Source organism: Macaca nemestrina, chromosome 4, assembly GCF_043159975.1.
Source record: "Macaca nemestrina isolate mMacNem1 chromosome 4, mMacNem.hap1, whole genome shotgun sequence".
NCBI classification, from domain to species: domain Eukaryota; kingdom Metazoa; phylum Chordata; class Mammalia; order Primates; family Cercopithecidae; genus Macaca; species Macaca nemestrina.
The window spans coordinates 166,175,538-166,247,626 of record NC_092128.1 but is presented as its reverse complement, the minus strand read 5'-3'; the positions used below and the strand labels follow the sequence as shown (position 1 = coordinate 166,247,626).

At 34.8% G+C, this 72,089-nt stretch overlaps 1 long non-coding RNA gene and 1 pseudogene across 1 annotated transcript; one reads left to right on the top strand and one right to left on the bottom strand.

The window, feature by feature from the left end:
- Window positions 1-14,719: 14,719 nt before the first annotated feature.
- LOC105472833 (putative elongation factor 1-alpha-like 3) lies at window positions 14,720-16,173 on the bottom strand (annotated as a pseudogene).
- Window positions 16,174-30,159: 13,986 nt separating this feature from the next.
- Window positions 30,160-48,230, top strand: LOC139362596 (uncharacterized). Its single transcript, XR_011621755.1, has 4 exons — window positions 30,160-30,304; window positions 31,014-31,135; window positions 45,160-45,315; window positions 47,100-48,230. It is a non-coding gene; the product is annotated as an uncharacterized lncRNA (long non-coding RNA).
- Window positions 48,231-72,089: the final 23,859 nt, after the last annotated feature.

Below are 72,089 nucleotides of genomic sequence, written 5' to 3'. Positions count from 1 at the left end.
TAGATATATATATATATATATAGTTTTTATTACTATTCCAAACCCAACCATATGAGAAAAATAGAATACATGGAAAAAAATAGAAATTGGATTTCTGCAGTGATATGGTTTGACTGTGTCCTCAATCCAAATCTCATCTTGAATTGTAGCTCCTGTAATTCCCAGGTGTCATGGAGGGATGCTGTGGGCGGTAACTGAATCATGGGGTTGGGTCTTTCCTGTGCTGTTCTCATGATAGTGAATAAGTGTTATGAAATCTGGTGGTTTCATAAAGGAGTGTTCTCCTACACAAGCTCTCTTGCCTGCCACCATGTAAGATGTGACTTTGCTCCTCAATTATCTTCTGTCATAATTGTAAGGCCTCCCTAGCTTTGTGGAACTTAGTCAATTAAACCTTTTTCCTCTGTAAATTACTCAGTCTCAGGATATGTCTTTATTAACAGCATGATAACAACCTAATATATGCAGAAACAAATTACGCAAAAGAAGGCAATTTCTCTCCTCTTGAAATTCAAAGTTCTGATGTAGTCCTAATAGGTCTCTGTGTATTCAATAATAAAATCCATGTTTTCTGCTTTTCCAGTACTAGTGTCTCCCACTAAATTTGGGGTTTGATTTTGGTTTTATGCTCCTTTTAACAGCTCTTGCAAAGGTGTACTTATTATGTAGCACTTAACTATCTCAGTTTAGGGAACAAGACACTTAGCAGAGATAAACAGGGTATGTGGGGCGAATGGTCTAAATATCCAGGTCGATAGTGTTATACATAATGGTCATTGAATGAATATTTTGCATGATTGTAAAACATTAAGTACTTGTCTCTTATCATCTAGCTCCCCCCTATAATATATCAGATGGTTTTCTAGAAATCATGTGTTTCATTTAATACAATGCAAATGTATTAGGGAGTTGAAAGAAAACAAATAGTAAATATATGCTAGGCTTGTTTTGTTTTGTCTTTTTTTTTTTTTCTCTTAAATAGTAAAACAAAATATGTGTTTAAAAATATATTATGAAAATCCTACTTAAAATTATGTATTAATATATTGTAAGCAAAAAAGACACTGAAACAGTACTGCAACTAAAAGTATAAAATATTAAATGTAATAAGTAAATTAATTCTCATGTTTATGCAATTAATATGTTCTGAATAGTCTTGCAAAATTTTAATGTTGGATTGTCAAAATAGTATTTTGCCATCACTATAGATTTTAGAAGTGCATAGTAAATCATTACATATTACCACTGAAACTATTTTACAGCTGAATTAGTCTAACTGAATGCTTAAGTCTTTACCTGGACCACAAATGTACAAGACATTGGTGTTGGAGGTAAATTGGTGAACAAAACAAAATTATTTCTTCATGGGACTTGTATTCTAGAAGTAGGTTGCAGTTGTTAAATATCTATGTCATCTTGGATGGGTGCTTTAAAGCAGGAAACAGAGCCACTGGGGTGAGAATGTGCTTCAAGTGGAGTAATCAAGGAAAGATTATCTGATGCGGTGACATTTGAATAGTGGCCATGAGGAAATAAGACAGCATATGGTACAGGATCTAAGGGGAGAATGTTGGAGCCAGACAGATGAGGAGGTGGAAGCACCTAAAACTAATTACCCTTATTGTGGAAAAGCCAAAAGGATGAGGCCAGCATGGGAGGTGTGGAGAGAGCAGGGGGTGGCAGTGATGGGAAATGAAATCAGAAAGGGAACCAGGGGGATAATTTTGCTCTGAATTAGGTATAACATTTTTGGAAGGTTTTTAACGAAGTAATTTATAACCTGCTGATAGGGATAGGGGGCAGAGAAGTTCTAGGCAAACAGGGACAGTTCCCTGACAAAGCCCCACACTCAAGCTAAAAAGTCTGAGACCACAGCCCAAAGTGAGAACTTCTATCCCTGTTTTCCTGCTCAAATGTTGCCTTTTCCTAACCCACCTATGGCCCCACCCCACCCTATGTTGTGCCTATAAAGACCACAGACTCAGCTGGCACAGGGCAGAAGCAATTGGACACTGGGGAATATGGCCGGATGATGGAGAGAAAAGGCTTGACCTCAGAGGGACAGCTTGATGATGTAACTTCGGAGAAAAGTCTGACCAGAGACGCTGGACTTTGGGGGAAGATTACCTACACCCCCTCCTCCTCCCCTTTTCAGCTCCCCTTCCTGCTGATATTCACTTTCCTTGGCAATAACACCCCCACATTCGCCATCCTTCAATTCGTTTTGTGCGACCTCATTTTTCCTGGATGCCAGACAAGAGCTGAAGAGTCATGGGTGTGGATGCAAAAGGCTGTCACACCGGCCCTTTTTCCTTGCTGGAAGAAGGCAGCCACTGAACGCGAAAAGGCAGAGACCCACTGAACACTTAAGCCATCTGCGGACGACAGAGCTAAAACAGCACTGTAACAGGCCCCCGGGGCTTTGGGAGTAACAGGCACCCCGCCCGATGCTGCTGCTTGGCAGAGTTTGCTCCTGCCTGCACCCACAAGCACTCACTCCGGCTCCTGCACCCACTCACCTGCACACTCCCTCCCACGATGGGTGGAACATAGCGGGTCCGAGTGAGTGGAGTTTGATCCCACTGGTGCAGAGGCAGCCAGCCTGTTCCAGCGCTCCTGCACACCAGTTCCCACCTCTTTCGCTCACACACTCCCTCCTGTTGGGAGTTGAGAGCAGCAGGTCCAGTAAGCAAGGCATCCCTGTTGTGAGTCCTGAGAAGGGATCAGGGAAACACTCTGTTTCACTACCTTATGTTTCAGAAGACCCACCCCTGCCTACGGTTCAAGTAGACTGTCAAATCCAGGAGCAAACAATGAGAGCATGTAGGGAGGTCCTGCAATAAACAAGATTGAGTGGAGTAAATCTGACTTCAGGGTTATAGCTATTGAGCTGACGAGACATAGTCGCATTCTGCATGTAATAAAATACATCGCCCAAGGAACCTGTTGAGATACACTCATTTCTAGACTTGTAGGACTCCAGGACGTTTCCTCAACCTCCCTTTATGGCATAATCTATTATGAAGTTTCCAAGTCCATGCATTCAAAGAAAGGAATAAAGAAATTTTCTTCCGATGCATTCTTCTTTGCATCTTGCAACCTAAACCTTTTCTAACACAAGGGAATATAAATACGTTTTGCGTACTGGCTCTTAAGCAGACGGAGTAGTCCACCATAGAAAGACCAAAACTCAAATGAATATCTCAAGGATTTTTCCTGTCACATTCTTTCCCTAATGAATAAATATATATATATGTGGAGATAGAAATAAATATGGCATAAATAAAAATATGCCCAGCCTATATTCATTCTCATCTTGCCCCAGCAAATGTGTAGAAATGTTTCTTCTAGAAATTATATAAATGAAATATACAATAATATAAAATATATACTGTTATATAGTATATAGTATATACTATTATATTTAGTATAACATGTAATATAATGTATAGTTATATACAGTATATGTATTTTATTATATATTATATAATATATGTTATAAAATTATATATACATTATATATGTACATGTATATTATATATTTATGTACATTATATATTATATATAAATGTACTTTGTTTTTTCTAGAAATCATATATAATATATAGTATATATATTACATACAGTATAGTATATGTTAAACTCTCTATATTATATATAATTATATGTAGTACATAAATATATTATCTATTATCCATTCATATAATATTGTGGGGAAAAGAAAGAGAGATCAGACTGTTACTGTGTCTATATAGAAAGAAGTAGACATAAGAGATTCCATTTTGTTCTGTATTTGAGATGCTGTTAATCTGTGACCCTACCCCCAACCTTGTCCTTGCAAGAGACATGTGCTGTGGCGACTCAAGGCTTAATGGATTTTGGGCTGTGCAGGGTGTGCTTTGTTAAACAAATGCCTGAAGGCAGCTTGCTGGTTAAAGGTCATCACCATTCTCTTAATCTCAAGTACCCAGGGACACGTACACGGCCAAAGGTCGCAGGGACCTCTGCCTAGGAAAGCTAGGTATTGTCAAAGGTTTCTCCCCATGTGACAGTATGAAATATGGCCTCGTGGGAAGAGAAGGACCTGATCGTCCCCCAGCCTGACACCCGTGAAGGGTCTGTGCTGAGGAGGACTAGTACAAGAAGAAAGAAGGCCTTTTGGCCGATGTTGGCAGTTGGGATAGAGAAAAGCATCTGTCTCCCGCCCGTCCCTGGGCAATGGAACATCTCGGTGTGAGACCCGATTGTATGCTTTGTTTACGGAGACAGGAGAAAACCGCCTTACGGCAAAAGGTGGGACTTGCTGAAACAACGCTGCTAAAAGGTTTATGGAGATGTTTGCATATGCCTATCTAGGCACAGCATTTTCCTTTGAACTTATCCATGTCACAGAGATCTTTATCCATATGTCTTACTGCTAATTTTCTCCCTACAATGATCCTGTTGTCCTGCCACTCCCTTATCTTTAAGATGGTAAAGATAATTATCAATAAATACTAATGGAACTCAGAGACCGGTCCCGGCGTGGGTCCTCTGTATGCTGAGCGCTGGTCCCCTGGGCCCACTTTTTCTTTCTCTATTCTTTGTCTCTGTGTCTCATTTCTTTTCTCGAGTCTCTCGTTCCACCTAACAAGAAACGCCCACAGGTGTGGAGGGGCAGGCCACCCCTTCATAACATATAACATACATAAGTAAATATAATAAATGTGTAATATAAAATATATATAATGTCTAGAAAAAACATTTATTTCTATCTTCATGTTGCTGGTATAAGATGAGAATGAATATAGGTTGAAAATATTTTTATATGACATATATGACAGTAGTCTCCAGAATGGGTTGTATGTACCCCTAGCAGTTTCGTATAGGATGCTTGATTGAGGTACAGAAAGCATATGATACAGCTTTTATTAACAGTTCAGTTTCCAACGTCTGGACTTTACACAGTATCCATAAACACCCAGAGGCAAACTGGGAAGGTTCTAAGGTTGGCAAAAACAATGGCAGGCCTTTGAGTTGCTTTCAGATGTACATCCCTGGTTTTGTAGAGGTTCAATTTGGAAGACAATGATCGTTGCTTTTAACTCCCTTTTAAATGGGGTTACAGCGTGAATGATATCAAGAAAATGACCCATTCGTTCAACTGCATTATCTTCAATTTCCTTTTTTATATCAGGTGATGGATTTTCAGTTTTTCTTTCTGAGTATAAAACTAAATTTTTAGATTGAGGAAATGGAGCTGAACTCAGAAGATGGTTTTATATTAGAGGTCCAGAGATTCAAAAAGTCTTCTGGTTTATAGGATTATAATTTAGTTTTAAATTTGATTTCTGCCTTTTAATCTTGTTAAAGGAGTCTCTGAGATTGGTTGCTATACTTAGTTTGTATCTTTTCATAGTTATCAATAAGATAGCTGTTTAAGACAAGAGCTTTTTGAGAAGTTTTCTTTTTAAATACTGCCAAATTATTTATTGCATAGGTGACTCAAGGCAAAAAACTTTCTTCCTAGAAAGTCTCAAAGATAACTTTCCAGGTGTGGAATACCACGGATGTAATTGATGTTTTTAAAATGACAGCAGAAGATGCCGCCTGAATTATCCCTCCAAAATTTACTCCCAGAGATAGGCTACGATAGCAAAAGATTTTTGCTGCCAAGGGCCATTAAGGATGATGTTTTTGAGTGGTGTCTCCTACCTCCTCATGAAATTGTGAACACATGAGTATGTGGACACACGGAGTTGCTGCCAGTCCCAGGCCCATCAACCTGAGACACCAGGCAGGCACTTGTGGGACTGGCTTTCCCAGCACTAACCAGGCAGCAAAGGTTGAGATGACAAAAGCACCTCATCCCCTCAAGAAGGAGGGGACTTCTTATTAAGACAAACTCCCCTGAGAATTTGGCATATTTGGAGCAAAGAGAGTGGGTCTTAATAATCTGTGTGTCTTGAATTCTCAGTCCTTTTAGACTGGCCATATCATGTAATCTGACAATAACCCGTCTTACTGGCAGGGACTAAGAGAAGGTGTTCTCACTTAGTCACAAAATCCAGGCTCTCAAGGCATACAACAGGACAAGGAACTTCATCCACTATTGTTTCTCAGGGACTCATGGCACAGTTTGTCAAAACCAACACCTGTGTGATGTGAATCCAAAACTCACCAGTCCCTAGGCCCAACTTGAGCAATGTGCTTCTAAGGGTTTTAGGTCTGTGTTTTATAGTTCTCCTCTTTATGACAAATAACACAGAAAGAGACAGAAAAACAGAGACCATTTTCAGGAGGAGAAGCTTGAACAAATTGAAAAATTAAGTAGCACATAACAATTGCACTACAAAACTCATAAAATAGTTTTAGGTGTAAGTCATATGTGCAATGTCTATGTTATAAACTATAAAACAAAATATTTCATGTTTATTGATTAGCAGACATCATTACTATTAAGATGTCAATTCTCAATGTCATCTACAAAATCACCACAACTACAAAACCAACAAAAAAAGTACTAGAAGGATATTTTTAGTGTTGGAGAAGCTGATTTTAAATTTCAGGTACAAATACAGATGAATTAGAATAGCCAACATATTTTGACAATAAATGAGAACAAAGTTAGATTTCTTATCTTTTCTGACTTCAAGACAAATCATTATCAGATTTCAAAACTACAGTAACCAAGACATGTAAATTTAAACCAAGACATATTTATGGACATGTAAATTTGTAGAAGAAAATAGAGAGTCAAGCAATGGAAATGCTAAATATAGTCAGTGATTTTCAACAAATACACAAAAATAATTAAGTATAAAAAACAAAATACATCAATAAACTGTGCTGGAACTATTAGATAACCATTTATAAAAAGGGATATTTTTATTATAGAATATATGTTATATTTGACATATTGCATATGTTGTATGTATATGAATAGTTACATATTTATATAACTTTTATATAATTATATATAACTATATAAACAAATAACATATAATTACATAAAAGTTATTTAAATATATTTAAAAAGTTATACAAATATACAACATATACAATAAGTCATATATAACATATTCTATAATAAATATATATTGATTATACATATTTGTATATATAGTTATATATTCATATGCAACTTATATACACACAAATGTTTTTATATTTGTATACATAAATATATATATTAATATATATACATATATATAACAGCTTTTTATACCCCATGTATACCCCATTTATACCTCACTTCCTATAAAAAACTTAAAACCAATTTTAGATCTAATGTAAGACAATATTTTTCAACTTAAAATCTTGTAGAATTAAGCATACAAGAAAGTCTTTGGGACCTTAACATAAGCAATGATTTCTTAGACATGATACCAAAAACATATATTTTAAGATAAAATAATAGATAAATTGGTCTTTATAAAAATTTAAAACTTCTGCTATCTGAAATATAGTATTAAGAGAAAGGAGGGGGAAGTTACATTTTGGGAGGAAGTATTTGCAAATTATATAAAGGATCTGCATCCAGAATAAAAAACAAAAACTAAAAACTGCAAGCAATGTAAAAACAAACAACCCGTTTAAAAAATGGATAAAAATCTGGGCCTGGCACAGTGACTCACACCTGTTATCCCTGCACTTTGGGAGGCTGAGGCATGTGGATCACAAGGTCAGGAGTTTGAGACCAGTCTGGCCAACATAGTGAAACTCCATCTCTACTAAAAATACAAAAAAATAACTAGGGTTGGGAGCACATGCCTGTAGTCCCAGCTACTCAGAAGGCTGAGGCAAGAGGATCACTTGAACCTGGAAGACAGAGGTTGCAGTGAGCTGAGATCACGGCATTGCACTCCAGCCTGGGGGACAGTGTGAGACTCCGTCTCAAAAAAAAAAAAAAAAAAAAAAAAAAAAAAAATCTGAACAAGTACTTCATCCGATAAGATACACAGATGACAAATAAGCACAAGAACAGATGTTCAACATCATTCGTCATAAGGTATCGCAAATGAAAAACTGGACAAATGTATCAAAAGACCCCTATTAAAACATCTAAACAAACAGACAACGTGAAGTGTTGATAAGAACACAAGTTAAGAAATTCTCATGCACTATTACTGAATATGCAAAATGTTACAGTTATTTTGGAAAGTAATTTGGGAGTCTTCTTAGAGCATCAAGCATACACTTGCGATATGACTCTGTAATCCCACCCTAGATACCTCTCCAAGTGAAACAAAATGCTAAGTTTACTGAGAAACCTATATAAGAATATTTATACCAGCTTTATTTTTAATATACCAAAACTGGAAGCAAAACAAATGTACCTCAACTGATAAATAAAAAGACAAACAAAAAAATGGTATTTGCTTACAACAGAATATTACTAAATGACAAAAATTATTGATATACACAACATCATAATGCATTTTAAATGTATTTTAAATGCATTATGCCACATGAAATAAGTGATACCCAAATCGTTTATAGCATGTGGCTTTATTTATATGGTCTCTGTAAAATTATTGGGGCCTGAAACAGTGAATGCTCGGTTAATGAAAAGGCTGGCTACAGCCACAAAGGACATTTAGAGAAATCTCTCCAATGATGGAATTGGTATATATGTTAATTTTCGTGGCGATTATCTGACTGTACTCATTTGCCAAAACTCGTGAAACTGTAAACTAAAACTGGTGAAATTTATTGGATATAAATTATACCATAATAACACCACTGGAAAAATTCCTACATGATATAGTTACAATTGGTATATAAACAGTCATCTGTTAAAATTTTCCTTTCAGATGCACATCCTTCTTGCTGTAACATATTTCAATCTAGATCATTTTCCTTCCTTAGTATTTCCTGTAGAGTAAATCTTCTACGTGTTTCTTTTTGTTTTTCTTCTTGTCTTTGAGATGAGGTCTTACCCTGTTAGCCAGGCTGGAGTGCAGTGGTGCAATCATGGTTCACTGCAGCCTCAAACTCCCTGGTTCAGGTGATTCTCCTGCCTCAGCATCTCCAATAGTAGGATCACAAGTGTGCATCACCACACCTGGCTATTTTTAAAAATTATTTATAGAGATTAAGTCTCCCATTGTTGCCCAGGCTGGTCTTGTGCTCCTGACCTCAAATGATCCTCTTGCCTTGACCTTCCAAAGTGCTGGGATTATAGGTGTGAGCCACCACATTTTTCAAAAATGTCTCAAATTCACTTTTTTTTTTTTTAAAAAAGAAGATTTTTGCTGGTATAGAATTCTGGATTGATGTTTTCATTGATTTTTGTTGTTGTTTATTTTAACATATTCAGGATGTTATTCGATTATTTTCCTGTATCTATGACTTTACTATGAATGGGTCCAGGCAGGTAATGAGATATCTGAAAGCCAGATTCACTTTACATATAATCACTTGCTTCTGGTTAACTAAAATATAAGGCAAAATGAAGCTCAGCACAATACTGCAAGTTTGAGAACTGCTGAAAGGATATCTTCTTGGCAGAAGGATTTTGGACTTTTTTTTTCTCCTTTATTTCCTACAGCAAGTTTTGTATAAAACTGAGCATGGAAATTCTCAGTATGGTTGCATAAATTACATATCTGCAGATTGTTTTAATTTTTTAGGTGAATACCATTTACATGCAACATCCATGGTTTCTACTCAGGATTCAAACATCTGACACTTAGTATGACTCTACATTCACACCTTGCGCAGAGGATATAAAACTTTGTAGAAAGGGTATAAATTCTGATAAATGGAAACTATCTCCTAAAAGATAATAAATATAATCAATGTAATGTAACAAATATCTGCTGTATATAACCTAATACATTCTGAAGTGTAACATTAGCCTATTAAATTTGTGGTATTTCAGCGATATAAAATGACTCAGAGGCATATATCCTCATTTCATTGCACATTAATTTTATGTGTGATGGACTTGTGTTGGAAGCGATAGATGGCAGTATTGGTTCATTATTACAGATAATTTATAATTATCTCATTTACCCATTATCCATCTAACCCTATTATTTTTCTATGGTTTTATAGGTAAGTGTGTGAAGATACTTTAAAAAATTAATTTAAAGACAGTTTTAATACAAAAAAACTTTAATAACCTTGATTTGTGTTTTCTCTCTGTAAAAAGCATTAACTGAGGAATGGCAAAAGTAGGGAACAAAATGCTGTATTTTTTTCTTTTATGTGTGGGTCAGAATGCTCCCAAAGTACGTTATAAATTACCACAGTGTGCTGGTATGGGATCATCCATCCTCTTCATCTTTAGTTCATTGAGAACATTTGTTCCTAGTAAGCTTTCCTGAGCACTTTCCATAATACCTCCTTAGCCTTTGAAATCACTTTGATTATAACATATTCTTTAATTCTGAAGCTAAATCAAATGCAATAAGAAATATGTATTTTCCCAAAATAGGTTTCCGGTTCTTCTGGAGAAAAACGAAATTAAATTTTAAGTGAACAATGAAAAACTGAATATTCTATAGACAAGAAAGAAAAGTATTCATTTTAAATAGTATCAGGAATATGACTAAGGGGCATGCATAAAAAATTATTGCCATGATAAGATAACGTTACAATGAATTAGTCATCTATTGCAGAAGAAAGAAACCAAAAAAGACAGTATATTTTGGGTAACCTAGTTAATATTCTTTACTAAATGTTTCTAATACTATAAAGGTAACTGCAATGACCTATGAAGCTTACCGTGAGATGATTGTTGGTGATTGTTTGATAGCTGAATAATGCATGTCACTGATTAATCTATTTAGTTCTGTTGTGTGAGTGTGCTAGATTTCAATGAGTGTGTTAGATTTCAAAACAAAATAAGATTTTAAAGTTATACTTTATTTTCTTCTTTATAAAGAGATCAAATATCAATTCAAGTTAATAGCTAGAATAAGAAGGTAACAATTTAACATCATCAAATTGTCATGCAGGCTTTCAGCAATGAGAATACAATGTCATGGAACCACATTAAAGTGCTCGTTTCTTCACCTGCAAAATAATATTTCACACTTTTGTCTAGGACCATAAATAGCAACTGATATGGGAGCAAGTTGAATTTGTTTGTAAAATTAACGAAATAATCAAGATACCGTTATAATTCTTCCTTTCGAATTAACCAAATTTGAAAAGATAACTCAAAATTATTGGTATTAATTTTTTTCTTTGTATTTTGATACCCACTTTTTATCTTGTGCCGTTTCAATATCAAACAAATGACAGCAAACCTTCCGTTGATTTAACCAATGCTAATGATTACTCTTTTTAAACTTTTTAATGTGTCTTCTTATTGTGAAAAAAGCTCTCTTTAAGATAATTAGGTAAAATTTCCAAATAGCAGTTATCGATTTAGAAAAATAACTCAGTGTAAATAAGTAAATTGCCTGAGATCAAATAGCAAATCACTGAAAGACGCTTCGAATGAAGAATTCTGATCATCTGCTCCTCGATCTTTCAGCTACCTCATGCACCTTCCAATTTGAAGTTTTCTTTTATAGATTCAAAGGCTTTTGAAAATACTTTAAATTAATTCTCAGAACCACAGATTGATGGTCTAAATGGAAATATTCCAGAATATTCTAGGTACAAAGTAACCATACTTAATGAGCATAAGAATTGTATTAATAATTTATTTGCACTCATAAACCTTTTGACATATTATATTTGAAAATGGACCATGACATGTTTATGATACAAAAAGGTAGCTAAAATTTTACCTGTAAAATTACAGAAGCTCACATGAAATTGAACCTTAAAATATATTGAACTCTTAATTATTTCATGACAGCAGGAAGAGATTTCTTTAAAGCAGTTATTTCACAATTAGAACTCAGAAAACAAAAGCACAAACAACAATAAAAAAAAAGAAAATTTAGACTTCATGAAATTTGAAAACTGTTGTTCATTTAAAGAAACAAGAAAGTACAAAGAAAAGCTATATTATGGAAAAAACTTTAGAAAAACTTATATCTGATAAGGTATTCGGCGTATATATAGAACTCATAACAACTCACAAAAAGTCCATTTAAAAAAAAGGCAAAGAATTTGAATAAGTGTCTCTCCAAAGAAGCTGTACAAATGACCAACAAGCACATAAAAAGATGTTCAGCATCATTAGACATTAGGGAAATGTAAATCAGAACTAAAATAAGGTGTCACTTCAATCCACTGAGATACCTATCAAAAAAAAAAAAAAAGAGACAAACAAAAAAAAACCTCAGAATAATAGTCTGAGGAGGATATGGAACAGTTGGACATCTTATGCATTGCTGATGGGAATGTAAAATGGTGCCACCCTTATTTGATAAAGTTGGTCCTCAAAAAGTTAAACACAGCTGGGAGCAGTGGCTTACACCTGTAATTACAATACTTTGGGAGTCCCAGGCAGAAGGATCACTTGAGCCCAGGAGTTAGAGACCAGCCTGGGCAACAAAGCAAGAGCCTCGTCTCTACAAAACATAATCAAAAACAAAAATTAGTTGGCCATGGTGGCACATGCCTTTAGTCCCAGCTATTTGGAAGGCTGAAATGGGAGGATCACTTGAGCCCAGAAGTTTGAGGGTGCAGTGAGCTATGATTACACTGTAGAGCTTGCTCCAGGCTGGGTGACAGATCAAGACCTCCTCTCTAAAATCAAACAAAACGAAACAAAATGTTGAACACCGAATTACTAAATAACCCCCAAATTCCAAGCCTTCATATATATCCCCACAAAATTAAAATCAGGTATTCAAACAAATACCTTTACAGATATGTTTACAACAGCACAAAATGCAGATTGGTGGTTTAAAGGAGCTGGAGGAGGCGGGGAAGCAACTATTTCATGAATATGAAGGTTTATTTTGTAATGATGAAGATTTTTTGAAACCAGATAGAAGAGGTAGTTTTACAACAGAGCAAATGCCATTTAATTGTTTAATTTGATTGGTACTAAATGCCATTTAATTGTTCACTTGACGTGGTTAAATTTTATATTGTCAGTTTCACCTAAATAAAAAATTGCCAAGAAAATATGCATCTCAGAATGTTTTTAGCCAGACTGTACCTTTAGCTAAATCTTTCCATGTAGATAGATAGACTAGATTCCAAAGGTTAAAACTGGCAAGGATGATGAAGACATATTTCAAGGTTACTCTCATTTGGTTTATAGCCTCATTAGCCAAAAAGCAGTGCAAAGGAGGACATACAACTTAAAACACAACATGTGACTTTATCTGGATTTCTGTTGCCATTCTTATACAAACCTGCCCACATTTGAACAGAATTAGTTCAGACAGCGAAGAATACTCAATCAGAGAAGGAGCTGCTGTCTTAAGTTACATTAGACTTGTAGAAGACCATGTCAGCAATCAACAGCCCACCTTCTACCAGTTAAGAAGGTTCTTCGTATATCATAGTTGTATAATTCTTCACCTTATTTATTTATTTTTTTTTACTAGGCCTTTGGTCCAATAGCAGTGGTAACTATAGAATTGTAAAAGTAGTAACCTAAATTATATTTCTATAAATTGTATCCACAACGTTTATTTGACCATGTTGTTGCTTGGAAGGCAAACAAAATAATGTATAGATGGCATCTCAAGTATAAAAAATAATAAAATCAACCATGGCTATCAGCGAACATTGGTACAACGTATGAGTGTAGCTCTACGTTGTGCAATCACACGTGTAGGTTGGTGTCAGCATGACCACGATCAAGCCATAGAACTCTTTCATTATCATAAATATCCCCCTTGTGCTATTCCTTTACAGTGCCGTTCACCATCTTCTCATAGTCCCTAACTCTATCTTTCAGCAACCACTAATTTGTTTTTTCTCTTCTATAATTTGGCCACTTTTTATTGTTATGTAAAAAGTTTCACATACTATGTGACCTTTTTAAGATTAGCTGTTTTCAGTCGGCCTGATGGCCTCAAGATTCATTCAAGCTGCCGATTGCATCAGCCATCTGTTACTATTTATTGCTAAATCATACTCTATTATCTGGATGTACCAAGTTTATTTAACCACTTGTCCATAAGGGAGCACTTTGGTTGTTTCCAGTTTGGGGATGTTATAAATAAAGGTGCTATAAATATTTGTGTAGAGATATTTGCATAGACACACATTTCCAGCTCCCTGGCTTAAATGGCTAGGAGTGCAATTGCTGGATCATATGATAAGCATATGTTTAGTTTTTTTTTTTACAAAATTTCCAAACCACTTTTTAAGCTACTTCTAAAAGTGGCTGTTCCATTTTACATTTCTACCAACAGTGTAGGAGAGATTCAGTTTCTTTGTATCCTCACCAACTTTTGGTACTGTCACTTCAAATTTTTAAAATTTTTGCTGTTCTAATGGTTGTGTAGTAATATCACTTTGTAGTCTTAATTTGCATATCCCTAGTGGCTAGTGATGTTGGATATCTTTTGGTGTGCTTATTTATCATCAGAATGTGGTTTTCAGTGAATTGTCTCTATGTATCTTTTGACATTTTATAATTGGATTTTTTATTGTTGCATTTTGAGAGTTCTTTATGTATTCCAGATATAAGTCCTTTTTCAGATATGTGCTTTTATAATACTTTCTCTCTGTCTGTAGCTTGAGAAAGCTGTTTCATTCTGTTTACAAAATAATGCACACACAAAATAATTTTAATTTTGATGAAGTCAATTTATCTCTTTTTATTAATTGATCTTGTTCCTGGTGTTATATATAAAAACTTTTATAAACCGTAGATTGTAAAAGTTTTTCCCTATGTGATATCCTAAAAGTCTAATAGTAAATTTTTTCTCATTAAACTTTTTCAATGGGTCTCAAAATTCTGTGACAAATTTTTGGTCATGTTGTTTCCATTAAAAAGTACTGATTTTAAAAACTAATAATTTAAAACTGCCACACTCCAAAAAGAAAACCAAAGTGGTCCACAAAACATTCTCCTTTCCTTCTGAAAGTTTCACGATGCATTGTTATCATTAACCAGTCTTTTACTACTAAACTTAAATGGCCAGTTGAAACAGTTCTCAGGCCATTCTTCCACCACCGATTAAGACCAGGGTGGCAGTATTAGGCATAATATTCATTTATCCTTCTGAGCTTTCTGTGCAGACTTGGTGACCTTGCCAGTTCCAGCAGCCTTCTTGTCCAATGCTTTGATGACACCCACGGCAACTGTCTGTCTCATATCACGAACAGCAAAGTGACCTAGAGGTGGATAGTCTGAGAAGCTCTCAACACACATGCGCTCGCCAGGAACCATATCAACGATGGCAGCATCACCAGATATCAAGAATTTAGGGCCATCTTCCAGTTTTTTACCAGAACAGATATCAGTCTTTTCCTTCAGCTCAGCAAACTTGCATGCAATGTGAGCCATGTGGCAATCCAGTACAGGGGCATAGCCAGCGCTGATTTGACCTGGATGGTTCAGGATAATCATCAGAGCAGTGAAGCCAGCTGCTTCCATTGGTGGGTCGTTTTTGTTGTCACCAGCAACGTTGCGACGACGAGCATCCTTGACAGACACGTTCTTGACATTGAGGCCCACATTGTCCCTAGGAAGAGCTTCACTCAAAGCTTCATGGTGCATTTCAACAGATTTTACTTCAGTTGTAACATTGACCAGAGCAAAGGTGACCACCATACCAAGTTTGAGAACACCAGTCTCCACTTGGCCAACAGGAAAAGTACCAATATCACCAAGGGCTTGTCAGTTGGACAAGTTCGTGGTAGGATGCAGTCCAGAGCCTCAAGCAACATGGTTCCACTGGCATTGCCATCCTTACTGGTGACTTTCCATCCCTTGAACCAAGGCATATTTAATATTTAAGTCTATGGTTGATTTTTATTTAATATTAATGTAGGATGTGTTTTTTTAATTTCCCTTACGAATAGCCAATGACTTCAGCATCATTTATTAAAAGTACCATCCTTACTCCAGGAATTGCTTTGTACCTTTGTGAAAACTCAGTTGGCCATCCTTGCTTGGAAGTTATTTCTGGGTACTCCATTCTGTTTTGTTTATCTTTGTTGTATCTCTACCTCTCAAAATCATAATGTCATGAATACAGTAGCTATATAGTTAAGTTTTCTTATTGACTAGAGTGAGTGTACCCATTTTATTATCTAAAGTATTGCTTTAGCTACTTTTATTTCCTCTTATTTCTTTTTGTTGTTGTTGTTGTTGAGACGGAGTCTCGCTCTGTCGCCCAGGCTGGAGTGCAGTGTTGTGATCTCAGCTTACTGCAAGCTCCGCCTCCCGGGTTCCCGCCATTCTCCTGCCTCAGCCTCCCGAGTAGCTGGGACTACAGGCGCCGCCACCTCGCTGGGCTAGTTTTTTGTATTTTTTAGTAGAGACGGGTTTTCACCGTGTTAGCCAGGAAGGTCTCGATCTCCTGACCTCGTGATCCACCCGTCCCGGCCTCCCAAAGTGCTGGCATTACAGGCTTGAGTCACCACGCCCGGCCTATTTCCTCTTATTTCTATATAAATTTTACAATACAACTTTTAGAATACACTTGTCTAGAAAAGTCTTATGGGGATTTTCAGAGGAATTGCAATGAACATTTCTCTCAATTTGGGGAGAATTTACATCTTCACAATAATCCTTCCAATGTATAAACTCTGTGGTGCTATTTATTTAGATTTTCTTTAATATTGCAATATTCAGTATAAAAGCACACTTACATATATTTTTATTTTGTCTATTGAATTTTTCGGTTTTAAAGTTTCCACATTTTTAATCTTCTAGTTTTTTCATGTGCCTTTCTATTTCTGTGTTATACTTTTTCTTTCCACTTGTCTCAAATGTATTTTTAATTACTTGTTGAAACAGTTAATGGTAGCTGTGTTAAATTTCTTTTGTGATCATTTAAATGTTTCTGTCATCTTAGTTTTAGTATCTGCTGATTTTCTCATTTTATTGAACATGAGATCTTATAGATTCTTGCTATAACGAGTGACTTTCAATTAAAATCTTGACATTTTGATAGTATGTGGTGAGACATTTGACCTTATTTAAGATTTGCATTTTAGCAGGCATCCTCTGACATCGTTCCAGCAGCGGAAAGATGGCATCAACTCCTTACTGCCACATTGGAATATGAATTTATTATGCCAGTGTTAGAATTAGACTTTTGAAACACACTCTACTTCTTACATAACCTAAGTAATATTGAATTTCTGGGTTCACTAATAGCTATCATAGATCTTTTTTAAAATGATGATGTCCATGACACAATATTTTAATCAGTGTAGTTTTTATAATGGATTGATAACTTGAATGACAGTCACCCTGCTTACTCTTCCTCAGGAGTGTCTTGGGAGTAATACTATTTTACTTTTCTATAACATTCAGGTTCAGCTTGTCAATGTTCTTTGTAAGAAAACACCATGTAAAAATTTTTAAATTGCATTCAATTTATCAATTAACAGCCAATTGTTACCTTTACAGTAATGCGTCTTTCATACCCATAAGCAAATTATCTTTACATAATTAGGTCTTTTCTAATAATCTTCATTGAGAATTAAAATTTTCTCTGGGTAAATTTTACATCATTGTTGTATTCCTATCTAAATATCCTTGCTTTTATTTATATGGTTTACTTTAATATATTTTAATTATACTTTTTCATTTTACTGATAGACATAAAAATGTAATTGAGGTTCTTTTTTCAGGCCTAAACTAAGTGAATTGAACTTAAATATCTTGTTTATTTGCATTGCTGTTTTACAGAAAACCTTTTGTGCTCTATGCAGGTAATAGAATTATTTTGAAAAATAAAAGTTTTTTTTTCTATCAAAATTTTAATATTTCCTCCTTATATAATAATACTTAACGTTACATTTTCTTGATATAATGCAATGGTTTTGAGTTTCAGTACAATAATAAATAAAAGTGTTTAGCAGTCATCTTTGTTTAAGCTAGGATCTCAAAAGATAAGCATTCAATATTTTTTATTAATGTGTTTTATTTACTCCACACACTGTTTGTGTCTCCCCGTCTGTAAATAGCCTTTGTTAGGACAAAGTATCCCTGCTCTTTTCCTGTTTCAGAAGATTTATATTAATGGACAGATGCTACATTCTTATATTTTATATTTTAGATTATTTTCTGCATCTATCAAGATCATACTTTTTTTGTTACTTTTTTGATAATGTATTGAAAGTTTATCTACCACTGCAGTCCTACATAAATCTTGGTGAATATAATATTTTTGTTTGGTTTCTCTGTAGGTTTTGTATGTCGTAGGAGTTGATTTTCTAAAAATTTTTGTTTAGGATTTTGCTTTTATGTTCATTGAAAAAAATGGATTATCACTTTACTTTCTGTTCCTTATTAAATTTTGGTATTAAGGCTTTATACAGTAATAAGTTGGGAAGAGTTCTTTTTCCTGGTTTTTGGGAGAAGTTCCTGTAATGTTTATTGTTTTTTCAAATTTGGGCAGAATTTAATGGTGAAAGCATATAGAAATACAAATTTATCTGGAGAGAGTTTAAATTATAAAGTTTTTAATGATAGAGAATTAAATATGTATCTTTTATTTGGGGAGTATATAATGATGTAACTAGTGGCCACAGCACTCCCTGAGGAGCTCATTATACTTGTGAGATTTTGGAGAGAGTTTTTTCCGACACTTTAAACCATGGAGAAGCAGAGACATTTCCTTGTTATTATCTTTTAAGAGGTGAATTTTATTTTCCTAGTTCTTTATCTCAGTGAATATGTAAACCATTTTAGGCAGAATATATGTAGAAGTTTTAGACTCTACTCCTCATTGTGTGTTTATGCAAGGCTTTCCCTTATCTTCTTAAGCCTGCCTTAAACATTTTAAGGTCTTTGGATTCTCAGGGCATTTATTAGCATCAGAGACTGCTTAGCTTCCTTGATTTTGCCTGTTTTATTTTTAGCTTTGAATATTCTGTTTAGTTTGCTTCCATCAAGGACATATATTTAACATGGTGTAAATCATTATTTAATAGCAAATTTGTAATGTTTCATAACAGAAGGATTTTTTTCAGAATATCTTCTCAACTGTATTATTGGAAATAGCTTTTCCTAGTAATACTCTGCTTTGACTACCTCCTATTATACAATTAGGGTCATAAATTAAAAGTTCAAAGCACAATTGAATTATAAAGAAGTTTTCCAAAATAAAATCACTGACATCTAATTTACTAAGAGCAATTCATTGAAAACCTATAGAGAATGTTATTGCCAAATGACCCACAAATGCTGCCCAGAAATAAGCGCTGCTGAAATAGTTGCCAAAATCTGCTTAGACAACATACTGGCTTATAGTATATATTTATGATATGCATGATTTTGTAGGGATATTGCATATTTTTATTCTCCTGTTTAACTTCAGATTATTTTCAATGTCAGACAAAAATTCCCATGACTCGAATTCAATTTATAACACCCACATAGTTCTCATTACAAGTTATGGAGCAGTTCTCATCTCTCTTTGTGAGAATGTTCTTTACTTCCATTGTCCCATCAGCCATATTTATTAGAAAATTTTCATTTGAAATAAACTTTTATTCAACTAGCTTTTGTTTGAGAAGTCATATCACCAAACTCAAGAATGTAGATTGCCCCATGACCACAGGGGAAAAAAAGCTGAAAATTTTTGACATTACTAGCAGGTTTTGTTTCTTCATGAATAAATTAACATGCAGGACAACGGCATCGTTGTGGCCATGTTAATACCACAGCTCCTAGTTATCAATACTTATTGATACTAATTATCAATACTTAATATTCTATTAGGAATATACATGAAATAAAGGTTAGGCATTAATTGCTTGGCTTTTCAATTGGAATTTACCTACTATTGATTGAAAATTTGAATTTTTAAAAATAAAAGTTAAAACCATTGTTTCTAACTAGGAAAAATATTACAATACAAAATGAAAATATCAATGTAAAAACATGAACATAAAACATAAAAAAAGACTATCATTTAAATCATTCAGTATGTAATTTTGCCTATTATTTAAGTTGATGTATGATATGGTCAGATGAAACAGTGCTAATGTATATTACCTATGTGATGAATCATAGGAAGTTTTCCGTTCTGAAGTTGCTGAGAGTAAAACGTATCTCACCTGATCTAGAAAAAACTGGAAACTGTGGCTGCCATATATGCTCAGAATTGGAATAGGTGAAATTTTTAGAATCAGCAGTAACTTTCACTTTCTAGAAAAATTTTATGTCGTCTCAGTTTCCTGGTACTTGGTTTGAGAATCACTCCAATTCGTCAGTACAAAGGTTAGAATGAACTGATTCTGAAATCCTTATAAATAAATTACCAAATGAAACTATCTAGATTCTAGTTGCTAGTGATGACTCTTGCCATTTTATAAGTGTTTAAGTAGGTACTCTAACAGAACATTTGTACAAAATCTTGATAGACAAGCCAGATACTGGAGTGAACAAAGGATAGTAAGTATCCTGGTAGCTTCTGATGCCTTCTTTTATATTTCTGTGACCAAATATGGTCCTTGTGGCTCCTATCACTTAATGATTATCATCAAGAAGGTTTTCATTACACTCAGCCATGAGTTTAATCAGCCATCAGACTTGTTCTTGTCTTGAATTAATCATCTTAATTTCTCTTTGGATCATCTCCATTGAAAAGCACATTTTGGTTTAGATTAACATGATTTTCTTGTCTAGAAGCAACAGATCAATTCATTTCCAACAATTTCCTAGGAAAATGATGCTTTATACATTTTTGTCCATTCCAGTAAGGGAACAAAGCAATGGATGATCCAGTTAGTCAATAAAACTCCTCAGAAAATTAGTTCTGAGACAGAACCTTCCCAATATTCTACTTGGGTCTGGATGATATCACAATGCTGGTATTTTCTTGATAATTTGGGAGTGTGTATCCATAAATATATTGTAAAATTTTCATTTCTTGTGAAGCCTGTCTGGTTTAGGCAACAGAGTAATTTTGGCCTCATAAAATGAGTTAGAAAGTAGTCAATTCTCTTCTATATTCAGTTAAGTTTGTGAAGAATTGATGTTTATTTCTGTTTAAAAGTTCAATAGAATTCATCTTTGAAGCTGGCTAGGCATGGGATCCCACTGGTTGAAAATTGATTACTAATTCAGTATTCTTACTTATTGCATATTTATTTGGATTTTCTATTACTTCTTAAATGACTTTTGATAGTTTATGTTTTATTAGGAATTTGTCTACTTTAATATAGTGGGATATAGTTTTTTAATAGTATTTTCTTATAATTTTCTTATTGCTTATTTAAATGTTTTGTGTACTTTCTCCATCATACACTCTATCTGATCAGTCCAAATAAAGTCTTGTCATCCTGGTTGACCTTTTCAGGAAACAAACTTTTGATATTGCTAATTTCTCCTATCCTTTATCAATAATGTATTTCCACTGTAAGCTTTATTATTTTCCTCTTCAGCCTGCTTTGGGTTACATTGTTTGTACTTTTTCTAGTTTATTAAGGTGGCCATTCAGGTTATTGATTTGAGATCTTTTCTTCTTTCATTTAATATGGTTATTTACAGCAATATATTTTTTTCCATTGGTACTCCTATAGCTGCATCCCTTCACTTTTGGTATATTGTGATTTTGTATTTATTCATCTCATGATCTCCCTTGTGATTTATTTCTTTTTTAAATTGGTTATTTAGGAGCGCACCACACTATTTGCACATATTGTTCAATTTTCCAAATGTACTTTTGTTATTGTTAATTTTATTCCATTATGTATAGATAATATATTTTGTATTATTTAAGCCATTCAAATATTTTGAGGTTATTTTATAGCCGAACATATAGTCTCTCCAAGAAAATATTTTATATGCAATGGAACAAAATGTGTATTCTGCTGTTGTTGCATAGTATATTCCATAGATATTGGTTAGAATTGGTAGATTTTTTTTGTGTCATTCAAGCCTCCAATTTTTGTTGATTTTCTGTTTCCTTGTTCTATGTATTGTCAATAGTAGGATATTTAAGTCTCAATATTATGGTTGAGATAGTATATTTCTCTCATTAATTCTGTAGGTTTTTAAATGTAATTTGGAACACTGTTGTTAGTTGCATATATGTTTATAATTGTTACATTCTTCTAATAGTTGTACACTTTTATAAGTAAACAATGTCCAATTTTTTTCTCTGACAACAATTTTTGTCTGAAAGTCTTTTTCTCATTGTTGTAACTACTCAATCACTGTTCTGATTACTGGTTACATGACAAGTTGGTTTTTTTTTCCATTAGAAAGTACATAAGTACCTTCTACTTATTGTGTCTTTAAATCTAAAGTGTTTGTCTTGCAGACAATATGTACATTCACTTTGTTTACATGTAACATAATTACCAATAATGCAAAATTTATGCCTGACATTTTGCTATTAGATTCTTATATGACTTAGGTGTTTTATATTCCTGTATTTCTCTGTCATTGCCTTCTTTGGATTAAATAGTTATTTTCTAAGGTATCACTTAAATTTTATTAGGATGTTGTTTACTATATTTGTTTTAGTAATTTTCTTAGATGTGATCCTGGGGATTAACATCTTAATTTAAAGCAATCTAGCTTGGATAAATATCAACTTAATTGTAATAGTATACTAAATTGTATTCCAATATAATATCATTATCACCCTCTCCTTTGTGATTTATCAAGAAAATTTCATTTGTATACAACCCCATAAAAATGATATCTTTATCAGTTCTTACTGTTTTTTATACAAATTTGAGTTGCTGTCTAGTACCTTTTATTTCATACTGAAAGACTTCTTTTAGTACTCCTTGCAGGTCAGGTGTCCTAATGACAGATTCTCTGTTTTTTTATTACCTATTCACTTAGGAAGGGTTATGTGTTGCATATAGAACTCCTGATTGGCAGTCTTGTTTTTTTATCACTTTGAATATAATCTTCTGGCTTTCTTGATTTCTTTCGCGAGGTCTGCTACAAATATTGTCAAGGGAAAATTGTGTAGGATAAGTCACTACCCACTTAATACTTCCAAGATTCTCTCTTTCTTGGCTATCACTTATTTAATAGGTGTGGATAATAGGTGTTACATATCTTTAAGTTTATACTACTTAAAATTTCTTAAGCTTCATGTACTTATAAATTAACATTTTCATCAAGATTAGAAAGTTTTCAATCAATATTTCTTCAAATGTTCTTCAAATGTTCAAAACGTTCCAAATCTTCCCACATTTTCTTGTCTTCTTCTGAGCCCTCCAAATTGTTCCAGCCTCTGTCTGTTGTGTAGTTGCAAAGTTGGTTCCTCATTTTCAGGTATCCTTATAGTAGTGCCCTACTCCCTTGGTACCAATTTACTGTATTAGTCTGTGCTCACACTGCTATAAAGAATTGCCCAAGACTGGGTAATTTACAAAGAAATGAGATTTAATTGACTCACAGCTTTGCATGGCTGGGAAGGTCTCAGGAGACTTATAATCATGGCAGAAGGCACCTCTTCACAGGGAGGCAGGAGAGAGAATGAATGCTGAGTGAGGGGGCTAGCCCCTTATAAAACCATCAGATCTCATGGGAACTCATTCACTATCATGAGATCAGCATGGGGGAAACGGCCCCCATGATTCAATTATCTCAACCTGGTCCTGCACTTGCCACCTGGGGATTATTACAATTCAAGGTGAGATTTGGGTGGGGACACAAAGCCAAACCACATCAGTCTGGGTTTATGGATATTTGTATTGATAGGACTGTGAGTCTAGTCAGATAACGAGAATTTTCTGGACATGGGACTTTTAGGAGCTCCAAACTTGTCAGATCCCTCTAAGTGGTACTACAGTGGCGGTTTTTACAGGTACATTGGTTGTGAGGTAATTAATTTTTTTTGATATGGAGTCTCACTCTGATGCCAGGCTGGATTGCAGAAGCATGATCTTAGCTCACTGCAACCTCTGCCTCCTGTGTTCAAGAGATTCTCCTGTCGCAGCTTCCTGAGTAGCTGAGATTACAGGTGTGTGCCCCCACACCCAGCTAATTTTTGTGTTTTTAGTAGAGACAAGGTTTCACCATGTTAGCCAGGATGGTATCCATGTCCTCACCTCGTGATTCTCCCGCCTCTACCTCCCAGAGTGTTGGGATTATAGGCATGAGCCTCTGCGCCAGGGTGAAGTTATTGATTTTTGAGGGTACCACTATGAAAAGTGGGATGGAAATGAGGCAATGTAAGGTACAAAACGCTCACTGTTTTCATTGAGATTCACTATTTTTCTTGAATAAATGTTCCTGAAATTTTGCAAATTTTTGGTTAATTTTAGAGTCTTGAAAACAGTTTATTTTAAATTTGTTTTCAATGTTTTGCTAATGTTCTCATTACATTATTTTAATGGAGCAGCTGATCTTGGAAACACTTAGTCTACTGTTCCCAAAGTATCCTCTTCTCTTGCTTTTATTCATTTGTTTAATAAACATTCACTGAGTAACTAACATTTTAAGATTTTTTTTAGACAAGATCTTAGTGGCATGATTATGGCTCAGCTCACCTCAGCCTTGAGCTCCCAGGCTCCCAACTCAGCTCCTAAAGTAGGTGGGATTACAGGTGCATACCAACAAGCCTGGCTAATTTCTTTTGTATTTTTGCAGAGACAGGGTTTTATTATGTTGCCCAGACTGGTCTGGGACTCCTGAGCTCAAACGATCCACCTGCCTTGACCTTCCATTTTTAGAAGTTTTATGTATGTGGAATATAATATGAACAAAAAGACTAACTCCTTATGTTCATAACAATTAAAAGTTAGGGAAGATATAGACATTAAGCATTTATTTGAATATATTATTATAAAGGAAGAGAGAACTATGAGGTTCTTGGAAGTTTGGGGGAAAGAAACAAAATGTCTCTGAATAATTGACATTTAAATTACAATATACAATCTGTACAGATTACATCTGGGATGAAAATATTAAGATATGAATGGAAAAAGTACATGTAGATGTTCTGTTAGTAATCAGCTGTGCAAAGGCACTGAGGTTAATGGGAGTAACTTAAACAGGCAGGTTAAAGAGAAGTGTAGAAAGGCAGAGGGAATGCCTGATGAAGGGTAGGCAGATCAAGCTCATTTTTATTATTTTAAGAATAGTAAAAAGTATGTTTTAAATTAGAAAGCAACATAATCAGATGTTTATTTAAAAATATGTTCTGGCTGCAAAGTTGATTACTGACATATATGTGGATCTCATAAAGTTTTGCAGTGGCCAAATTGAGAGATGATGGAAGCATTAACTAAAGTCATTAAAAATTCAAAACTTTATGATTAAAAGGTATATTACTATACTTTCCTAAATATAGTCATATTAACTACATCTTTATGATTTGAACATATTGTTGTAAAATAAATAAGTAAAAATATGTGTAAGAATTAGTAGTATGATTATATCAGTATAGTTAATGTTAATAATGCAAGGATACTAGTCATTTCTACACACCTGTCATGGCAACATCTTAATTTTCACATCAATTTTAAGGTAAACAAGCCAATTATAGGGTATAATAAGAAACGTTCAACACTAAAACTTTATAGGCCTACTTTTCCACAGAGTAATTAAACATGTTCTCTCAGTTTCAAATTAAAGAACAAAGAAATATACATAATAATAATTGAGAGAATAAATTTTCAAGATTTTCAAGATTTTCAAGATTCAGCAATTTTTTGTGAATGATCTTTAAATTTCGTTTTAGTTTTAAAAGTCTGTCCTAGATACAGTGCTTAATCCTAAATGAATGACTAATATTAAATATTGTCTGAAGCATTACAGTTTTAATAAGATTTGTTCTGATAAATCACATGGAGTCCAAAGGAATTCACCCATCCACTTAAATGCTCGTTGTTATTAAAAGAAGAGAGAATTTATGTCAGGGTGGTTTTTAGATTTACTAGTTCCCAGAGCAGAACAAATTATTTTCTGTAGGCTAAAAATGAAAACTATTTATCTTCGTCCTTGTATCCAAACTATATTTCACAACTCATGAGACTCAAATGGGAGGCACTTTTCAATAAAATTCATGCTTGATTTTCTTTTTTTTACAGTTAAAAAACAAAAATGTCGATAGTGGGTGGAGGGGTATTTCAGAAAGAGGGGCTACAGAATAATCTATCATATAATAAAGACATGAGATTAATGGTCTTGAATTTTATAAAAGGCAGATATTATGTTGAGAGTTAAAAAAGCTGGCACTGCATTTTGAAATGACAGTAGAATGAAGCCTATCTACAGAATGGTTATTCATAACACAGTAAAAAGATTTTGGAGGAATAGTGATAATCAGGCATTTTTATGCAAATCTTTAACCATCTCTCATTTCCTGAATACAAAAATGCATGTCTATAATCAAATAAACATATAAAGTGCCCATTTCATATGCATATTTTGTGGATTCAATTGTGCTGACTCCCAAATTTATAAGTTGAAGCCCTAACCTAAAGTGACTATATTTAGATATGTGGCCTTTAACAAGGTAACTAAACTTAAATGAGGTCCTAAGGGTGAGGCCCTAATTCAATATTACTAGTCTTTTTATAAGAGAAAGAGACACCAGGGATGTGCATACAAACAAAAGACCCTCTGAGGACACATCTAGCAGATGCTTTCTGCAAGTCAAGGAGAGAGACCTCAGGAGAAAATAAACCTGCCAAGACCTTAACTTTGACTTCCAGCCTCAAGAACTGTAAAAAAATAGATTTCTGTTATTTACTTCATGTAGTCTCAGGTATTTTGTTATGGCAGTCCTAGCAGACTACTACACATATTAAAAGAAAAGGTGATTACGTGAAGGAGAAAAAAAAATTAGGAAAAGTTACTGTATTTGTTTGCTAAAAATGTCATAATAAAATACCCCAGGTAGTGTGGCTTAAACAATAGAAATTGATTTTCTCATTGTTCTGGAGGCTGCAAGTCTAAGACCAAGATGGTGACAGATTTGGTTTTACCTGAGACCTCTCTCCATGGCTTGCAGAAGGCAGACTTCACTGTGTAATCAGATAATCTGTGTGTGCACTTCTGATATTTCTCTGTGTCTTCATCTCCTCCTCTTGTATGGAAACTGGACTTACTACATTAGAGCCCACTCTAATGACTCTATTATAACTTAATTACTTCTTTACAGGCCATATCTTCAAATATAGTCACATTCTAATATACTAGAGGTGAGGACCTCAACATATAAATGCTGGGGGACACAGTTTAGCCATTTCAGTTACCTTTATATAACTCATTTTCAAAACAGGGTTAAAAAGGTAAAATCAAAAGAGTATTCTAATTTTGAACATATAATCTACTTAGATACATGTTAGTGGCAAATAGCTACATGGAGAACATATATATTTATGTACGTGCTTACCTTGCTTTGTTTAAGATTTTTAACACAAAGTTTGCTACTAATAAAATGGAAAAATAGATGTATACAATTTTATTATTTAATGTCAATATTTTATAGTTTGAGACATTAGGTGAGAATTAATGTTTCTTTACTGAATAGTAAACTAACCACATCATTTTTGTTTTGTTTGTTTTTGCTTTTATTATGAAGAAGAAGTGATGGCAAAATATCTATAAAACAGGTAAATTATATGTGAACCTCTTTATCTCCTTCAGAAAGTATCAGCAAAGTCTCAGGATACAAAATTAATGTGCAAAAATCACAAGCATTCGTATACACCAGTAACAGACAAACAGAGAGCCAAATCATGAATGAACTTCCATTCACAATTGCTTCAAAGAGAATAAAATACCTAGGAATCTAACTTACAAGGGATGTAAAGGACCTCTTCAAGAACTACAAACCACTGCTCAGTGAAATAAAAGAGGACATAAACAAATGGAAGAACATACCATGCTCATGGATAGGAAGACTCAACATCGTGAAAATGGTCATACTGCCCAAGGTAATTTATAGATTCAATGCCATCCCCATCAAGCTACCAATGAGTTTCCTCACAGAATTGGAAAAAACTGCTTTAAAGTTCATATGGAACCAAAAAAGAGCCCACATTGCCAAGACAATCCTAAGTCAAAAGAACAAAGCTGGAGGCATCACGTTACCTGACTTCAAACTATACTACAAGGCTACAGTAACCAAAACAGCATGGTACTGGTACCAAAACAGAGATATAGACCAATGGAACAGAACAGAGTCCTCAGAAATAATACCACACATCTACAGCCATCTGATCTTGGATAAACCTGAGAAAAACAAGAAATGGGGAAAGGATTCCCTATTTAATAAATGGTGCTGGGAAAATTGGCCAGCCATAAGTAGAAAGCTGAAACTGGATCCTTTCCTTACTCCTTATATGAAAATTAATTCAAGATGGATTAGAGACTTAAATGTTAGACCTAATACCATAAAAACCCTAGAAGAAAACCTAGGTAATACCATTCAGGACATAGGCATGGGCAAGGACTTCATGTCTAAAACACCAAAAGCAACGGCAACAAAAGCCAAAATTGACAAATGGGATCTAATTAAACTAAAGAGCTTCTGCACAGCAAAGAAACCCATCAGAGTGAACAGGCAACCTACAGAATGGGAGAACATTTTTGCAATCTACTCATTAGACAAAGGACTAATATCCAGAACCTACAAATAACTCAAACAAATTTACAAGAATAAAACAAACAACCCCATCAAAAAGTGGGCAAAGGATATGAACAGACATTTCTCAAAAGAGGACATTCATACAGTCAACAAACACATGAAAAAATGCTCATCATCACTGGCCATCAGAGAAATGCAAATCAAAACCACAATGAGATACCATCTCACACCATTAAAAAGTCAGGAAACAACAGGTGCTGGAGAGGATGTGGAGAAATAAGAACACTTTTACACTGTCGGTGGGATTGTAAACTAGTTCAACCATTATGGAAAACAGTATGGCGATTCCTCAAGGATCTAGAACTAGATGTACCATATGACCCAGCCATCCCATTACTGGGTATATACCCAAAGGATTATAAATCATGCTGCTATAAAGACACATGCACACGTATGTTTATTGCAGCACTATTCTCAATAGCAAAGACTTGGAATCAACCCAAATGTGCATCAGTGACAGACTGGATTAAGAAAATGTGGCATATATACACCATGGAATACTATGCAGCCATCAAAAAGGATGAGTTTGTGTCCTTTGTAGGGACATGGATGCAGCTGGAAACCATCATTCTTAGCAAACTATCGCAAGAACAGAAAACCAAACACCACATGTTCTCACTCATAGGTGGGAACTGAACAATGAGATCACTTGGACTCGGGAAGGGGAACATCACACACCGGGGCCTATCATGGGGAGGGGGGAGGGGGGAGGGGGGAGGGATTGTATTGGGAGTTATACCTGATGTAAATGACGAGTTGATGGGTGCAGCACACCAACATGGCACAAGTATACATATGTAACAAACCTGCAGGTGATGCACATGTACCCTAGAACTTAAAGTATAATAATAATAATAAAAAAAGAAAGTATCAACTTATTGAAATTGGGCTTTATATCACTTCAATGTCTCAATGATTATTTCAAATCAAATTTCAAATATTATATTGTGGCATCCATGAATAATTCTTCAAAACATGGAATTAGAAAAACTTTTTTTTTCCTTTTCAGAAATGCGTAATCACAGAACCATGATCCTACTGACCACATTTAGGGTAAACTTTTCATTTGAATAAATGAGATATTAGAAGTAATTACATAATTTATTATAACTAATATTATGATGTGTTAAAATTTTCTTAAGGATTTTGAGAAATTGTTAAATTTATGTTCTATATGTGAAATGAAAATTAGAAAGAACATTTAAAATCTTACTCAAATTTCAGATACGTTATTTAAGTCTGGAATAAGATTTATCTAACCAGAATTCTGTGAGGTATCACTAAAGGTTATAAAAAGTAAGATGATACAATAAATCAATTATTGATTTCTACGTTAGGGCACAATGACAGCAATTGAGAAATTCCATTAGCAATTTCATTCATGGTTTTCCAGGCCTTTATATCAGCACTCATTATGACCATATTTACTTTATTGAGTCAGTTCTACATTAGATAGTAGTGACCATTGATAATTAGTGAATGTGGGATTGCAGGGAACTGATGTTACTCCCTCCTTCTGGAATAACTTACCCCAACCTCTTTTTATAAGCTTCTAACTAACTTAATGAACCGAACAGATTAAAATGGTGCAAGAGAAAACCCAAAGGGCATTTTTACACTAAAAGAAGCATTTTCTGTGTTCTAGTTCAGCTGTTCCAATGATATGTGGTGTTGTTATCAATGTGAATTATGTAAGTCAGAGGTAAAATATATGATAAAGTTTCTGTGTTTTTATGATATTTGACTGTTAATTTACTATGAATATGTATTGTATTGTTTAATGAAGTTAGTCCTACAATTATATTTGGGATTTTTACATGGAAATTGTGACACAGAAAATGATCATTTGAGGCCTAGGCTTATAAGTAATTCTTATAAAGTTGATGACACATAATAATAATATTTTTAGGCCGGGCGCGGTGGCTCAAGCCTGTAATCCCAGCACTTTGGGAGGCCGAGACGGGCGGATCACGAGGTCAGGAGATCGAGACCATCCTGGGTAACACAGTGAAACCCCGTCTCTACTAAAAATACAAAAACTTAGCCGGGCGAGGTGGCAGGCGCCTGTAGTCCCAGCTACTCGGGAGGCTGAGGCAGGAGAATGGCGTGAACCCGGGAGGCGGAGCTTGCAGTGAGCTGAGATCCGGCCACTGCACTCCAGTCTGGGTGACAGAGCGAGACTCCGTCTCAAAAAAAAAAAAAAAAAAAATAATAATAATAATAATATTTTTAATCATTCAGCACAATAATGTGACAAAGAAAAAAGAAACAAAAGAAATGTTAGTTATTAATATATTATATTAACTATATACAGTATAAAATATTATCACAAGGTGACATTTATAACCTGACAGAAGATGCTGAGGGTTTTTTTTATGTATTTAGTTTTGGTAATAACAGACAAGCAAGTTTCTTTATCCAGACTGACGTGTTAACCATGATCTAGCATTTGCAAGATGTGTAATTACTTTGACTTTCAAGAAAACGTCTTCTGATCTAAGGAACTTTCCCAAATATCAAAGGTAAAGGTATATTTAAAGATTTTTATTTATATTTGAATACAACATGCCTTGAAAGAAGTCTTTTGGATCCATAATATATTAGCATATATGAGGGTTCTCCAAAGAAATATACCTAGTAGGATATAAATAAATAAATATATATACATACAAACACACACATGCCTATATTTGGGATAAAGCATTGGCTCATATGACTGTGGAGGCTGAGAAGTCCCAGAATCTGCACTTGATAAACTAGAGAAACAATATATTGTTCCAGTCTGTGTCTGAAGACCTGAGAGTCAGGAGAACTGATGGTATAAGTTCCACTGCAAAAGCTGGGAGACCTAAAATCTAAAAAAAAAAAAAAAAAGCCTACGTTTTAGTCTCAGTCTAAAGGTAGGAAGACACCAATGTCTGGGCTCATGGAGTCAGAGAGAAAGAATTTTCTGTTATTCAGCATTTTTGTTTGTTTGTTTGTTTTTGAGATGGAGTTTTGCTCTTGTTGCCCAGGCTGGAGTGCAGTGGTGTGATTTCAGCTCACTGCAACCTCTGCCTCCTGGGTTCAAACGATTCTCCTGCCTCAGCCTCCCAAGTAGCTGGGATTACAGGCAGGTGTCACTAACTTTTTTATTTTATTTTTATTTTTTATTTTTAGTAGAGACAGGGTTTCACCATGTTGATCAGACTGGTCTCGAACTCCTGACCTCAGGTGATCCACCAGCCTCGGCCTCCCAAAGTGCTGGGATTACAGGCATGAGCCACCATGCCTCACCCTTACTTAGAATTTTTGTTCCATTTAGGTTTTCAGCTAATTGGATGAGGCCTACCCATGTTAGGGGGGGCAATCTGTTTGGCTTAGTCTACCAAGTCAAATGTTAATGTTTTTCTGAAACACCCCTGCAGATACACCCAGAATAATGTTTGAACAAACGTTCAGGCACTGTGTGGTCCAGTCAACTTGACACTCAAAATTTAACATGACAAGTTGACCCATTACCAACTTGGCATCTGTATCCATCTCCTTAAACTGTATTTATTCTTCAAATAATGTCAATAAGAAGATCTTAATTCTATCTGACACAAGAGAACTATCCTGCCTATAACTGAAAACACACTAACCCCTTCCACAGAGAAGGAGGTAAAGTCCTTGAATGATGTTTATGCCTTTCCTTGATACCCTGGAAGTTAAGTACTATGATGTAAAGCTAGCGATACTTAGATACTTAGATACAGTGCTATAACATCATTAATCTTACACTACAAGGTAAGAGAATAAGAGGGGAAGACAACAAAGATGTTTGTTATATACACACAAAAATATTCATAACAAAATAAGGAGAGAAATATCCTTGACAATGATAGTCTTTATTACTATAACTGATTACGCAATCATAGTTGGCATTTGCAATTGCCTTTTCCACTACCCATATTGTATTTCTTTTGCCTTCAGCAAGCACCTTTGGTGGTTATGGCCTTTTACCTGATGTACCGACTCAAATCTTAATTGTTGAAAGGTGGGGATCAGTAGTAATTTTTCCTGGATAGGGTCCTTGTAATTTTCCATTGATATTAATCACAAGGCATGACAACATTAAGCGGTGCCCTGAGGGATGTCTTGTATTTCCAATATACTTTTTCTTATCTTCTCTGTGGAGTAGTCATCCAATTTCCCACTGGTAGTTAATATCAATCACCCAGCCAGAACTGTAACTTCCTGCTTTGCCTGTTAACTCACAGGCATGAGAAGTGCAAAGCAGCTAAGTGGAAATCATAACTTCTAGTTTAATAGAATCATTATTGCGACTCCTGGTTGAAGCATACCTCCCTTTGGAACTAAGACTTCTAGGCTAGCAGAGAATAAAGTTGTAGAAACAGGAAGCAATACTTTTGTTCGTGGGTTACTACTAACAGTGACTGGAACAATATATTGTTTCTCTAGTTTATCAAGTGCAGATTCTGGGACTTCTCAGCCTCCACAGTCATATGAGCCAATGCTTTATCCCAAATATAGGCATGTGTGTGTTTGTATGTATATATATATTTATTTATTTATATCCTACTAGGTATATTTCTTTGGAGAACCCTCATATATGCTAATATATTATGGATCCAAAAGACTTCTTTCAAGGCATGTTGTATTCAAATATAAATGCTTGATTCTGGGACCATAAATCCCAACTATGGGAGAAATACCTCTCTAGATAGATAGATAGATAGATAGATAGATAGATAGATAGATAGATGGATGTGTGTGTGTGTACACACAGACACATACATTCACACACACACACACACACACACACACTGCTCTGGACCCAATATACAAACAGGAGAGACCAGCATTAACTCCAGATATGGTACAATTTTCAAGGGATGGTCAGCCAGCTACCTGCTGACTGGTTGATGACATTGGACTGATTCTATAATGGAGGGGGCAGCATTTTATTATTACTAGAACAGACGCTTACTCTGGATACACAACTGTCTTCCTTAAACAATGATTCTGACAAAGTTACTATCAATGTACTTACAGAATGCCTTAGTTCAAGTCATGGTCCCAACAGCACTGCTTGTGATCAAGCAGCTCACTGCACAGCAAAGAAACTGTGGTCATATGCTCATGCTCATGGAATATACTAGTCTTATGTTTCTCACCATCTTGAATGAGTCGTCTTGAGAGGATGGTGAAATAGACTTTTAAAAACTTAGCTACAGCATCAGGACTTAGTTACAGTGTCAATTGTCAGGCAGCAATACCTTGCAGGTTTGGGGCAAGATATCAAGATATCCTGATATCCATACACATATCCACACACACACACCCTATATATATATATATAGGGATATATAGATATATAGTTGTATATAGATGTGTGTGTATATATATGCATACATATATACACATGGGTGTGTGTGTGTATATACAGGTGTATATATATATAGGTGTGTGTGTATATATATGGGTGTGTGTGTACATATATACACACAGATACATTCAGACACACCCATATATATATACACAGACCCCTATATATTTCATCTCTCTCTATATAGATGGTATATACACACACATCTATATATACACATCTACATCTATATATAGAGTTTATGTATAAATGTGTATATGCATAATATATATAATACATGTACACACATACATATGTATACATACATACATATACACATACATGTATATACACCATATGTTAGTTCCTTTGTGGAGGAGATATATAAATATCTTTAATTCATATATATATATATAAAAATTAAATTAAAATTCAGAACATATGCAACCTACTTGAAATCTTGCCCCAAACCTGCAAGAAATTGCTGCCTGGCAATTTACACTGTAACTAAGTCTTGACGCTGTAGCTAAGTCTTTAAAAGTCTATTTCACCATCCTCTCAAGCTGGCTTATTCAAGATAGTAAGAAACATAAGACTAGTATATTCCATGAGCATGAGTGTATGACCACAGTTTATTTGCTGTGCAGTGAGCTGCTTGATCACAGGTAGTGCTGTTGGGACCATGACTTGAACTAAGGCATTCTGTAAGCACATTGATAGTAACTTTGTCAGAATCATTGTTTAAGGAAGACAAATGTGTATTCAGAGTAAGTGTCTATTCCAATAATAATAAAATGCTGCTCCCCCCGCCCCATTATAGAATCAGTCCAGTGTAATCAACCTGTCAGTCAGTAGCTGGCTGACCACCCCTTGAAAATTATGCCATATCTGGAATTACTGCTGGTCTCTCCTGTTTGTATATTAGGTCCAGAGCAGTGGTTGCAGATAGGTTGTCTTTGTTGAGTAGAAATCCATGATACTGAGCCTGTGCATAACCTCTATTCCTCCTATCATAACCACTTTGTTTATGAGACAATTAGGTGATAACTGGGTGGCTAGGGGAAAAGGTTGACTGGTATCCACGGAGCTGGTCATCCTATTTAATTATTAAAATCCTCCTATGCTAACTCGGTGAAACCCCACCTCTACTAAAAAATACAAAAAACTACAGGCCTGTAATCCCAGCACTTTGGGAGGCTGAGACGGGCGGATCACGAGGTCAGGTGATCGAGACCATCCTGGCTAACACGGTGAAACCCTGTCTCTACTAAAAATACAAAAACTAGCCAGGCATAGTGGCGGCGCCTATAGTCCCAGCTACAAGGGAGGCTGAGGCAGGAGAATGGCGGGAACCCGGGAGGCAGAGCTTGCAGTGAGCTGAGATCCGGCCACAGCACTCCAGCCTGGGCGACAGAGCGAGACTCCGCCTCAAAAAAAAAAAAAAAAAAAAAAATCCTCCTATGCTAAAATCACCCTTAGGTGAGCATTTATATTTTGCACAAATATATTTGTGGCTTTTCCCATACAGAGAAAAACCTACCTCTTCAGATTTCCTTGTCATCAATTTTTCTATCAGGTTTCTTCACAGTCCCTGACTATCCGGTCAAACTTTTGACCACATCCCATTAATCAATATATAATTGCACATCTGGCCATTTCTCCTCTCAAACAAATTAAACAATCAAGTACACTGTTTAAAGTTCTGCTCACTGGGGGAGTCCTCCTTCACCACTGTCCTTCAGGAATGTCCCATAAAGGGCCTGTAGTGCTACAGCTGTCCAATTTTGAGTGGTTCCTGAATATGAGGCTGAACTATAAGTAAGGCAGGCCTGAATCTTCTCTTCTTAAGTGTGGGCTGAGAGAGAATGTAGTGTAACAGGAATGAGAGCCATAGGCATTTGGGCCGTTTCTTCATTTAACTTGTGCTTTCAGAGCTTCCTCTGGGCTGATGAAATATACACTCCTTCTATGCTCCATCTGATACTGGGATGCTGAGTACATTAGCTCTATGGGTTGGTAGGCCATGTAACACCCAGTTCATGATGGTAACTTGGTGGCCCATGGTTTAAGTGTTCAGTCTCTATTAAGTCATAGTATAGGGGCAAAAGCTGTTTCAAAAAAGGAGAGTAGTTATCTGCAGAGGACGGTAGGCTGCTTTAAAATTTTAAGGGCTGACTATAATTCATCTCTAGTTATCAGCCAAACCACATCCCTATCTGCCACTTATCCTTCAAGCAGCCCTGGACCTGCTGAATCACGTGTCCCGAGTGGCAGAGTAACCTAGACTCGTAGAACCTTCTCTTTTCGCTAATCAAAACTGGCAACTCTTTGGTTCTCTTGGAACAGCCCAAATGGGGAATATTTTGCTTATTAAAACCAAAGAGGCCCACCAGGCATTGTTATCTCTTTCTTTCATTGTGGGGAGGGCCAAATGCAACAACGTATCCTTCACTTTAGAAGAAATATGTCACCATGCCTTATACCACTGGACCCCTGGAAATATATTACTGAGGTAGGAGGCCCCTGAGGTTTTATCAGATTTACTTTCTACCCTCTAATACATACATGTCCTACTAATATACCTAGAGGAGTTAACACTACATCTTACTCATTAGTTCCAATCAGAATAACATCAACAATGTAATGGAACAGTATGATATCTGGTAGAGGAAAAAGGAGATCAATACCTCTGCAAACTGAATTATGATATAGGGATGGAGAATCAATATACCTCTGAGATAGAACAGTAAAGGTATATTGATGGCCCTGCTAGATTAAAACATAAACAATTAAAAAATGTTTATTGTGGTGTTAACGGCCATAAAAAATGAAAACCTAATCTTTATCAAAAGGTTGAAAATTATAGTATATTAATAAGATGGTGTACATGTACACCATGGAACACTATGCAGCCATGTAAAAGAATAAAATTGTATCCTTTGCAGCAACATGAATGTAGCTGGAGGCCATTACGGTAAGTGAAATAATGCAGAAATAGAAAACCAAATACCACATGTTCTCACTTATAAGTGGGAACTTAACTTTGAATACACATAGACACAAAGATGGGAACAACCGGGGAATGCTTGACGGGGAAGGTTGGGAGGGTGGCATGGGTTGGAAGGCTGCCAGTCAGGCACTATGCTCACGACAATGGTAATGGGATCATTCATACACCAAGCCTCAGCAATATGCAATTTATCCATATAACAAACCTGTACATGTACCCTCTCAGCCTAAAATAAAATAAAATAAAATAAATAAGATAGCTATCGATATTTGGTGATAGCAGTCAATAAATTATATAAATACAAACTTGTCAAAAAATGGAGTACAATGCAGCAAGAAAAGTGAATCCACTATAGCTACAAATGTAAGCTTCCTTAATTTCACAATATTTTTGAGGACGAGAAAATCCAAGTTGGAGAGGTATCCAAACACTATAATGCTATCCATAGAAAGCACACCCAAATATTATATGCTTTTAATGAAACATCTCTATGTGTTAAAGCTATAAGAAAAACGCAGCACTTTGGGAGACCAAGACAGAGGATTGCTTGAGCCCAGGAGTTCAAGACCAGCCTAGGCAACATAGTGAGACCCCTCCATCTCTACAAAAAAAAAATTGAAAAAAAAAAATGACAAGCATGGGGGAATGCACCTGTAGGCTCAGCTATTTAGCAGACCAGGGGAGGAAGATCACTTGAGCCCAGGAATTGGAGGCTACTATAAGTCATGATTGTGCCACTACACTCCAGTAGGTGCCCTACAGCTAGGTGACAGAGCAAGATCCTGTCTCAAAAAAAAAGGAAGGAACAAAACCCTAAAACATAATAAATAAATTTTCAAGAACGGTTAACCTGAAGAGAAATAGAGAAATAAAGTAATCAATACAAGCACACATAGTTTTTCAAGGTTATTGATAATAAGCAATTAATTAAGCTGTGTTGCATGTGAATATCTGTTCTTTTTGTTATTTTCATATCTTATATGTGATGTACGAAAGACCTAACAGTAAAATTTTCAGAGACATTTAAATATATAGAGGCAAGCGATTTTAAAATGAGAAATATCTCCAAGGCTAGCCATGTCTATTACCACCCTGAGAGACGCCTCCAAAGGCTGAGTTATATCAAGACCTGTGGTAATATCAGCTGAGTTGGGAGGCTGAGGCAGGAGAATGGTGTGAACCCGGGAGGCGGAGCTTGCAGTGAGCGGAGATCCCACCACTGTACTCCAGCCTGGGCGACAGAGCAAGACTCTGTCTCAAAAAATAAAAGTAATTTCGATCACTTTTTTGATCCTGAAGTTTACTTCACGATGTAATTCAGCTTGGAAAACTGACCATTCTCAGATGTGATTGTGTACTTTTTTTTTGGTAAGCCTAATAAAGTTACCAGGAGAATGATTGTGCATCTAGGAGAGTGATTTGTTGCCCCTCTGGATACATCAACATAATGAACAACAGACAAGGTCATTTAGGCAGCAGGTGACAAGGTGATCAACATCCACTGGAAGGAGACATCCTGTCATATGGAACTGATATATGGTCATTGCTGGTCAGACTCAGCCTTTCCAAGATGGCTCACTGTCCTGGGAGCCAATTGCCTTCGGTTAGGATTCTGCAACACTCAGTCTAGGTAACAAGAAGGAGATAAAAAGACCTTTACACTATTCTAACTCCCCATTTCATGCTTCCTTACAGAGGCATCAATATTTTTTAGATTGTTTTTTCTAATATTTTCTCCATCATGACATACCCATATTTTCTTCATTAATATTTGTATTTTCATTGCTGTATTTTACTTCCCTTTTCATTTCTTCCTTCATGATCTGTGCTTTCATTTCCTTCATCCTTTATTTCTCTTATTCTTTAATTTCTCTTACTGCTCTCCACATTTCTTTCACTGTCTTCAATCAACTTAGTCTTAATTTGAAGCTATTATCATGTATTCTATTGTATTTTGACTTTTTTGCTATATTAATGCTATTTGAGAATTCCATCGAGTTATATTTCATCGAGTTACATCCATAATATGTTATTCTTTTTAATGCTCCTTTCTTCATTCACCTCATTCTTCATTCACTACACCCTAATTATTATTTACTTATATTTAAATAATTTTTATCTCAGTCACATTTCAGTACTCCTTTCTACTCTTCTGTTATACTGACTTTTGATTAGGAGAATAAGATATCCAACATAAGCCAATATACAGAAAGGTAGCATTTGCTTTTCAAATAAACAGCAAAAATTATTATTATGTTATTGTCTCTATAATTCAGTCATCTCTCTAGAGTACAAGGAGCTGTATACCTGTATAGGATACTTGTGTTTTTTCTTTCTTTCGTTATCTCTTTTTCCCCTTTTGTTTCCTTAATTTCTTCCTTCTTTCACTTCTTCCTTTTTACTTCCTCCCCTTTTTTCTTTTATGAGAAATTCTCTCTAATATTATAGGTTCCATAGAGAAAATTACAGATATTTTTTTTAAACAACAAAATGGTCTGTTTAAAGCAAGGGTTTACATACTGACGTACAACATCACATCTAAACTGGAATTTTTATTCACCATACATGTAGTTGTTACTAAATGTATTTTTGACTGCTGACATATTTGAGTAATTTAAATGACTGTTTAATGATATCAATTATATTTTGGCAGTGTTAGAAAAATTGCAATGGTTATAAGATATTAAATTTGTACAAATTTTAAAAGATCAATCGTGAAAAGTAAGTCATGCTGCAAATGTAAATTCATATTTTTATAAGCTTAATTGAAGATATCTTGAGAATGTGCAAATATATATTGAATAAATAGAGTAGATACAGATAGAAAGCCTTGATTAAAGAAAAAATACATGTTTGAACATCTGAAATTTCCAGCCTAACTTTAATATAATAGCTTTACTCAAACTCTCCTGAAGTATATTAGTTCAAATTATTTTGTTTTCTTATATTTATTAAACTAAAAAGTCTGAAATTCTATGTATAGCAACTGTATTTATTTTCATTAGTAATGTTTATTAAGGGAAAGTGTCTCAATAGCTTACTTTTTGATATTCTAATTATTTCCTCTCACTGTATTTCATTCTGTAATCTGTTTTAATTTTTTTTTTTTCCCAAGATGGAGTCTCCCTCTGTCACCCAGGCTGGAGCGCAGTGGCACAATCTTGGCCCGCTACAACCTCCGCCTCCCGGGTTCAAGCGATTCTCCTCCCTCAGTCTCCCAAGTAGCTGGGACTACAGGCACCAGCCACCACGTCTAGCTAATTTTTGTATTTTTAGTAGAGACAGGGTTTCACCATATTGGCCAGGCTTGTCTTGAACTCCTGACCTTGTGATCCGCCCTCCTTGGCCTCCCAAACTGCTAGGATTATAGGCATGAGCCACCGCTCCCAGCCTATTTTAATTTAATTTGCTAAAGACTTATTAAGCTTTTGTTACATACTAGATATATTTCTGTATAATAGTGACTGTTTGAACCTCCTGTCATGGAACTGCAGTTAAGGCTAGAATACAAATATTAATCAACTAATTATATGTATAATGGAGATATCAAAAAGAAGAACTAAAAAGCATAGAAAAGCTAGGGGATCAAGCGATACAAGATACAATATTCAGGAAGTGACATATAAATGGAGATTCAAATTCATGAGTTCAAATGAACCCTATTTTATTTCTGAAAAACTTCTATTTTTCTAACAACCAGTTCAGTCTCACAGTGTGTAGCCAGCTTCATGATTTTTCCCCCTTTTTATGCTTTTTGTGTTTAATGCTGTTTTACCAACATACGATCAGCACATGTTTTTCTTCTTTTATTTAAATATTACTTCTTTGTCAAGCTTTAGAAAATTTTATACTATTGGATTGTTTAACCCAAACCAAGGGTATTTATTTAATAGGTATATTTGATAGACCTTAGAGTGGTCCCCGTATTCGAGTCCTGTATAAATCCTTGCCCTCGAATGTAGAAGGAATCTGTGACTTGTTTCTAACAATAGAATATTGTGGAGATTGGTGTCACTCCTGTGCTTAGGTTACAGTATCTACACACAGAGCTGCCTCTGGTACCAGAGACACCCTTCCTTTTTACCTTTGCGGAAGTAAGCTCACCATGATGTAATAGTCTATTTAGAGGGCTGCAGAGAGCACTTCTTGTTTTTGATCATGAAATGGAAATGAAAGTTTAAAAAACTATGCGTTGTTTTAAGTCATTAGCTTTGTGACAAGCTGTTATGAAACACTAGAAGACTAATACAACACGAAAGTGTTTTTATTTACTTTTGTTTCCATAAATAAAAGCACAAACTTTTTTTTCCTTTTTAGATTTTGTAGATTTCTTCTTTTAATTTTTCTATTGTGTAAGTTTAGGGTATGTGCATCTTGTATTTTTTTTTCTCTGCAATGCTCTATATTTTTTCTCAGTAACTATTCTTAATTTTTTGATAATTACATATTACAAACGCTTTCAGTGAGGTGGCAATAATCTTAATTACATACTATACTTGAATTTCCTCATTCATTTTAAATAATTTCCGTGCTTACAGAACTTTCATTCTCATCACTGACACTTTTATTCTCAAACTACATTGTTAATTTTTTTTCATTTTGACACATCCTTGAATTACAAGTTTAAGTAATTTTCCAGGAGTTTGCATGATTAGACAAAGGAAAAAATTTAGGACAAAAGGAAAGAATAAATATGGACACTCACACAAAGGAGAAAACAAAAAGGAAATGGTAGTGGTACAGACAGGAAGCAGAAAAATACTGGGTAGAAAAGGGTGGTACTCAGGAAAAACCCCATCATCAAGCTTGGAAACCTGTGGCGCTAAATGGGAACAGACATTACTGTTTTCATGCTCAAATATTGCCTTTTCCAAGACCATTCCAGCCTGCCACGTCCTTATCCTCTGCCTATATAAACCCCAAGCTCCGCAAACAGAGGAGTAGAGGAGCAGCGGCAGAACGCAGAGCAGCACATCACAGGAGAGAAGAGGAGGAGCATCTGAACGTCAGGAGGAATTCGGCTGGGGACAGTTGGAGAGGAGATCAGCTATGGGATGACTGAATTCCAGGGAAGATCACATTCCCACTCCATCCTCTCTCCAGCTCTCCATCCATCCCACTGAGAGCCACCTCCACCACTCAATAAAATCCCCACATTCACCATCTTTCAAGTCCAAGTGATCTGATTCTTCCTGGATGCCAGGCAAGGACTCTGGTACCAAGAGGGCAGGGTGTTAAGGCTGTCACCCTGACTCTCCACTGAGCTGGTTTAATACCTAGCCATCCTCAGACAGCAACTGCTAAAAGGGCATTAACTGTAACACACCCCTAGATGCTATAGTGGGGCCAGAGCCCAGAGGCTAGGGAACTGCCCATCTGCAAGCTCCCTCTTCTGTAAGGGGTTTGAGTAAATGACAGCCAAGCAAAGGAGCCACACCTTTGTCACAAGTCCCGCAAGGTCGTCAGGGAACACTCCTGTTTCATTAGGAACCAGAAACAATTACTGGGTGCTCAAAATATGGCAAATATGGCATCCATATATATTTTAACCTTCATTTCTCTAATCTATTAATTTTATTTTAAATCTTCACTTAAATTTTCTAAATTACTTTTAGCTAATTGGGACTTTTTAAATCTAACATCTTAATTTGAATATAAAACTACTTTAATTTTTCTGTTTGATTATGAAGACACTTTAGTTTATAAACTGAGTAAAACTTGGCTTTTGCCAATAGTTTTATCATAAACCATCATGTTTTTCATCGCTTCCGAGAGTTGTAAACTTGATCTTGAATTTCTTTTGATGCACATGTTGTCTAGGTATATGTCTTATGGCTTTAAAATAAAAAGGAATTGTGTTAACTTTTAATATTCATTTTATGATATTCAGTTTATGATATGATAGCCTTTGTTGCTATATATATACACACACACATATATATATACACTTAGTATTTAAATAACTTACTTATTTAATTCCTTTAATCCGTTCTAATTTTTTCAAAATCTGGCAATGTGTATGTGTTATGTGTATTGTAGAGGCCAAAGGAAGAAATTTGAAGAAATTTGCCTTTGGCTATGGAATCATTACATACAATGGTCTATGGCGGAGGTTTTTTCAAAAGAATGTGAACATGTTTTATTTTTCCTCCTTTACCCGCTTTACAATTAGAAAGATTCAGATCCCTTGAGTGTAAAATTACTTTTTAAAAACTATACTGAACTTATAAAATTGCTTTATATTTTCAAAGCTGCATCGTAGTTTCATCTCATAAATGATCTCATTTTTCAACATTAATTTTTGCAAGGCATAGCTCAATATAATCATAATGGCTTAGATCAGGTCATGAAATCATCAAATTCCTCTTGTCCCTTGTGCTTGTGACCAAAAAAGGTATGAAGAAAACAGACAATATACATACAGATGCATACACTACACTATGGAAGGAATGTAATCCAGACTATTCCATTTTTTAGTACTAAGCTAACTCAGTATTTGCGACCGACTCATTATAACAAAATAGACTTACTTTTCAGATTACTCTGCCTATGGAGTAATTTGAAGTGATAGTAAATTATTTTGACATGTGATTTTCACAGTAGCACCAATAATGGTTACATATCGGTAACCATTGGTTACCTATATATGTAATTTGGTTACATATATTTCGGTTATTAAAACTATGATTAGAGTCTGAGGGGTTGAACCAGAAGACAGTTAGATTTCCCACTACAATCACAGAAATGTGGAGTCGAACAAAAAAGACTTTTAAATAGTGAAGAAACAGAACATCTGTGTGGGTCTGGAGAAACACAGGAGCAAAATCAATCAAATTACCAATGTAGGCCAGTAGACTAGCGTCCCTTGAATAACGGGGTTTATCTGCAAGGCACATTCCCAGATAGTAATTGACAGTTGTTCAAGGTGCATTCCCAGATTAAAGTAAAATTTGGCAATCGGTATTCTATAACCAGAGAATGTGAAGGCTGAGCTGACACACTTGCTACCTTGCATTTACACTGCTTCTCTAGCTAAGCTACAATCTTCCATTTTTTATTTAAAAAATAAGGTCAAGGGACTGCTATTGTACATTATCTTTTGTCCAGTATTTTTGTTTGTTCGTTTGTTTTTTGAGACAGAGTCTGGCACTGTTGCCGAGGCTGGAGTGCAGTGGTGCGATCTCTGCTCACTGCAACCTCCGCCTCTCAGTTCAAGCTATTCTCCTGCTTCAGCCTCCCAGCTACCTGGGATTACAGATACTCACTACCACGTCCAGCTAATTTTTTTGTATTTTTAGTAGAGATGGGGTTTCACTATCTTGGCCAGGCTAGTCTTGAACTCCTGACCTTGAGATCCACCCGCCTCGGCCTCCCAAAGTGCTGGGATTACAGACGTGAGCCACAGCGCCCGGCCTGTCCAATATTAAGGAAGCAAGTTGCACAGACTTCAAATGCATAGACAACTAAGAGCAAGACCTTATTTCTTATAATAGAAAAGCTACAAAATAATAGATGATTAACATATAAACATCACATATTTAACCTTTGTACATATTTCAATAAAAATAAACCATAGTTCATTTCAAGAAACTTAGTTTACTAAACAATGATTGAAAAGCAGTTTGCCTTTTATTTGAATTGAAGGTACATTTAATTATCTTATTCTCTGAAATTCAGAAATAGATACTGTTGATTCAAAGATAGTGACCTCACAGTAAAAGTGCTACCACCCAGGAGGAGATGACAGAATGAGCTGATTGATTCGGTCATCTGGTGATCGTGATTGTGACTAAGTTGTAAATCACTTTCTCTGTTTTCTACTTTCCTTAAATGAAGAATTTGAATTGACTAATTAAAGGCATGCCATTTTTGAAAGATTGAAGCAAAAACAGTTGAGTATTCCTAAGACATGATACAGAACTTTTCACGAACGACGGTATGGAAGAAAATATTGGACAAAAATATACAAATTGTCTTTAACTAAGAATCTCTATTGGGATAAAATTCCTGTTTACCTTTTTAGATTCCCTCAGTTTCCATGTTTCTTATCTCTCTTTGCACAATTCCCTTTGCTCAAGACTTCTCCACTTTCAGGCTTAGATGAAACAGCATTAAAGATGATACAAGATGGCCACACATATATGACTGGCACGGCTCAGCCCTGCTCCTCCTGTTTTTCCCTCTAGCTGGCTGGCTCAGGAGTACCCTCACAGTGATGGCAGGAGAGCAAATCTGAAAGTTCAAACACTCAAATGTGTTTTCAGATTTCTGCTTGCATCACATGGGCTAACAACTGGTCAAAGCAAATCACATAGTCAAACCAAAAATCAAAGACCTGGAAGGTAGACCCCATTTTTTCTAGTAAGATGAACTGCCTAGTAACATAGAAAAAGGCGGTAAAACCATGAAAGATGAAAAATATAGGGCTGCAATGTTATCTACCTCGTTTATTTTGATACTCTAGACCTAAGGGGAGTAGTGGCTTAACACCGGTACTAGTCTCTGGGTGTCGTGCCATCTGTTGTTGGTTTCCTTAATGGTGACATACTTATATTTGTTCAACTAAATGCATTTGAGTATAATGTTTTCAAGACAATGGATTGATATACAGTATACATAGCTTCTGTAAACAACCTGTGTATCAATCTTGTTGACTTAGCCTTTAGCAATAGTTGTTATCTACCCAACCTTCATTAAAGCTACACATAGTTAATAATCCAGGGTCTCTTTCGTGTAGCTTCGTCTCCATTGTTTTAAGTTCTCTAATTTTAGGAAGTCCATGGTTTTATATTAAGCTGATATGGTTATGCTTAAAACAAGCATGGGACCTGGAGAATGACACACAAGATATCCAACCAATGTAGTTTCTTATGTCATTTCTCTTGTTTGAACAGATGTACCGTTCATTCTTCTACTGCTGTAGAGACAGGTTCACAGGCAGATAGTGACTAGGAGACATCTACTTTGAAAACTAATAAAAATATTTGACTATCTAAAAAATATACACTACCCGAATCAGTGCAGTGTAGGGCCAATAATTTTTTTTAAAAATGTTAGGGAGAAAATTCTTGGTTGTTTCTTACATTTATACATTATCTTACAAATGAGGACACATTTGTACCTTTTTCCAAATTACATTTTTAAAAATGTTTGTATAACAGCCTTGGAAGATACAGAGAGTATCCACTTCTGAAGGGCAAAAAATAAACATTCTAACTGCACAGTTAAAAATAATGGGCATATATATACTCGGGATTTTTTTGCAGTAAGGAAGCCTACCGCTTACACAGGTTGTTAACTATCCCTCTTCACATTACCCTTTGAAAACTGGGTCTCAGGAACTGGTGCAGAAATGCCAATACTCTAGCTATGGTGATTGTTGATAATAATAAACTCTTCTTTGTATCCGATTCAGGAGTCTTGTATCTTCTACTGTAATTCATACAATTTTGAAAAGATACCAACTTAGATTTCTGGTAGCGTAAAAACTTTCTAATCTTTCACAGTCCTTAAAAATAGCTATACATTTTCTACTTGAAATCCTTAAATAATCAGCCACTTACTTTGAGCACAAACCATGATCAAGGCAATATTATGCACACTGTAATTTATTAGAACTTGCTCTCCACAAATTTTAAAATGTCATGTAAAACATAGATATATTGAAAAGTTTTGTTAAACACATATTCTATGCAAATGTAGAAATTGAAATTTTATGAGGTTATAGGTTATGTTTAAAGTCACTCAGTACCTCAGCTTTTTCATCTGTAAAATGACATTAATAGTAATAACTATTTTGTAGGGTGTTAATTTGTATAAATTTTGAAAGTACATAGGGTTTGATATATACAGTACTGAGTGAAGGTTTTCAATGAGTATACATCTTATAATTGTTAAGCATATGGACACAGGCAGGAGTCAAATTGCCAAGTAGTCCATCTTTAAAGCATATACTAAATTTCTTCTTTAAAAATGATATTTATTTACATATTATATCTGTTATTAACATCCTTGACATTTTTATAGAGTTATGCACATATTACATTATGTTTAAATAGCTGTATACAGTTGAGTAGTGATAAGATTAAGATACCTTTATCCTGAACTATCTAACTCTTATTTACAGACAGACAAAGTGCTGTATTGAAGGTTACAGAAGAATATAGAAGCTCTGAATAGCACAGAAGTTTTCATAAGCCAGGGGTTATATTGACCAACAGAGACTCCACAAAACCATTCACTCGTGAGAGGAAAATGTCATGGATTGGATTAGAAGTGGAAAGACGAATGCATTTTTTGTCCATAAGGATTAGAAGAAAAATGGTTCTCTCAGCTCTGCAAGTGAGTACAACAAGCATCCAAAAGCATTATTTGTGTGAAGCAGTTTGTAGAATTTGCTCCATTTGTCACTGGAACTAGTGTTTGAAGCTCAGCAAAATTTGAGTTATAGTTAAGCCCCAGGGTCAGTGGCCACATGTTCAGAGCAATACCTTAGGTTTAAAGCCGAAAAACACTCAGCTGTATTGTCTCTCCCAAATTATCAATCATTAACTTGCGGTGTCTTAAAAATGGGGTAGTAGATTACTTGACCAGAAAATAATGATAAAAGGAAATTACATATAATGTGTGTGTGTTTATGTATTACACATATAATACATAATGTTAATTCTCCCCCATGATAACTATTAAACATGTTTAGTTAATACTTAAATAACCATCTCTGACGGCTTTTTAAATTTATCTATATTTATTTGTTAACTTTGAAGTTGAGACTTGCTGCATGCAAAGGCTGTTCCTTTTCAGGTAAATAGTGTCTCAGTAGCTGTTTGATTTACCTTATAAAGGAAAACAAAATGACACATCCTCCAACCCATAGACTTTATCAGGTCTTTGAAGTGCAACAATAACTAGAAAAGGATAATTTTCATAGTATGGTGATATGGTTTAGCTGTGTCCCCACCCAAATCTCATCTTTAATTGTAGTTTGTATTATCCCCATGTGTCATGGGAAGGACCAGGTGAAAATACTTAAATCATTGTAGCAGTTTCCCCCATCCTATTCTCATAATAGCGAGTTAGTTCTCACAAGATCTGATGGTTTTATAAGGGGCTTCCCGCTTCACTGGGTACTCATTCTTCTCTCTCCTGCCACTTTGTGAAGAAGGACATGTTTGCTTCCCCATCCACCATGAGTCTAAGTTTTCTGAGGCTTCCCTAACCATGTGGAAGTGTGAGTCAATTAAACCTCTTTCCTTTATAAATTGCCCAGTCTCAAATATGTCTTTATTAGCACCAACAGAATGGCCTAATACAGTAAACTGGTACCAAGAATGGGGTGCTACTATAAAGATACCCAAAAATGTGGAAGTAAATTTGGAACTGGGTAATAGGCAGAGGCTGGAAAAGTTTGGAGGTCCCAGAAAAATACAGGAAAATGTGGGGATGTACGGAAATTCTCAGAGACTTGGAGGGCTCAGAAGACAGGAAGATGCGGGAAACTTTGGAATTTCCTAAAGACTTGTTGAATGACTTTGACCAAAACGTGATAGTGATATGGACGATGAAGTCCAGGCTGAGGTGGTCTCAGATGGAGATGGGGAACTTGTTGGGAACTGGAGTAAAAGTCACTCTTGCTATGCAAAGGGACTGGCGGCATTTTGCCCCTTCCCCGGAGATCTGTGGAACTTTGAACTTGAGAGAGATTATTTAGGCTTTCCGGTGGAATAAGTTTCTAAGCAGCAAAGTATTCGAGAGAAAGCAGAGCATAAGAGTTTGAAAAATTCGCAGCCTGACAATGTGATAGAAAAGAAAAACCCACTTTTCTGGAGAGAAATTGAAGCCTGCTGCAGAAATCCGCATAAGTAACTAGGAGCCAAATGTTAATCACCAAGACAATGGGGAAAATGTTTTCAGGGTGTGTAAGAAAACTTTACGGCAGCCCCTCCATCACAAGCCCAGAGACCTAGAGAGAAAAATGGTTTTTGGGGCAAGGCCCAGAGCCCCCCTTCTCTATGCAGCCTCAAGATATGGTGCCCTGCATCCCTACGGCTTTAGCTCCAGCCATGACTAAAAGGGGCCAAGGTACACCTCAGGCTGTTGCACAGAGGGTGCAACCCCAAGCCTTAGCAGCTTCCACATGTTATTGATCCTGTAGGTGTGCAGAACACAAGAATTGAGATTTGTGAACCTGGAAGAAATCACATCCACAAGCCAGAGCTAACCCTTTCTCTGCTGACCCCAAAGTTTTAAACAGAGCTTCTCTTCCTTAACCAATTGCAAATCAGAAAATCTTCGAATTTGCCTAAGACCTGTAAGCTTCTCCTTCAATAGATCACACCTTTTTTATTAGGCCAAACCAATGTATAAACTCCATGTATTGATTTAGACTATAACTTCTGCACTCCTGAAAATTTCCCCTGGCTTTGAAGACCCTTGCTTGTAAGCCGCCAGGAGTCTGGGTCTTAAACATGAGCTGCCTGATTCTCCTTGCTTGGTGCCCTGCAATAAATGCCTGACTGTGGTGGTGCAATTTGGATGTCAGCATTTTGTTTTGCTGCACCAAGGAAGCCGACCTATGCTTGGTTCATTCACTAACATAAGGAAGTGAATTCTGCTAAAACATACTGAGCTTAGAACTGAATGCTGAGACTCTCTGATGAGATCAGAGCTCGCCTGTCACTTTTATTTTAGCTTGGTTGAGACTATAAGCAGAGAATCTTGTTCAGAATCCTCACTTAAGCAAACTGTGAGATAATAAATTTTCATTTTTTTAAGCCACTGTAATAGTTCCTTATACAACAATAAAAAAATAATTCATTTGCTTTCATGGAACTTACAATGTATTAAGTGAGACACATTATGAATATCTGCGCAAAAAGTTAATTATATAATTTCAGAAACATAAGTGCTTTGGAGTACATTAATATAGGTGACATGTAAGAGAAGGTGAATAGTGTCTCAATGATAGAAGTGTGGATACCAGAACACCATTAAACCCACCCAATTTTTTTCATACGCAGTTCTGTTGGATGAACATAGAAATTGACCCTTCTGGGCTTTAAGCTTGAAACTTACATTTGTTTTATCTGAGTTCCTTCCCCAGGAAAGGATTCCCCAGGCCTCTAAAAAAGTATTAAAAAACCTGAAACTAGCCAGATTATTGCATTCAGATGATGAGATGCCAGGCCCCTCATTCATCATGATTGTTCCTTATCCTCCCCGAGTTCCCCACACAGTCACATTTCTTCCTTACTATATAAACCCCTAATTGTATTCAGTCAGGAAGATGGGTTTGAGACTGATCTCTCATCTCCTCAGCTGCAGCACCCGATTAAAGGCTCCTTTTTTGGCAATGTTCATCCTCTCAGTCATTGGTTTTCTGTGCAGTGAGCAGCAGGATCTAGACTGAATTCCTGGTACTTTGGTAACAACTGCAAGAAGCCTCAAGTTGCTGAAATTCAAGGGAAGTCAACACATTATAAAAAGAGCCAGAAAGGTACATGGCAAAGCCAAGAGCGTACACGGCTAGAGGGATCATAAGGGAGTCTGCTAGGGGAGAGTCTGGACAGGAAGGAAAGGGTCAGATAACGAAAGATCATGGCAGTCATTCATTTCTCCATTTTGAAACTCTCAACTACTTAAATAATCTATTTGTTATAATTTTAAAGGCATTGACCATTTTTGAGAGATAATTTCTGTAGATTGTTCAGTGTTTTCAAACTCTGCTAATATACTTATTTTTCTAACTAATCTTCAGTTAATTTTGATGATGTATTTTATTTGTACACAGTGGACTGTTTAATTGTTGTACCCAACTTTACAAATAATTGTACGCTGAGCTCCAATTATCTGTATATACATTGGGAATCAAAGCCAGTGAGTGACATTTTGTTTTCTGAGTGATTTTTGGAATTAATGATACTGTGTTTCTGATTTTCTGTGTATTAGCGTTGTGCTTGGGTCATCAGAGATTTATTCTTATTTTACTTTGCGGTCATCTTGTATTTAACAACTCTATGCAGCCAATCCCTAATTGAATCAATTGCTGCCATTTCATCATAATAAAATAATCATCAGTAACAGGGTGTGCTGGAGCTACTGGCGTGCATTGGCTTACAAGAGACCTCCATAGACATTCTTTCCCAACTCCCTTATCAGTGGTGCCATGTGACGAGTTTGAAATTGTCAACAGTGGAAATAGCTGTATCACAAAATCAGCAAACATTACAATAGTAGGTTTTGTTTCCTCAGAAAGACAGTTAAATTTTACTAGCATACCAGTGATGAGATACAACCTTTCCATATGTCAATTTTTAATAACAATTTCAACATGAGACTTTCTTTAAATCTTACTGGCTTGTCTTGACTTTCTGTGACTCATAAAAGCAAGTTTTGAAAAAAAACAACTTTGTTTTGATTGCAATTTATTCCTATATAGTTATTTACATGTATATTTTTAGTAATTACAATTAATGTAATAAAATTTAATTTATATGTATAAGAAGTTAATTAAACAATAGCTTATTCTGGATGCTGAAATTAATATAGATTAATCACATTCAATTACATTCACTAATTAGAATTTCTTTTCATACCAACATCCTCCTATTCCTAAAATAAATTATAATTTAGGGACACAGTATAGCTTTCTGCTGGTAGGTAATTTTTGGTGGCAAAATAAAAAGTTGTCACTGCCATAACATTTTCTCATCCTATTAACTGCAAAGAAATATAATGTCCAGCTCCATATCTAAGCACAACGGAAAAATGGAGAACAATTACTTCTTTCCCCACAGTATTTAATTTTGTCAGAGGAGAAAATTAAAAAGCAAAACAAAAAAATATATTTTAAATACCTTCATAACAAAAATAAGATTATATTTATATCTTAGTGAAAAACAATATGTTATTAAATAAAAAGTAATGTAACAATTATTTCTGCATCTTAAAACACTTTATGTATGGAGCGTAGGAATAAAGAACCAAAATTATAAGGCTGTGATATGTATAATATGAATTTATTTAATTGCAATTTTTTATAATAGTTTATTTTCCTCTCCAAATAATCATGACTTCCATTCATTTATATATTTTCACTCCAAATATCCAACTTTTTCTAGAAATTTCTGGAAATTTACTTGTGCCAATTTCTTCCTAGGAAAACAATAAGAAGAATCAGATTGTAACTTTTATTCTGTAGCCGACTCAATCATCTGGGGTTTCATTTTCTTCCCTGGCTACACCAACTTCTATTATTTCTGATAGGAATGAAACTATTCAATGCCTTTGGAATGAGAAGTGCAAGCAATTGGGTGGCATTTAATGTACAAGACCAATTCATAAGCCATTTTACACAGATTCCATTCCTTTTTTTTCAGATTCTTAAAATATACTTGGTTATTTACCCTACAAAAGAGGGATAAAACATTTTGTCAGATTTTTGATGACCATTACAATTCTCACACTAATACTACTGATTCTATAAGCTTCAAATAAGCATTACTTATTAGTTTAAAGTATATGAATGTTCTTCATAGTGTTTATCAGGTCAAATTAAATATTCTATACAATACTTTTTGTTTTTCCTTAAACATTTAGTCATTTTACTTCTCAGATTAGGATTATTTTGAGGGCAATTCAAGATATAAATTGTCCTTTCTGTTTTATCCTAAGGGGATAAAAAAGAAGCAAATCAAAATGATAGTTATTTCTTAGAACTATTTAATGTGACACTTCCTTTTTTGTTTTTACTCTGTATTTAGAGTAATGAGACGAAATAAACAATAATTTCAAAATTGGATAACTAGAAAATTTAAGTATATTCTCACCAGGTATTTGTTGACACATATTCAACAATAAAAGTGTAAACTAAAACTGGAACACCTGAACATATAAGACATATTATTATTGATGAATTTGAAAGCAATATATATTTTTTCAAGCACACCTGTGGCTTGATATTCAATATTAATTGCCAATAAGTGTGTGTAACCTCAGTCTTAATTATTGTTAGGTAATAATACAATTTAATGTTAATGAGAGGGTATAATTGAAAATGAAAGGGAGTGCTACAACAAAAAATAAGTATACATTTGTCATACTAAGTCACTAAATGACAATGTGGTTTTTAAATTTTTTTAATTTTATTTTTATTTTTATTTTTTTAGAGACAGGGTCTCACTATGTTGCCCAGGATAGTCTCTAACTCCTGACCTCAAGCAGCCTTCCTGCCTGATTCTCCCGAAGTGCTGGGACTACAGGCATGAGCCACCATGACCAGCTGACAGAGTAGTTTTAATATCATATCTTGGTTCCTAGCTCATTTGGAATTTTATTCCTAACCCCACTTTTGTCAAAATTTTTTTCTTATGCTTTTTAAATTGTGATTTTTATGTAGTTGAGATCATTTAAGAATTTTTTTTATCATGAATGTTATATTATAGAGGATTACATATATTTTAGGTAAAGTGAATAATTTATACCAAAACACACACAGATAGGTATATCATCTGTATAATGTTATGAAATTCTTCTTTAAACTTTATATGGGCAAATAATAGGATTCCATATACTTAGAAAAATACTTGTCATATGCTTAGTATAGTTATTGAATGAATAAATACAAACTCCTCTGTTTAAACTTTCTATTACATCTATTGGTCAATTTTCCATTCTGTTTTAGTGCTACATGTCTTATAAAAGTTCTCTATGGAGGCCTGGTGCGGTGGCTCACGCCTGTAATTCCAGCACTTTGGGAGGCTGAGGCGGGCAGATCACGAGGTCAGATCGAGACCATCCTGGCTAACACAGTGAAACCAGGTCTCTACTAAAAATATAAAAATTAGCCTGGCGTGGTGGCGGCGCCTGTGGTCCCAGCTACTTCGGAGGCTGAGGCCAGAGAATGGCCTGAACCCGGGAGGCGGAGCTTGGAGTGAGCTGAGATCGCGCCACTGCACTACAGCCTGGGACACAGAGCAAGACTCCGTCTCAGAAAGAAAAGAAAAAGAAAAAGAAAAAGTTCTCTATGGAACAAAAAATTATTGAAGAATGAATTAGGAAATGAAACAGATAAAACAATCGGAATGAGTGAGAACATATTACCTGACACTCATTCATGAGAGTCATTCATTGAATGACAATATATTAAGGTATCAATTCTCTTCAAGTGAAACTTTTATTACAGTGATCTTCCAATCAAATTCCCAGTATATTTAGTTTTGGGATTTGAACCTTTAAAAATTTAATCTGGAGAAATAGTGTGTAAATATAATGTAAAGAATTTGATATTCTCTTTCCAATATGCAAACCTACTATAAGTTTAGTGAATTGAAATTTTGTCATATTATCCATGTTTCTTATTATGAATATTTAATGGCTTCTACCTAATATGTACTGATCTTTTCATAACACTTTTTGAAGCTGGTGCATCTTTTTTCCTATTTTTTATTAAAGTTATTATTCCTATTATTAACTTCCTTCATTAGTTCTAATGATATTTTTCAGATGTTTCTCTTCGATTTTCTGGGTAGAAATTATTTGCAAATAATTTTAATTTACTTTTCTTATTTGGAGTACTTTTTCCTCATTTATGATATATTCACATTACTCAACCTCTTTCTCCCGGAACTATATTATATAATAATTTATTAATATATAATAAAATATATATTTATATTTAATATATAATAATATATTAAAAATAACTGTCTGTTTTTTTCACTTTAGGTGAAGGTTTTAATTGCCAATCTACATGATATATTTATTCTTAATTTCAGGTAGTCTTAAGAAATGTGTTCATTCCAGTTATATAAAATATATTTGTTTTTCTTTAAAATCAGTGTAAAATTTATTAAATTCATATATCAATGTGACCAGGAATTTCTCCTTTAGTCCTTTAATTTGATGAAATACAGTAATATATTTTCTATGGAATAAGTATAACTTCTTCTCACAATAAAAACTACCTGACTTTATTAAGTGTCCTAATTTTTGAAATAAGGAGATGTATATGCTTGATAATATTTAATTTAAAATTTTGGCTTCTACTTTGCCTAGTGTAAGTAACGGCAAAAACTGCAATTACTTTTGCATCAACCTAATACAATTGATCTGTTGTGTTTTGTGATATCCTATTTTGATATCACTAGAATATTTTTCCCCTCAAAATATTTGTAAGAGATATTGGTTTTTGTATAATTAATAGTTTAAGTCAGCAGTCTCCATGCGTTTTGGCATCAGAGACCAGTTTCCTGGAAGACAATGTTTCCATGGATGTTGGGGGGATAGTTTTGGGATGATTCAAGCATAGTACACTTATTGCTCATCTTATTTCTCTTATTACTACATTGTAATATATAACGAAATAATTATACAACTCTCCATAATGTAAAATCAGTGGGAACCTGGAGCCTGTGTTCCTGCAACTAGATGGTACCATTTAGGGGTGATGTGAGACAATGGCAAATCATCAGAAATTAGATTCTCATAAGGAGCGCGCAACCTAGATCCTTTGCATGTGCAGTTGAGAAGAGGGTTTACACTCATATGAGAATCTAATGCCACCACTGATGTGACAGGGGGCGGAGTTTGGTAATGCCAGTGGCAATGGGGAGAGACTGTAAATACCGATGAAGCTTCTTAGCTTGCCTGCCACTCACCTCCTGCTTTGCAGCCAGTTCTTAAGAGGCCATAGACCAGTACTGGTCCATGGTCCTGGGGACTGGGGACCTCTGATTTAAGTAACTTAATATATATCTCATATGTTTCATAAAATACTTGTGTAAAACATTTTGGACTGGTGACATTTTAGAGGAAAATAGAGAAAATCATTTTAGAGAAAATAGAGAAGACGTTTTAGAGAAAATCTACTTTCTGAAGTGATACTGTTTATTGGTTAATAAGAATTTATTCCTATTTTTTCTTTAAACCTTTCTTCAGATTTGTTTCTGTTTATTCTGTAGTTTTAGTTTGATAATAAGAAAAAGCTGTGAAACAATTCTCTTCAATTTTCTATCCATACTTTATACACTTATGTCAAATTTCTCAGGAGCAGAAGGTAAGGGGAGAATTCCTGTGCAAATGATTTATCAAAGAACTGTTCTCAAGAGTAATTCTAAAGGGAGTAAACCAGGACAGAGGAAGAGGAAAGGAGCTGAGTAAGGGCATATCTTGAAATGTCTGCTGGCATCCTTCTCATAGAGAGCTCTGCAGCATGAGCTATACCTGAGATTGTCCCAGTGCCAGGCAAGCAAGGTCTTTTCTTACTTCTATACCACTCTATCCTTGGTCAAAACTACCACGGAGGATAGGTGAGGAGGCACAGTTGGGAGGAGAAGCCTTCATAAACCCCAAGCATATCTAAGTGTTTGAGAAATTTTCTGGAAGACATCGCAGCTGAAGTATTTAGCATGTACCCAGCACAGATAATCAGAGGGTGTTTGGGGAACACAGTGTGGCTGCTATAACTACATACTTTAATCATGACTTCACAAAGTTCCGCTAATCTGTTGCATTTTTGAAAGTCCTGTGTCACATCTATTATATATGAGAATTACTGATGGAATGAGGATTAAGCGCTGAGTTGAGATGGAGGACAACTGCCCTGTGTCAAGAGTAGTTGAATGAAACCACAAACCAAACGAAAGTAACAGTTGAGCCTTCAATCATTGTGATAGTATAAGCAAGAAGAGAAGTTATCAGATCCCCGAATGTTCCCCTTCTCCTACAAAATCATTTAGGGTCAGATGTGTCAGCATCGATAGGGGAATTGTCTCACTGTCAAGGAAGACTTCAAAACAAATGGCTTTTGTTTTATGGACCTTGGAATCTGAGAGGGAGAGAGAAGGAGAAGAGTTAGGTGTGGCAAAGTACGGAGTATTAAGTGGAAGTGAAGAAATGTATTTTCAAGTCCCTTCCCACTGTTTCATGAAAAGATCTTAGTACAGGCACTTGGGGAAGTTTTTGGCCCTAGACTCTAAAAAGAAGCCTCTGAATGGAATAGAGACACCTGGGCTAGGAATGCAGATATGCAAAGAGCATGGCCTACCAAAGTGGCCTGAGTCCTTGACTGCAATTCCCTTTAGAGACTACCAGACACCGGCTGTGCATCAGGCGTGGGATGGGAGGACAGTTTTGCCCATTAGACGTGTGAGATAAAGCATTTGTAACTGCCTATCATCAGGCATGAAAAGTCACACATAAGATTTTGGCCTGGAGACAGACTCTTCAATAAGAATATATTTGTTAAAAATGGTGATTCTTAGGCCCCCGAATGCAATAACTGTGAGTGTGTACACACACCCATATATTATTAAAAATGAATGATCATATTAGTTTTAGACTACATTATCAAACTACTATTGCTGAATACAAGGTAAGATTATCAAATAATGCAACATCACATATACAGACACACCAACATTGGCTAACAATAACTTTTACATGTGAAGTTGTATGTAATTATTTTATTATAATCATAATGATATAACTCAAAATAGTTTGTAAAACAAGTTGTAATAATTGCCTTCAATATCTGTGTTTCATTTTGGAGAAAATACTCTTTCTTAGTGGTACCCAAATTATTATTACAGTTTTGAAAATATACAGAAAAAATGTGTCAGATATGGTCTGAATTATTGAATCAGTGCATCAGTTTTAAAATTTGATTCTTGTCTAGAATCTTTTCTTCAAAAAAATCCTAGCACACACTTAAAATATAAAGTAAATAAACACTTGGATTGGGATGCTGGCTATTGTAACTAGTGTTACTATGAATTTTCATATAGAAGTATTTGAATACTTTAATTATTTTGTGCATATATTTAGTAGTACAGTTAATGAGTCACATGGCAGTTCTATATCTAACATTTAGAGAAACTGCTAAACTGTTTTCTGTAGCTGCTGAACAACTTTACATTCCAATCAGGAAGATGTCAGGATTCCAATTTCTCACATTCCTGCCAACACTGCTTTTTGTTTTTATGATAATAATAATTATTATTGCTATCCCATTGTGTAGTGGTATCTCATGAAGATTTTGTTTTGCATTTGTATTTCTCTTCTGACTGATGATGTTGAACACCCTTGCATGTGCTTCTTGGCTATTTGTATATTTCTAGAAAACCATTAATTCTAGTCCTTAGACCATATTTTCATTGGGATTTTTGCATTTTTGTTGTTGAGTTGTAAGAGTTCTTTATATACTAGATACTGGACCCTTATCATATATGAGTCTAATATGATTAACAAATATTTTCTTCCACTGTATAGGTTGTCTTTTCTCCTTCTTGATAATGTTTCTTGAAACATAAAAGTTTAAAGTTTCGTGAAGTCCAATTCATCTACATTTTACCTTTTGTTGCCTATGGTTTTCGTGTTATTTCTAACACAGAACTCCCTATTTATATGAACACTCATGTCCTCAGTTCACACGGCCATCATCAGTGTTGTGTTCATATAATGGGACAGATAACTAGTCAAAATAGGTAAACCGGCCAGGTGTGGTGGCTCACGCCTATAATCCCAGCACTTTGGGAGGTCAAGGTGGACGGATCATGAGGTCAAGAGATAGAGACCATCCTGGCCAACATGGTGAAACCCCATCTCTAGTAAAAATACAAAAATCAGCTGGGCATGGTGACTTGAGGCTGTAGTCTCAGCTACTCAGGAGGCTGAGGCAGGAGAATCGCTTGAACCTGGGAGGCAGAGGTTGCCGTGAGCCGAGATTGCCACTGCACTCCAGCCTAGTGACAGAGTGAGACTCTGTCCCCAAAATATATATATATATTTATACAATTACATATTATATATTTATATATTATATATTGCATATTTTATATATAATTATATATTATACAATTATATATCATATATTTATATAATATATGCATACTATGATATATAATATATTATATTATATATTTTAAATATAAAATACATAATATAATATATAATATAAAATATTAATATATTTATATATTATATAAAATATAATATAAAATATTAATTAATTATATATAATTAGTTATATATAATTATATATAATATATTTATGTGTAATATATAATCTATATTATATATAATATATTATGCAATATAAATATATTATATATCTATATAATTATAGATATATATTTATATTATATATTAGATATATTTATATAATTATAAATATATATTTATATTAAATGTGTGTGTGTGTGTGTGTGTGTGTGTATATATACCTCAGTCTGGGTCAATATGTGTCTTTCACAGTGTTTTGACTTGAGTTTGAGTACATAACATTCTTATTAGCAATGCCAGAAGGTATGGAATACAAAATTATAATCTTGTTGGTAGATGCATTTCCTACCCCATGGAGAATATCTGCAGTTAAAATCAAACTAATATGAGAAGAAACTCAGAGACAGATGCCTGAGATACCATTCTGATTATTCAAGCCTTGAATTACTGTGCCCCTGATGCCCACTTCTGTCCCTCAGCTTCATTTTAGTAAAATTGTTTGATACTAAGTTCAATGTCTTAGAACATCTTGTTCCTTTATTTTTAAGCTAAGTCAATTTGAGATTTCTTCCCATTCATGCAAATGAGTCTAACTAATACACAGCTAATTTGAGATCCATAGAGCATTAAAATGGAAAATGATGCTTAATCAACCAAATTACCACTGCATTGATTTATTTATCCTGTAAGTTAAATAATTAGACTCACTTCCTTGTCTCCTCCCCAAGAACCACTCCCTTATCACTCTAAATTTCATGTGTTCAGTATCATGCTTCTTTTTTCCCCTTAAATACATCTTCTGCTTCTGGATTTCTCCAGACTTATATCTTAACCCTCAAGGATCACACATCCTAAGTATCCACGTTTTACATTCTTTCCCTTAATTAATTACTTAAATATTGCCTGTTTTTTCAATTGTATAATGATGCCCATTGTTGTAATTTTTAAATTTGATTTAAATAAATAATAACCTAGTAAGACTAGCTGAAGAAAGCAGAAATTTATATGTCACAGACTAGAAAATGTTATTGATCTTCAAGTTACAGAAATATAAAGCTGCATGACATAGGGAATGGATAATCACAAGCAAAAATTACCTGGCCTTTTTTGCACAGATTCATCGTCTCCAATCTTCATTTTTCTTTCCATACCTTTTCTACTGTAATATTTCCTTCTTCATAATAGTGAAACTTGCTCCCTTGCAGACTCTCCAACAGTCAAAATCTATCTGTTATCTAAAATGGCACAGAATAATACCCCCAAATCTAAAGACTAAAAATAACACACTTTTATTATCTCAGAGTTTCTGTAGGTTATGAGTTCAGTTGTGGCTTAACTGTTCCTCTGTTTCAAGGCTGCAATCAAGGTGGGAGTCAGGGCTGGCGTTGCATCTGAAGGTGCAACTAGGGAGGAAGTAACCCCTAAGTTCGCATACGTGTCTGTTGGCAGGATTTACTCAGGAGGTGTTGGACTGAGGACATCAGAGTTTTGATTTTTTAATAATATTTATAACATTTTTGGCTGCTGAACGTAGGTCAGCCTTATTTATGTTACGTGAGCAGCTTGTTTTAACATGACAGTTTGCTTCAACAAAACAGCAAAAGAGTTTGTCAGTCCTGTGTATACACACACACACACACAGGGGTGTGCATATATAAATATATATATACACACACAAATATATATACAGCGTGATATATATATATAGGGCTATATATATAGGGTTATATATATATGCACACACATACACTGTGTTGACACACTGTTATGTGTCAGAGCATTTATATATTGTTTTGTATATTGTGTGTGTATATATATATACACTCTATAGACACATATTTGTATATATATTGTGTGTATATATGTGCGTGTATACAAAACAATATATCTACATTTTACATATAAATACTGTATTTAAACTCTTTCTCTCTATATATATGTATGTATAGCTTGAACATGGAAGTAAAACACCATCATCTTTGCCATATTCTATTCATTCGAAGTAACTCAATAGGTGCAGCCAGCTTGAAGGAGAGTGGTAAATACACAAGGTCATGAATCTTAGGAGGTGAAAATCACAGAAGCCTATCTTAGAAGACTATCTCCACAGTATTATTATTGTTGTACATTTTATGTTAACTTTTGTTCATTTATTTATTCACTAAATCAAAAGATACTTAGTGAGTTACTACTATATATCAAATAGCATGTTGGGATTTGGAAAATCAAGAATGAGTTATTTTTACATGATGCTTGCCTTCATGCAGTTTACATTCTTGTCTGCGAGTAAAAGTTCCAAAGAAACAAATGAAAAAAAAAAATAAAAATAAAAGACCTGTACAAAAAAACTAAAGAGATTGGTCTGGATAGTGAAGCAATGTTAGTTTCTAATGTAATTTGAGGCTGGAAGTTATTTTGAAGAATCAGGAGAGAAAAATCAAAGGGAAGGAGATGGAAAAGTGTTTTCTTGCAAGTTAAGCAGTTTGTTTGATACACTGGAAGAAAGATATAAACTAAACTTTGATATCATGAAGAAGGATCTGTGTTGCTGAAACCCAGTAAACAACTCAGGAAATTAACCAAGCTATATTAGCCAACTGGGCTTACTTGCTTCCAAATGCTCTAGTAAGAAGTGTAGATCTTAGTGTAGGTAACTTTGAACAGCATTAAACGGGAAAGTCACAAGTACCATTTTTTAGACAATATTAATCTCTTATGGCACAGCTTTTATAACAGAACATGATTCACATCATACATTGTCAAGATGTAGAGATCATTTCCCTTGAATGTGATCTGTATACTCTTGAGCCCAATACCATGTGCAGAGTTTTTAAAGGTAATTTTAAACACTTTCACTCCTTCAGCCACCTCCAGTAACTCTACACTGAATTTTATTATATAAATTATGGTTATGGGGCAATTAACAGTATGAAAGTATGAAAAAGCATTAATGTACTTACATGTGCATATGTTCATCTATTTTACATGAGGTTTAACTTCTGAAGTAAGTGGGTACTTTAGCTTATGGATATTTGTTTCATTACTGAAATACTTCAAAATTCTACTCTTGAAATATGACTTGCTGTCACTTCATGGACTAAATGGAATGAGTTGATCCTAATATTCACATTTTAAATGCTCTCATCACAAGTTAGCAATGAGATTGAGATAATAGACTTCTTAAAGATGAGGGCTTTGCAATAAGTAATTTTGTCCGTCATCATGCACATGCACACACACACACACACACACACACACCACACAAATGAATAGTGTTACACTACACTAACAGAGCAAAGTGTAGAACATATTAAACATATAAATACTATTGCTGAATCTAATCTTAAATCATGAAGTGTGCTATGGGGCGGTGGTCTGTTTTCACGATCTAATAATGTTTTATTTTTGTGGTTTTTAACTGTGAACTTTCTTTGTGATATTTTGGCCATTCTGATTATTGTTGGGCCAGTAGGAGTATCTGCAGAAAACAAAATATATTCATGTTTATATTTTTATATTTTATTTTCAGGCAGCATATAGCTGAGTCTTTTATCTATTAAGCCATTCTGTCTTTTAATTAGTGAATTTAATACATTTATATTCACAGTAATTATTAATTGGTAAGGACTTATCACTGTCATTTTATCATATGTTCCCTTGTTGTTTTTCAGATCTGTTATTCCTTTTTTCCACGCTTGCTGTCTTCCTTTGTGATTTGATGATTTACATTAGTGGCATGATTTGATTCCCTTCTCTTTATCTTTTGTGTATCTATTATAGGTTTTTTTCTTGGTGATCACAGATCACGGTCCATTTTAGGCTACAACAACTAACCTTTATTAAAGACATCCCCCCATTTTATGTTTTTGATGTCACAATCTACATCTTATATATCTTGTACACATTTTGCCTTGTATATCTCAGCAAATTATCGTAGCTAAGTTATTTGTAACAGTGTTTTGTCTTCTAACCTTTATACTACAGATACGTGATTATATGCTCCTATTACAGTATTAATATTAGAGTATTATGAATTTAATAATATATTTACCTTTGCAGGTAAGTTTTTTCTTTCATATATTTTCATCTTTTAATTAGTATTTATTAACTTATTATTATTATTGTGACAAGATCTCTCTGTTGCCTAGGCTGGAGGGCAGTGGCACAATCTCAGCCTACTGCAACCTCTACCTCCCACTGATCCCTCCACCTCAGTCTCCAGAACAACTGGAACTACAAGTCCGCACCACTTGGCCTGGCTAATTGTGTTTTCAGTAGAGACGGGTTTTCACCATATTGCTCAGGCTGATGGCAAACTCCTGGACTCAAGTGTTCTCCTTGCCTCAGCTTCCCCAAATTTACCATGCAGCAAAGCAGTCGCTCTGTTTTCATTAAGATTAATACAAATAAGAATTAAATGCAAGATCTCCCATTTTGTTATACATCTTCTTTAAGCAAATCACATGTTCTGTGGTACAGAAATTGTTTTTACCATTTAAGCTAGAGGGCTATGGTGCTGAAAGAAAGACATAAGTCTCAGGCTTATGTAATTTAAGCAGAAATTTTCTTGAAACAAAATAGTTATTTTACCTTCTCATATCCACACATAAACAGAATATTCATGTTGTAACTTGCATAACTATGTACCGTTGGAAGTAAAGCACAAAAACATTTATGGCTTATGGCTTAGCTGACAAGACAAAGAAACAAAACAAAAAATGAACTCAGTAAAAAATTTTTCCTTGCCAAAACTTACGGAAGGAAATCCTATACCTGGGCATCAATAATCTTATAGGTTTGTTTAAAAATGACTTTTGTCTTTCAGATTCATTTATATGAATCTGTAAAATTAGTAGTGCATTAGTTTCTATTTCTGTTGGCTGAAAAAGCTTCTGTTGACACAGTGCTTTTAAATAATAGTAGAATTATAAATATGTAAACAAAAATAAATTGATAATTTTACTAGTCCATTTTCATACTTCTAATAAAGAACTGCCAGAGATGGGGTAATCTATAAGGGAAAGAGTTTTAATTTACTCACAGTTCAGCATGGCTGGTGAGGCTTCAGGAGATATACAGTCATGGTGGAAGGCAAAGAGGATGCAAGGCATCTTCTTCACAGGGCAGCAGGAAGGAGAAGTGCGCAGTGAAGCTGGGAAGAACTGCCTATAAAACCATCAGACCTTGTGAGAACGCACTCCCTATCCTGAGAACAGCAGGTAGGAAACCACACCCATGATGAATCAATTATCTCCACCTGGTCTCTCTCTTGATGAGGGGGGATTACGGGGATTGCAATTCAAGAGGCGGTTTGGGCCACGCCCATGAGTCAATTATCTCCACCTGGTCTCTATCTTGATACAGGGAGATTATGGGGATTGCAATTCAAGAGGAGGTTTGGGCCACGCCCATGAGTCAATTATCTCCACCTGGTCTCTCTCTTGATACAGGGGGATTATGGGGATTATAATTCAAGGGGAGGTTTGGGCCACTCCCACACGTCAATTATCTCCACCTGGTCTCTCTCTTGATACGGGGGGATTATGGGGATTGCAATTCAAGAGGAGGTTTGGGCGGGTACACAAAGCATAACCATATCACTAATTTTTTCATATTTTCAAATATGTCAAACATCAATTTTCTTAGCTTTCTCTGTTGCAGATTTCTCTTAGCCACTTACCTTTTTTTTTTTTTTTCCAATTTCAGTGTGGTACTGGTATAAAAATCGGCACATAGACCAATGGAACAGAACAGAGAATCCAGAAATAAACTTTCATCATTGTAAGTATTTAATATTTAAAAAGGTTGAGTAAAGGAACATTGCACGTGATATGTTTATCCACACCTCTCAATAGTTTTCCCTTTCTCTCATTATTTCCCCAAATTAATCACAATTATATCATCCTTTTGCCTTTTTACATACTTAGTATTGCTAAACAGTATATAATACTATTTATGCTCTTATAACTATAATAAGTTTATATAGCATTGTGTATAAATGTGTATTATATTTATATATATATATTTATGTATTTAATTTAATTTGTCATTTATATACTAATGCTACTCCAGTCTTTAGGCATACTTTATTTTGGTTTCTATTCTCTTGTGTTAGAGTACAAATTAGATTGTTCTCATTTTCAATATTAGGTAGTATTCTGAAATGATTGTTAGTGATGTTACCTTGTACATATCTAAAGTCAACTATGAATTAACAATTACCTATGTAACAGTTCATCTGGCATTCTAAATGTATTTTTATTTGAGCAGTTTTCATGGTATCTAACAGGCAAGTTACTGAAGTCTATATCCTTTAATGTTTGATGACATTAGGTCATAGATTTGTCTCTAATCATAGATTTGTTTACTTTAGCATAGTAGTTTCATAAAAAGTTTATTATTCTCAATTTTGTCTTTTCTAAAACATTGGTAATTATTTTTATTTCATTTCATTTAACTTTTTTCATTATTGTTTCTATTTTATTTTACATTGTTTTTATGACTTTCTGTTTCTCAGAAGGTAAATATTATTATGGCTAGCCAGAAGTTTTCTTAAATTATTTTTTGCTTCTATTAGCATGTATTTTAGAAAGCTATTTTTGGCAGTCTTCTACAAGACCTTCATTGTTCTGGTGTATTTTTTTTTATATTTCTTATTTAAAAAATACATTTGCAATTATTAAAACTGTATACGGGTGTATATGCTCAGCTATTTTTTCTCCTTAGTGGCTGGTCAATTCCTCCAACTCTTCACTATTTTTTCCTTATGTTCCTATGATAATCATGTAAGATGATAATAGTTTTAATACTCCATGCTAATCTTTTGACACAATGACATATTTAAAAATATATAGCTCTCCATATAACATTATTCCAAAGCATTGTATGAGAACTTCTCTTCACATTTCACTTACAGAATGATTTCAAAAACAGCCAATTTCATCATAGAAGATAATTATTTTTCTGATAAATAACATCTCTAAGTTTTTCTCTGTAATGAGGGTGACAGTAGGAAAGGGATATATTATTTTCTATTCTTTCCAACACTGCATTGTTTAATGAGTTAAGGATGTGCATGGCAACATTTCTCGACATAATGTCAGTGTTATTTAATTTAATGATAGATTTTCAACAGTTCTGCCAATACATTGCCTGACAGTGTTAGCTTTCGTGTTGTTGAGAATTCCACTTTCTGTACTATGATTACTATTTGGTTACAAAATTGTGCAAAACTGTTTTTGAGTATATGGGTCAAATGTCATTTTAGAATCATTTGCCACCAGCAAATACAAATACATTTGCTCTCAACTGGGATAATGTATATGAGTATGCACTAGACATACATATATGTATATGAATTAATATAAGTCACTATTTTCAGAGAGACAAACTGATTTAAACTTGCAGTTCCATTAACCTGTCTATGGAGTGTGAAAATTATTAGAGCAAACTATAAGTAGGAGCTGAACAGAATTTTTACTTCAGACACTCTAGAAAAGAAATATGATTGGTAAGGAAATTACACAAAAGTAATAACATCAGGTGAATTTGTTACATTCCAAAGGCTACCACCTGGAAACTATTGATTAGTAATTCCTGAAGAAGTTGGCAATGACCGTCATATTGGGTTCCCCAGTATATCCAAGTTCACTATTTTAATTCTGTTGGTAACGAATGTCCATATTATAAAGAGAAATAATTGCATCCTGTATATACATTTATTTTTCTCTCCTTTCCTTCTTTCTCCTGCATGAACTTATTTCCTCCTGCCTAGTCTGGAGTCTAGAAAAGACTTAATTTATGAGAATAAACCCTGAAAACACATGGTTATGACTTAATACCTAATTAGACTTTATACCTTGAGAAGAAAATTGCCTTTGGCTGAAGAATCATTACATACAATGGTCTACAGTGGAGGTTTTTTAAAAAGAATGTGAAAATCTTTTATGTTTGGTCTTTCTTCCACCTTAGCATTAGAATGGTTCAGATCTCTGAGGGTAAAATCACTTTAAACTGGGTTGTTGTCAGTAATTCATGTATTCATCATAGTTTCCTACTTTATTCTTCTCTGAAAATAAAGAGCAACATATTAAATGTTGAATTTCATTAAAGGATATTGTCACCCCCTAATGCTTAATTATGTTAATAAAATATAAAATTCAGAATTTACATAAATGAAGAAAATGTTATTTTTTTTTAACCATATTGAGTTCCTTTTACATAGAAACAATAATGGTTTTAAACTATAATTTGTTTTACAGGGGATATTTATAAGCCCCGGAGCTTTTAAAAATGTTGTGTAAATCTCTCCTTCAAAGCACACAGGAAATACAAATGTCTATCGATTTCTTTAAGGATTTCTAAAATATCATCTTCTATATTATAAGACCTGTTTGATTATAAAATTAAGCAGAGCTGTATTTAAGTGCATGGGTTAAATATCATTTTATAATCATTTGTCACCATAAAAATACATTTGCTATCAAATGAGATAATGTATATTAAAATATCTAATAATGTATGTATCAGATATACTTATGCATACATATATGCACATATAAATAGAAGTCAATATTTTCAGAGAGGTAAATTGATTGAAATTTTCAATTTTATTTACATGTCTGTGAAATACAAAAATTGTTGTAACAAAATATAGGTAGAAGTAGAAGTCAGAGTTTTGACTCTGTGAAAATCCAAATTGGTTACTTGTTGCTTACAGTTCCCCTAAAATAAAAATTCAAGCAATTTTTATGGATTCGTTGAGTACACACTGAAAGTAGAACTAAGTGGTTAAAAACTCTGTTGTTTATTTAAAAATACCATTTTGTACCTGAGAAAGAGAAGAAGACAGCACACTTAGAAAGGTCTTGGAGGGAGGAGGTCCTGGGATCATAGTGGGAAGTTGGCTAAGGCATGAAAAATTTGTGTTTTTATCTGAATGTGATGCTTGAGAGAATAATGGCAAACAATAACATTCTCTCAAGAAATGCAGTCATTTTATTTATTTGAAATATGATTGTTTCTGTAGTTTTAAGACATTTTCAAATTACATTTCAGTAGGTGTTTGGTACTGAGATTCTCAAACAAAATCTGCTATCTAATAATGGGGCATCATCCTGCTGACTGAATAAAATGAATATCTTAGAATTTTTGTGTGTGTGTGAGTTTCAATCTTGCCTTCATACAAGTATATATATATATCTCTCTGTTTCTCATAGAAAGTCTACAGGGAGTTGAGCCATTCTTCAAGCAACTGTGTTCTACAGGACAACTTAGGAATCACATGAGAAAGGTTGTACCATGCCATAACCATGTATCATCTGGTACTGCCTTTTCTGGACAGCACACACCCACTCAAAGTGCTGGAGACTCACACTGGCAGCTTGGTTCTTCAAACTGTGAGTCATGTATGTTGCTTGCATTTGCAATTGCTCGTTCAAATTAGCCACATGACCCTTTCTACACCAGGAGGGCAGCATGTACAACTTTTTCATACCTGGAGAAAAGGACAAACGGATATAGATAAACTTTGGTGTGTCTACTACACTGGACATCCTGGGTGATCAAGCACTCGGCTGAAAATAAAGGCCTGATGCACAGTTATGATTAGATGATGTTCATCTAAGAGAGGAAGGTTAAGACTATAAAACATTCTGATCTTTTATTTTTGCCTCATAGCACAACTGTAGAAAGTGTATGCTGTAAAAACTGGGGAACTGATATTCTTTTACCATGAGTGAGAAATCTCAGCTTCTGAGTGATTCTGTAAATTCATCATGTTCACATAGTGATAAATTGTCTGGAAGAATTTGTCCCCACTTCACAGTGGCTCCAGTGTCAGTAATTTTCCCATTATGTAACTTTGTTACCCAAGAGAAATGGGAAATGAAACCTATCCTTCAATTCACTACTGAGAAAATTGAAGACAAAAGTCACTAACTGATAAGTCCTGGGACTTATGATTAGATAGTACAGGAGTCAGAAAGGAGAATCTAGGTTATCTGAAACCCTGTTCTGAGGATAAAATGGAAGCGGCTTATAATGTGATTAATGGGACAGGACATTAGAGGAGTATCAGTGTTTCGAATATAGGATGTGATTATTAGGAGGCATTGATAATCCTTAAAACCATGACTGTAGAGGCCTGCTAAGTCTAAAAGGGAAAATGAGAGGTGGATCTGTGTCTTTATGAGAAGATGTGAGCTTGGGAAGTGATATATTTTCTTAAGGATAAATCCTGTTTTTTTTTTTTTTTTTTTTTTTTTTTTTTTTTTTTGAGACAGAGTCTGGCTCTGTTGCCCAGGCTGGAGTGCAGTGGCACGATCTCTGCTCACTGCAACCTCCGCCTCTCGGGTTCATGCCATTCTCCTGCCTCAGCCTCCTGAGTAGCTGGGACTACAGGCGCCAGCACCACACCCGGCTAATTTTTTGTATTTTTTAGCAGAGACGGGGTTTCATCATGTTAGCCACGATGGTCTCGATCTTCTGACCTTGTCATCTCCCCACCTCGGCCTCCCAAATGCTGAGCCACCGCGCCCGGCAGTCCTGAGTATACTGTTTAAAATAAAGGAGTAGCTGACAAAAATGTAAAAGTTATGGGCGTGAGGAGTTGGAGACAACCAGGTCCCAGTGAAAGCAGGTGAGGGTGAGATGAAGAACATTTATCAAGATTTTTATCTTCACTCTTTTGTTGTAAAATGTTAAATATAAGAACTAGCAACATTATATACTCTTCAAAAGCATGTAGGGGTAATTTAGGTTGTATTTAGGGATGATAGACTGCCCATTTAAGTTATTAGGTTGAGTTTAATATTTGGTTTCTGTGGTTGACAGCAAGGAGACCAGGGAAAGCTAAACTAAAATTTAACGATGGTAATAATAATAATATTAGGTTGCCTATTTAGGGTAAGAGGTGCATTTAATATTTGGTTTCTATAGTTGACAGCAAGGAGGACAGGGAATGACAAACTAAATATAATAATAATAATAATGATAACAGTAGATGATGTTTAGATAAATGAAAATAGATTATTCTCCAGATATGACCCTTTTAGTAATTAGATTTAAAATTTTACCTACCTCAAAGAACTTGAATAGTTTTTGCAAATCTCAAATCGATTACTTTACCATATTTGTTTAGCTGATCTGAGTAACAAGGGCAGAGTTTTGTTTCATTTTGATCATGCTTGTTGATTTGTGTTTTAGATAAATGTGAATGCTAGAATTAAAGAACTAGAGGAGATGATAAAACCATTTTAGAACCCAAGCTCATTACAATATATGATCCTCAAGAAAATAAAATGTCAATTTTAATCGCGCTTCACATTTTTCAGCTAACTAAATTCAATTTTTAAAAGAGTTATATTTTCCCATAGGAATTTAATCACATGCTTTAGCTGGATCGCTAATGATTGCCCATTTCTTGTGAACTTTGGTATATCAGGTATGTATCTAGAAATCTGTGGTTAGAAAAACTCATGTTGACGCTCAATAAAAAACTGTGAGGTATCCATATTCCAGAGAAAGTTTTATATTGTAATGGGAATACAGAATGAATATAGCTAGTATTATACTGTGAAAAGTTTATGACTAAATTTTCTGAGAATTCATTTTATTTTCATTATGGAAAAATAAAAATAGATTTTAAAAGTACCTTTTAGAGATACTTTTAACTTTTTTGTTTGTTTGTTTTTGTTTTTTGTTTTTTGAGACTGAGTCTCACTCTGTCGCCCAGGCTGGAGTGCAGTGGCGCCATCTGGACTCACTGCAAGCTCCGCCTCCCAGGTTCACGCCAGTCTCCTGCCTCAGCCACCCGAGTAGCTTGGGCTACAGATGCCCACCACCACGCCTAGCTAATTTTTTTTGTATTTTTTTTAGTAGAGACGGGGTTTCACCATGTTAGCCAGGATGGTATCGATCTCCTGACCTCGTGATCCACCCAGCTCGGCCTCCCAAAGTGCTGGGATTAGATACTTTTAACTTTTGAATGCAGAATTACAAGTCTTCTTAATCTTGTTTGATTTACATAGAATTATATGCACCTAATAAAGTTGGGGTTAGTTTATGCATTTCAGAAATAAGAAAACTGAATTATCCAATGCAAGAGCAAAATCTATAATAAAATTTATTGATATCTAGCTTTGGACATGATCCAATACATTGCATCAAATTTTCTTTTACTATTCAGGCTCCAGAAAAATAACCCATTCTCTACACTGGTAATTTCCCAGTAAGAATTATAAAGTGTATCTAATAATAGAAGATGTTGATAGTGCCATCCATGATAGTAAAAATATAATAATATCTATATAATTTATATACATGGAAATGTTACTTACATGTGAATTGTCTGCAAAATAATGTCCCATATTTTTCATTTAAAATACCTACAGATATGTAAACATATAAATTATTTGTTATCCGTATCTCCTTGTTACTATGAGATTGGTGGTCCTGGACTTCTCTGAGTCCCGTGGGCTAATGGGTTACCATTTTCTTATAAGTTTCTTTTTCTTTTAATCCCTTCGCTATCCATTTTTTGTAATTTGGCCTTAGAGCCTTCTTTTAAAATTTAAGCTTCTTTTCAGAATTTAAGAAAATTCTGAAATTTAGGAATTCAAGCTTCTGTTTTACTTTTACATTCCAAAATTTAAAAATTAAGTTCCCCTAGATCTTTGTCATTTCCACAGCAGCCATACTTGTGGAACTCACCACATGGATGGTAGCCCTCATTCCCTCGCCTCACTTTTCCTTTTTAACGCTGATAGCTGGTGTTTCCTCATTGCTTCTCTTAACATGCAGTTAACTTCTTATTTGAACTTCAGTTAAGCCCTCTGTATTGGTCCATTCTCATATTGCTACAAAGAACTACCTGAGACTTGGTAATTTATAAAGAAAGGAAGTTTAATTGCCTCATGGTTCTGCAGGCAATATACAAACATGGCTGGGGAGGCCCCAGAAAACTTACAATCACGGCAGAAAGCAAAAGAAAAGCAGGCACAATCTTCACATGGCAGAGAACAGAGAGAGAGAGAGAGGGAAGAGGGAAGTACTGTATCCTTTAAATAACCAGATCTTGTGAGAACTCTATCAGAAGACAGCACTAGGGAGGTGGTGC